This window comes from Hyperoodon ampullatus (genome assembly GCF_949752795.1).
Source record: "Hyperoodon ampullatus genome assembly, chromosome: 3".
Taxonomy (NCBI): Eukaryota; Metazoa; Chordata; class Mammalia; order Artiodactyla; family Ziphiidae; genus Hyperoodon; species Hyperoodon ampullatus.
The window spans coordinates 38,076,797-38,148,279 of NC_136916.1; the positions used below are offsets into that span (position 1 = coordinate 38,076,797).

A 71,483-nucleotide genomic window follows, 5' to 3' on the forward strand; every position below is an offset into this window, starting at 1 on the left:
CTGAAGGAGCAGGGCCCACAGAGTGTGGTCTAAGGTAGGGGGATACGAAGGATGTTGGGGTCAGTGTAGCTACAGATGTCTCTATTTCTCTCTTTCCTTTATTCCATTATCACTGATGGTCCATCTCAAAGTCCTTGGAGCACATCCTGAATGCTCTCCAGTTTCAGAGCCCAACCTACCTTCCCGTAAAGGGAACTGGAGGAAAAAAAGGTACCCAGATCGTCAAACCACCCTAATCCCAGGCACAGCCTCACTCCACCAGGTCCCTGATCCCCAAGGCCAGAAATCCACTGGGGGAGATAGACAAGTAAATGTAACCTTGCAAGACTTACATGATGGTGTAATAAGACCAGTCTTAAGTTCATTCAGTGCTTACTGTGTGCTGCCATGTGTCAGGCTCTGTTCTAATCTCTGAGGATAGAGTTGAGCAAAACAGACAAAAATCCCTGAACTTTTGGAGCTAACATTTTTTTTCTTCTGTATTGAAGAATAATTTACATATAGTGAAATGCATTGATCACAGGTGTAAAGCTTGATAAATTTTTGTAAGTATATACGTCTAGGTATCTGCCATCCCCAGTCAATAACTGCCACCCCCTCCCCAAGGTAACCATATTCCTGACTTCTTTCACCATCAGTTAATTTTGCCTGTCCTTGAACTTTATAGAAATGGAGTCTTTTGTGCCTGGCTTCTTTTGTTTATGTTTGTGAGAGACATCTGTATGGTTGCATGTATATGTAGTTAGTTCTTTTAAAATTTCTATGTAGTATTCCATTGTGCGAATAATCCACAATTTATTTATCCATTATCTAAGTGATGGACATTTGAGTTATTTACAGTTCGAGGTTTTTATGAGCAAAGCTGCTATGAACATTCTGTATAATACATATTTTTTGGTGGACATACTCATTCATTTTTCTTTAGTATATCCAGTGGCATACCTAGAATATTGGACACTTGGAATGGATATTTTTAATGCTTCCAGTTCTCTATACAACAAAATTATTTTTAGCAATAATAATGAAATTGATAATAATAATAATGATGACAAGAAAAACAACACAGAAAATGAAATTTTAATTTTATTGCACTTCATGTGTATGTCATCACACCAGTAAAAAAATTAAGAATAAAATAAATATTACCATAACCCCCCAAAAAGGATTAATATTTTTTAAGTATGTTAACTTTTTTAAAGGAGGCAAAAAACATATACCAGTTTATACTGTTTTACTGTATTAAATTTTAAACACAGAAATGCCAATAGGGGATTCCCTGGCAGTCCAGTGGTTAAGACTTGGCACTTTCATTCACAGGGCCTAGGTTCGATCCCTGGTTGGGGAACTAAGATCCCACAAGCTGCTCGGCCCAGCCAAAAGAAAAAAAGAAAGCCAATAATCACATAAAGTGATAGAATTAAATTAACTTAAGTTCTGCTTCTTTGTCTTTAAAATCATTGTGCTACCGTTATTTATTTCAAATATATGGTTAGGTGCAGGAATATGTAGTACCACGGGGAATGGAGAGAGGAACTGTGACTTGAAAAAGCTTGAATGATTCTGAATCTTTAGGAAATTACTCTCAAAATAAATACAGGTACAATGGAACATTATACAGCCATAAAAAGGAATGAAGTTCTCATAAATGTGACAACATGGATGAACCTTGAAAACATTATGCTAAGTGAAATAAGTCAGACATAAAAGGACAAATACTATATGATTCCACTTACATAAGGTACCTAGAATAGGCAAATCCATAGAGACAGAAAGTATATTAGAGGTTACCAAGAGATAGGGGAAGGTTGTAATGGAAAATTAATGTTTAATAGAGTTTCAGTTTGGGAAGATGAAAAAGTTCTGCAGATGGGTGGTGGTGATGGTTGCACAAAATCGTGTATGTAATTAATGTCACTGGATTGTACATTTAAACATGGTTAAAATGGCAAATTTTAGGGACTTCCCTGGTGGTGCAGTGGTTAAGACTCCACACTCCCAATGCAGGGGGTCTGGGTTTGATCCCTGATCAGGGAACTAGATCCCACATGCGTGCTGCATCTAGGAGTTCACATGCCACAACTTAGGAGCCCATGTGCTGCAATTAAGGAGCCGGCAAGCCACAACTAAGGAGACTGCCTGCCACAACTAAGACCCAGGGCAACCAAATAAATAAATAATTTTTTTTAATGATAAATTTTAGAGTATTTATATTTTACCACAATAAAAACCTCACTAAATAAATAAACACACAGAATTCATGTGTGTTGAGGGCCAAGTGTGTATCTGGACATTCTCCAAATTAACTTCCATGTACAATGCAATGCTTATTAAAGGATAAGTACTATAGGGACTTCCCTATTGGCGCAGTTGTTAAGAATCCACCTGCCACTGCAGGGGACACGGGTTCAATCCCTGGTCTGGGAAGATCCCACGTGCCACAGAGCAACTAAGCTCATGCGCCACAACTACTGAGCCTGCACTCGATAGCCCGCAAGCCACAGCTACTGAAGCCCGCACACCTAGAGCCCATGCTCTGCAACAAGAGAATCCACCGCAATGAGAAGCCCATGCACCACAACGAAGAGTAGCCCCCGCTCACAGCAAATAGAGAAAGCCTGGGCGGAGCAACGAAGACCCAACACAGCCAAAAAGAAGAAAGGGTAGGTACTATAAATGTGCTAATTTGAAGCATATATATATATATATATATATATATATTTAACTCAATGGTAATTGCAGCAATTGTTTAGAACTTAGACCAAGAAAAGATGTTCTAGGGGGAAGGATATTTTATAACTGACACTGTTTAGAATTTCTGGTCCTGGTACATGGTGACAATAAAGCAGATTGACTTTTAGTCATTTTTATCACTGTCCTAAATTTTCTACAACATCATATCCCCTTATTGCCTGCACACTGATTGAACTGCAGCTACTATCTCACCTTGGATATATGGCTAGGAGTGGAATTTCTGGGACATAGGGTAGGGGTATATATGGTTTTTACCAATTTATTCTCCCATTAGCAATGTATGAGAGCTCCAGCTGCTCCGTATCCTTGACAACTCTTTGTGCTGCTGGTCTTTTTAATTTTAACCATTCTGATGAGAGTATCACAGAATCTAATTGAGGTTTTATTTTGCATTTCCCTAATGACTAATGGTGTTGAGTGTCTTTTCATATGCTTACTGGCGCTTTCAATAGCCTCTTTTTCAAGTCTTTTGCCCAAAGTTTTGTTGGTTTGGCTGTCCTTTTCTTATTGATTTGAAGAGATCTTTATATATTCAGGACATGAGTCCTTTGTCAGAGATATGTACTGTGAAAATCTTCTCTTGCCCTCTCACTCTCTTAATGACATCTTTTCATAAGCAGAGGTTTTTATTTGAATGAAGTTCAATTTACCAATTAGAAAAAATTCTAGTAAGTGCCTTTTATGTCCTACTTAAAAGATCTTTGCCTTATCATGAAGATCTCCTCCCATGTTTTCTTCCAAGGGTTTTATTAGCTTAGTTTCACATTTAGGTTATGATCCACGTTGAGTTAATGTGTATGGTGGGGGAAGGGGTCAGAGCTGATTTTTTTCCCTTATGAGTATGCAGAGAAAAAAGCATTGGTTCCTCCCCAGAATTGCATAGGTGTCTTTATTGTAAGTCAAGTTACCATATGTATGGATGTATCATGAACAACTTCAGAGGTATTAACTTCCAGATCCTCAACTTCTCTCTGTCCTCTTTTTCTAAAATGAATCTATTTGCTTCTGCAGTCAAACATCAAGCCAGTTGTCCTTTTCCACTTCACTTACCTTTCCAAGTAAGGCTTACCTTTCACTCAGTCTCAGTTGGACCATGGTCCATCATTTAGACAAGTGCAGACCACTACAGACCCAAACAAAGGAGCAATTAGAGAGTGCACACTTCTGAGGGAGAGATCCCCCTCAACAAAGCACAGAGAGCATTGGCTATAAATATGGAAGGGGCAGCATCTTATTCCATCTAAGGGACAAATTCTAGGTGACAAGTCTCTGTGCACTATTTAGCTTAGAACTAGAATATGAAAGTGAGATGGTTGTCACGAGGCTATGTATTAACACATTTATTTGAATTGAAAAATGAATCCAGATTTTCTTTTGACAGTAAGTCTGACTGGGCTGACCGACTTGACGATGAATTCTGGCTTTGCCAATTAGCTTATATGGCAGACATTTCCCATAAATTAAATAAACCAAATCTGCAACCCTGAGGTTCTGGAGAAAATATATACAACATGCAGGAAATTATATTTTTACAGCTATTAAAATTATGATAAAAAATTTAGATGTCAACTTAAAAATATGAAAGTATGTAGTTTTCCAAAATTCTTTTAGGGGATACACAGCATGAAAATTTAAAGAACACTGATCTAGGGCAGTGGTTCTCAACTCTGGTTGCAATTGGAATCACTTGCGGAGTTTAAAAGAAGATGATGACTGGGCTTCACTCCAGGCCCATTAAATCAAAGGAGCTGGGAGTGAGTGCTTTTTAAAAGCTTCCCAGATTCAGCCAGGCTAAGAACCACTTGCTCCTTCCTCCACCCTCCCTTGTCTCTGTAAACACACAATCTAAACCCCTCTCCCTTCCTCACCCCCAGCACCCAAGGCTATCTCCCTAACCCACACCCTTATCTAGCTCCAAGCCTAGACATTACCTCTTGGACATTCACAGGCCCTTCAAACACAACATGTCTAAAGCCAGCCTTGGCAACAGTTTTGATCATGCATCAGTAGAAATTGTGAGAGGGGTGGGCCTCAAAATACATATATTAAAAAATAAACCAGGAGGGTTCCCTGGTGGCTTAGTGGTTAAGATTCCTGGCTTTCACTGCTGTGGCCCAGGTTCAGTCCCTGGTTTGGGGAACTGAGATCCCACAAGCCTTGCAGCACAGCCAAAAACAACAACAACAACAAAAAAAAAACCATATATGTATCACTATGTTAATATGTCTATAAAATAGAAAATAAAAAAGCATGAGACTAGAACTTAATATAAATACAAGTTCTAACATTTTCTCTCCACATCCTATGGATGAGCTCTGATTTTGCACATGCTGGTCCTTCTTCCGGGAATTCCTTTCCCCCTTTGCCCTTCACTATGATCTTCCACTTACCCTTCAAGACCCAGTCCTCTGAGACTCCTCCACAGGTAGACCTTTCCCACCTCCATAGTGCCCCCAGGGGACTCTGTACAGGCCTCTACCTTTACAACTGCTGTGCTATGTGAATCTTTGATGTTTGGTTGTCTCTTTAGCTCCTACGGACCCAGGAACACGTTGAGGGCAGCACCTAGCATAGGACCTGGCTCATAGTAGGTTTGCAATAAATGTTGAATGGTGGAGGGAGTGAAGAGAAAATAGCCAAAATATCTAATGGCCGGTATAGCAGAGGGGGGTGGTGGATGGGAGGTGGGGAGGAGGTTACTGGAGGTTCTTCATTAGGAGAGTGTTAACCCTTTTTTTTTTTTAATTTTTAATTTTATTCAACATTGGTACAGAAGTGCTAACATTTCCATAAAATAATTTCTGTGATACGGAAAGGAATATACTTTGCAAGAAATGTAGTTCATCTTAAGTCTCCAAATACTTTTAAAGGCTAATGCAGCAGCTGGCAAAATAACACACAGTACACAGTGGCTGGCTTGGGGGAAGCCAGGGCATCCAGGTCAGCTGCAGTGGAGGGGCACTCTAGTTTGGCCATACCACTGCTTACTGACTGTACTTTACTTGTTAATGGTGAATTCCTAGAGAACTGACTGTCCAAGGTCTCAGGGACTTTTTAAGTCTGAAGAACAACATTTCCATCTGGGCTGCAGAGAGAACTCTGCCCTGGGTGGGTGTGGAGGGGACGATCCCTGCGCAAGAGCCTCCCCTTTGTCACTCACTGTCTGGAACTCAGGCCTGGCCAGGAACCCTGAGGCCACAGCAGTGATCCATTGGGATTCCTCAAAGCAGTTGTGTTTGTCTCTGCGTTACAAGTGGGGACACTGAGGCACTGGAAGGGGTGACCTTCCTAGGCCCTGCAGGTGAGGATCAGGGCCTGGCCTGTCTCTGGCCACTCTCAGCTGGCCCAGGGGGCTGCCGCTCACTGGACTCTCCAAGAAGAGCTGTCAAGGCAGAAATGGAGGCGAGGACAGTGTGGGAGGAGAAGCCGGGTGCAGCCGCAGAGATAGTGCAGAGTTCATGCCAGGGTTTGTCCGCCTGCCCACCTCAGGAGAGAGCAGGCACAGCCCTCCAGCCAGGAGCAGAGCTAGGCCAAGAGTTGCCCTTCAGCTTAGGGCAGGATGCAGTTGCTTTACCCCAGTGGCTCTCAGCGGCAGGGATCTTGCCCCCAGACAAACGTCTGCCAATGTCTGGAGACATTTTTAGTTGTTTCAACGAGGGGTGGAGGGTGCTACTGCCTACTGGCATACAGTGGGTAGAGGCCAGGGATGCTGCTACACATCCTGCAGCGCACAGGACAGACGCACAACAGAGATTTATTTGGCCCCAAATGTCACTAGTGCTAAAGCTGAGAAACCCTGCCCACACTTTCCTCCCTCCACATCTTCACTCAAACAGTCCCTTCATGCCTGGCAAGCAACAAACTAAGTTTGGGGGGACTTCCCTGGTGGTCCAGTGGTTAAGACTCCGTACTTCTACTGCAGGGGGCATGGGTTCGATCCCTGGTCGGGGAACTAAGATCCTACATGCTGCACGGTGCAGCCAAAAACAAAACCAAAACCAAAAATAAGTCAGTTTGTCAAACCTCTTCATGACTGAGATCACGTCACCTCCTTTTCCAGGTCTGCCATCCTCTAGCTGTGTGACTTTAGACAAGTGATGTGGCCTCTCTGAGCCAGAGTCTCCACCTTGTTAAAAAAAAAAAAATCCCTCCTGCACGGTCAGCCATTGTGAAGAGGAGACACAGTGTTGTCCAGAGAAGGCCCAGCTCTGTGCGTGGCTCCTAGGAACGCCCAGTTCACAGAGGCTGCTGCTGTTGCTAATCTCTGCTTCTGCCTTCCCTGAGACCCCTGCATTTTGGTTTGTGTGTTTTTGGACTCCTGTACCCAGAACATACTCTGCAGTGGCATGAGCTGACCCCTCCATGAACTGTGTACACTGAAAGAAGCAGGGGCTTGATGTCTTGGTGCCTAGTACAGGGCCTGGCATGGGGTAGGTCCTGAGTAAGTGCTGAGTCCCTGGTACATGCTGGCCCCTGTGCTGTACGGAACACAGGGAGCCCAGTGGGTCATGCAAGGTTTGAACTGTAATTGGGCAGAGTGTGTCGGTGGAACTCTCCTTGAGCCTATAACTCTGTGGTTTCTGCCCCAGGCCTTGGGGAAGCTGATTTTTCCTAGCAGATATCGGAGGCTCCCAGTGACAGCTCCACAAGGGATTTTCTCCAAACTTTTTGTTTACGAATTTTCAAACCTACAGAAGAGTTGCAAGAATGGTGCAATGAACATACATGTACCCCTCACCTGTATTCACCACTTCTGCTTCATCACACACACACACACACACACATTTTTTTCAGAACCATTTGAGAGCTGACATCATGACATTTCACCTCAAAATGCTTCACCAGGCATACTCTCAGAACAAGGACACTGTCCTATACAACCACACTACAATGATCATACTCAAAACACTTGACGCTGATAAATCCCTTATCTAACCGTGGTTCTTGTTTAGATTTCCCCAGTTGTCCCAATAGTGGTTTTTTACAGGGTTCTTTTTGTTTGTTTGTTTTGATCCAGGAGCCAATCAACGATCAATCAAAGCACCACATGCAGCTGTCATGTCTTTTTAACCTAGTTCTCTTTTTTTTTGTTGGTCATCCAAGACACCTACATTTTTTTTAAGGAATGCAGGCCAGTTGTTTTGCAGAATGTCCCTCAATTTGGGATTGTCTGCTGCTTGCACGTGATTAACTTCAGCGTGTATGTTTTTGGTAGGAATAGCACAGATAGAATGTTGTGACCCTCTCAGAGCAGCCCACCAGGGAGCACAAGATGTCCCGTGTCCCACTATCTGTGACCTCATTTTTGATCCCACAGGTTGTCACAGGGGAGAGAATTTTGCAGAAGCCTGCATCCTCTCCCCTTGCCCCGCAGGCCAGCCACATTGGAGACCGCCTCATGAGCGTGGGGAGGTGGCATTCTCTGTGGCTCTGAGGAGATGAAGGGAATGGGGTGTGGCCAGAACTGCTTCCCAGGGCAGTTCAGAATCACCTTTGCCCCCAAACCACAACCCCCCTCATGCCTGCCCACGTGGCTGCCATGCCCTGCCTCTCTTTGGCTGGGAGGAAACTATCCTGTCCCGGCAATTCCCACTCATCCTCCCTACTTGTCAAGGCACTCATGTTTTAGGAGAAAGTGGCTGGCTTTTGTGGTAAACCCCTGCCTGGCCCAACAGACCTGAGCAGCCGGTTTCTTGAACCCTGGTCTCAGAGGAGAAGCCTAGAATCCCAGCCTGCTGGTGGCAAGAGGAAATACTGGGCCAGGACAGGGAGGTGGCCTGGAATCAACTGGTGGGATGTGGGTGAGTCAAGGGAAGCCAGAGGGCAGAGGGGAAAGGTCTACCTCTTAACTGCTCTACAAATCCCAGATCAGTTCACCTCTTCCATGAAGCCCACCTTGATCACCTTGGTGCCCACCAAGCTCTTCTCAACTGCATAGGAAAGTGCTGAATTCTGTTTTAACCACTGGGGCAAATTACTTGTGCCTCCTCTTGTATAGTACTAAACCTGGGGGGGCGGGGGGAGGGGGTGCATCTTTGTGCAGCTATTTGGTCCTAATCCTGCATTGTGTATGCAGTAGGTGCTCAGTACATGTTTGATTAGCTAAATAAAATGAGAGTTCATCTATTCATGCATTCATTCACTCGAAAAATCATTAACAAGCAACTACCTTGAGCTAGAATGTCTTCTAGGGGCCCTTGCCCTTGGGGACTGAATGTAGGGGGACAGACCACAGACAGATAAATAAGCAGATGATGTGAGGCCAGCGCTACAAAGAAAGAGTGAGTGAATGACTGACTGACTGAATGAATGAATGAATGAATTGTAGATCGAGGAGAGGAGAAAGTGGATGAATGGCCTGGGGAGGGAGCTCCCATCCTCCTGCCATCACCCTGGAAGGACAGGCGTTCTGCAGAGAGTCTGGCCCTTGCCTGAGATGGGGCAGCCTGCTGGCCTGGCCTTATGTTAGCTGGAGAGAAGGTATTCTGGGAGGAGATATTTTCCCTAGGCTTTTGGAGCAGTGGCCATTTCCCCCCAGGGGCACCAGAAATGAAACTGCTAGCCACTCAAGGGAAAAACAGAGCTCAGTTCACCACTAAGACCAAGGGCAGCCAGTGAAGAGGACAGCTGCCCTGGGACATTCAGTAAAGTGCAATAGCATCAAAATGCTACCGAGGAGGTCATGTTCCCCAAGTTCAGGGGCGAGCTGGGACTAAAGGCAACAGAAGAATCTTCTTCCTTCCTTCCTCCCTCCCCCTGCCTCCCTCCCTCCCTTCCTTTCTTTCTTTCTTTTTAACTGATGAATTCATAAAAGTGCTAACAAAAGATCAAGATAAAAAATTTTTAATTACATGGGACTGAGTGAACTGATGAGGATGATTATAATTTTTGTGATTTTCTGTTTGAATAAAAAAACAATCACACAAGGACTCGGAGGCAAAAAATATACAAATCAATTTTCACTGCAAAGTAAAGGCACTGTTACAGTGGAGGATTCCTGGACTGAATGTCAATATTATGACATAGTATGAGTGTGTTTCGTGTTTGGTAATTGCAATCATTGTTGCTTTTGTTGTGGTCATCCATTTACAATGCTTGGTGTCAGTTTATTTATCTCTTGTAAAAATAGAATACAGTGTATGTGTGTGTGAAAAAAAATAAAGGGAAAGCAATATTAGAAAAAAGAAAAATTAGAAAATCAAATTTATTTTGACAAAATACGGACTAAGCAAAGATTTAACTTAAATTCCAAGGTTAAATTCTATCTTGACTCATATCAAGATCACTTATAGTAACCAATAGATAATTCCTGATCATAGTTAAATGAACTTGTGAAAAGCTCTTAAACTGTTCCTACAATCTTTTATATATATATTTTTTTTCTTAATGCCCTTTTCTTTGGGAATAATGTTAATTTACAGGAAATTTGCAAAGATAGTACAGAGAGTTCCCCTGTACCCCCCACCCAGTCCCTCCTAACTTGCATAACCAGGGTACACTTGTCGCAACTAAGAAACCAACGTGGGTACAACACTAGTAACTAAACTTCAGGCTTTATTTGGGTTTCTCCAGTTTTCCCACTAACATCCTCTTTCTGTTCCAGGATACAGTCCTGGGTACCACATCACATTGATTTGTCATGTCTCTTCAGACTTCCCTGGTCTGTGACAATTTCTTGAACTTTCCTGGTTTTTCATGTACCCTGTGTGAATTTTGTAATCAGGAAAAGAAAGGCACGACGATGAAGAAGAAGATGATGATGATGATAATGATGATGATGATGATGATGATGATGATGATGATTTATGCCCGGGAATGCCTTCGTTTTTATCTCGGTGGGAGGCAAATGATCGGCTTTTTCTCTCTCTGTTCACCAGAACAAAAGAGGAAAGGCAGTGCCGCCCGGTATCTATGGGATCCACAGAGGTTGGGCGCCTTAATCCCTGCCCTCTGTCCTCTCGGTCCCTACTCCCGCCACCGTCACCGCCACCCCAGCGCGGCGGCCCTCGGGCGGAGGGCGAGCCGCGGGCCGCGGGTCCCCTCGCCGGTTGGGCGAGCGCGCGGACTGCCCCCGGATCAGCTGTTCCGCAAGCGGACGCGGCCGCCCCGCCCCTGCCCAAGTCTTAAAAGCCTCTCCCACCTCCGAGCGTCCAAACTGCCTGCTGCCCGTCCCGGCCAGGCGCCCCCTGCAGCATGGCCTGGAACACCAATCTCCGCTGGCGGCTGCCGGTCATCTGCCTGCTCCTGCAGGTGGCCCTGGTGGTCCTCTTCGGCGTGTTCGTGCGCTACGACCTGGATGCCGACGCCCACTGGATCGAGGAGAGGATGTCCAGGAACATTTCCAGCGACCTGGACAACGAATTCTACTATCGCTACCCGAGTAAGTCCCACCACCTTGCAGGCCCAGCTGCGGCATATCCGAGCTGTCCCCACCGGGCTGAGGGCCCTGCCTGGCCTCACCTCCGCAGCCTGCTGCTCAGGAACATTGGACAGGCGGGAGCGGAGGAGGAAATGCTGCCCACAGGCCCCCTGCCCCGCCCCTCTTAGGCTCCTCACCAGGGGGACTTCCCAGTGTCTGGAGATCAAGATTGGGAAGAGGCCCGATGTGCACAAATTCCTTTCACCCGCTGAAAACTCACCGGGGAGAGCTCACTCCTTCCAGGTGCCGCCAGAGACCTCCAAACTCCCTGTCAGAGAGCCCTTCTTGATGTCTTCCAAAGACCTGAGTCTCATCTTGGTCACCAACCAGTGGGTGACTCTGGTTCCCTTGTCCAGCTGTGCCCATGCTCTCCACGTTAAGGGGGTAGTTCCAATGTCGAGGGCTGCAGGGGTGGCTCATTGGCCTACCAGCCCTGCTGCTGGAAGAGGTGTGGGGGACCGCGGCACCTACCATCTTTTGGCTTGGAGAGGGAGAAAGAGCACCCCTGAATTCTCTCGCATCTGTGGTGCTGTGGTTAAGAGCATGGCCTTGGAATCACCAGACCTCACCTCTATCATGGCTCTGCCATTAACCAGGTGGGTGGCCTTAGGCAAATGTCAACAATGCAGAAACTCAATTTCCTCATCTGTCCAGTGAGGATAATAATAGATCTTACCTCCCAGGAGTGGGTTGAGACCTTGCACATAAAGTTCTGGCGTGGTGCTGGGCATGGAATCCTCACTTCATAATGGAGCAATTACTAGAAGAGCACTAAACACAGAGGCCCTAGGATTCAGGAGTTAGAAGAACTGGCCCAAGGTCACTCGGGTTGGCCCAACCTCCAGACTCCCAGCCCAGGACTCTTTTCATGCCCTTGTGCTTTCTAGTTTTCCACACCATCTACCAGCAGCCAAAGACAATCTTTCTAACTGTTGGTGCTCACATAGTCATGGACTGTTGGTTTTGGAACAGTCACCTATACAAACTGGTCTTCCCTCCATGGCTCGTACACCCTCAGTAATGGGATTCTACCCATTGTACTCAGATCCAGTTAAATAAGTACACACATTCAGGATGGCAGCCTGCATGGAAAGAAGTAGAGGTGGAGGAGACTGTAGGCCCTGTGGGAGCCAGCCACATTAAGTGCCTCCCAAAAAGCCAGCAAAATCACAGGCTTCGTTAACAGAAATATGGTGCCTAAAAGAAGGGAGGTGAAAGAAGAGGGTGCCCAGCGTTGGTGACACCACAGCCTCTACTGGGCTCCACTCAGGGCCATGTTTTAAGAGATCTTGACAGCTGTAGCCTTGGAATTTAGACTCCAAATCCACCTTTCACATTGCCCACTTTTATGCTTCTTGGTGGGGGACTGACCCAGCAAACGGCGAGGCAGGCAAGCTTGAGACCCTCCTTTGCCTGTTTCACTCCTTCCCTCCAGTTCTTGCTTCTCTGTTGGCCACAGAGCCAGCCCCTTGGTAAAGCATCAGGGCCAAGGCCTCCCATGGGCGTTTATAGCTCCTCCATGTGTCTGTGCAGCGGAAGGTCTGAAGACCCTCTAATAGGAGCTACAGAACCACGCCAGTCGGGGGTACAATCCTCACATCTCACCAACTCCTATCCCCACTCCACACCCACCCACTTCCTTGCATGCTCTACCTTTATTCACTTAGTGATCACTTATCTATAGGGTGGCCGTATAATTTATCAACCAAATGACACTTTGGAGAGTGAAGAGGTAGGAAATTTGTGCTAGTAGTAATTTACCAGGACACAGGCATAAACCATGACTGTCTCAGCAAACCAGGGCTTCTGGCCACTCTGGTCAGAGAGGTACACCCCGACACCGCAGGCCTCAGTGAGGGGGTCAAGTGCTCTGTGCAGAAGAGATCTGTGACAGCTTCCTGGAGAGCAGTGGGATGGTGAGGAGGGGAAAGCAGGGCAGTTAAGGGGTCCATGGAAAGAGCATGCAGGGACGTGGGCTGAGCAGCTCAAGTTTGTGAAAAGACTGGGAGGGAGGTCGCTAAGCGGGATGAGGTAGTCCCAGCCACCAATGAGGGCCTTGAGTTTCTCCTGCCATGGCCTCTGTGAGGGCCGGGGCACTCTTTGTCATCTGAGCAGGAAGTGACAGAGAGGAGAGGAGTGTAGGGAGAGAATCTCAGCCTCAGGATTCCTTGGCAAGGGCAGGAAGTAGTGGCAGCAACTCAAACCGAACATGCAATCTCTCCACAAGTCATCACCGCCACTGCATGAGGAAGACAATGTTATGACTCCCATTTTACAGGTGAGGAGACTAAGGCCAGAGAGGGGAAGTATCTTGCAAAAGTCACTCAACTAGGAAACTAGTGAGCCAGATTAGGAGCTCCGGGGACCTGAGCCTACCCTGCTGGACTGCCCTCCTCCCCCTAGTCTCACCTTTCCCCTCTCTTCCTGCCCCACTTGCTCCCAGTGGCCGGTGGCCATGGTTAGGAGTTGGAGCCCAGGTGGGACCCTGTGCCTGGATTGCTCAATTGAGACTGGGCCTCAAGGCGATTCCCAGGGGCGGGGAGGGAGGGCAGCCCTTGTGGTACTTTCAGGATTCTTGGCTCCAGGCTGTCAACACCTGTGTGGGCCTCATTCCTGCCCAAGGGATTAGTGGAGTCCACTGGGCATCTCGGTTTCCAGAGGAGTACCGCTCCAGCTGGCTCAGGCTGGGGCCTGGGAGTGCCTAAGGACAACTCCCCAAGCGTGGGCCCCTTGGCGGCAGGCACAGAACCAGCTGGGGACCTGCCCTGGCAGTGGCCTCAAAGGCCGTGCTGCAGGCACCGGCTGCTGAACACGAAGTTCCTCCTGGGCTGGTGCTCTGGGGCGTGAGGGTCTCCAGGCAGTGTCTGGGGGAGGTTGGCCTGAGGAGGAGCCATCAGAGCCTCGGCTCTTGAAGGCTCCTGGGAAAACTAAGGGAGAAGGGAGATCACCCAAGGTAGAGGATGCCACAGTTTCAAACCTGAAGGACTGTTTCATGAAACTGAGGCAACAAGGCTTGACCTGTGCTCCTGGGAACCTGAACCTCAGATTCAACTCCATTTAATAAAAGACCAATGTTCCCACAAGCAGAGGGCAGTGTAACCTGGTGGTTGACTTTGGAATTAAACAGATCTGGGTCCATCACTAAATGGAGTAAGCCACCTCCTTAACCATGCTGAGCCTCAATATGCTCATCTGTGAAGTGGGAATGTTCTTTAATGCACAGGCTCTCCTGGAAGATTGAAGATGGCGGGTGGCTGGGAGGGCACGTCTCATGGCATGAAACCAGAGGACAGTAAATGCTGGTGTCGAGCTTACTCAGAAGGGAGTGAGTGCTCTGTTGCTGAACGTGTTTAAGTGCAGGCTCAGCATCCCTTTAGAGATGTGGCCGAGGAATGTCTCTTCCAATATTAGTTTGAACTATTATAGCATTTAAATTCCTTTGTGCTCTCCCCACTTACAAGTGCTTTTTGCATGCTCTGTCAGGCAGGGAGTGTATTTGTTTCTATTTTATGGTGCCAGTGATGGAGGTTAGAGACTTGCCCAGCTGGTCAGTGGCACAGGCAGGGGCGAGGCCAAGCCCTCCCACTGCACAGCCAACCAGCTTCCCCCAGTCTCTGCCGCATTGCTACTCCCTGGCCACCTCCCCAGGAGATTTTGCAGTGATGGGATGGTTCTGTGGTCGCCTCTGAGGCGTGGGAGAGGTGGGCACAGAGCCTTGGGGAACTGAGGGGCTGGCCGGTAGGCTTCAAAGGCAACAGGTTAGGCTGGGCTGGCCTATAGAGCCTGGGAAGGGCTGGTATCCAGGCTGCTGCAGGGCACCACTCCTGCTGTGCTGAGGCAGCAGAGGAGGGAGAGCTGCCATAGCCCGTCAGCGTGGGAAGCTTTGTCCTCAAGCTTCAGAGATTTTTGAGACTTGGCCAGCTTCAGGCCAGCTTCATTAGGGACCCATCCTGGGAGGGAAGAGTGAGCAAGGAAGCGGGTGCAGAACAGCTGTGTACTGGTGCCCCCTTGTGGCAGCTCTCAGAGCTGGACGCCAGGTGCCAGGCTCGCCCTATCAGGGACCTCCCAGTGGATAACAGGTTCTGGGCTGGGCTGCTTGAGTCGTTCCAGGCTGGGGAAGGAGGGGGAAGAGGGGAGGTGTCTTAACAACTTACACTGTCCTCCAGCAAGTCGCCAACCCAATGCAAAGCACCTAGTCAGTCTTGAAAGAGAAAAAGAGAAGTATTACAGTAGCTAATATGATTGCACAACGACTAGAGGGCCACGCCTATGCCCAGGGCTTTGGTTGGATGACCAATTAAATGTGCACCACACACCTCTGAGCTCTGTTACTATCCCCCATTTTACAGAAAAAGAAACTGCAGATCAGAGGTATGTCCCTGCTGAAGTTCATGCACTCCAGACCTTCACACTATTATTATTTTTTTAAAGATTTTTTTGGATGTGGACCATTTTTAAAGTCTTTATTGAAATTGTTACAACATTGCTTCCATTTTATGTTTTTGTTTTTTAGCCACAAGGCATGTGGGATCTTAGCTCCCCAACCAGGGATCGAACCCACACCCCCTGCATTGGAAGGCAAAGTCTTAACCACTGGACCTCCTGGGAAGTCCCCAGACTATTATTATTAAAAGCATTTTCAGTAGCACCAAACTTTATGGACTATAAGTTAATAAAGTGGTACTTCTAATGAGGACTTTGGGAAATAAAGAGAGATGAGCAAGAGAATGAATAGGGAAGGTGCCCAAGGAGAGAGAAGCTGGCATCTGTGTGCCTGAGGTGGGGGGAGGAGAAAGAGACACCTGCAGAGAGGGTCAGAGACAGAGGTCAGGACAGCCAGGGAGTCACAGAGAAGGACAGAGAACTGGCCAGGTGGGGACAGTTAGGGAGAAGCCCTGGGAAGCTGAGGCCTCTCTTCTGCTCCACAGGGAGAACAAAGGCAGCCCTGAAACTGCACATCACCTGCCAGGAAGGCCACCTCCAGTGCTCTTCAGCCCTGCCCCTGCCCGCATGCTTCCCCTACCACCAAACAGCTGACACCCCTCTCCTTGAATGGCCCCCACCTTCTGTGATGCTACCTTTCTCCAGGGGTTCCCCCCACCTCCTTGCCAGCAGCTTCCCTGTCTGGTCTGCTAGCTTCAAGGCAAGCTAGCAGATCCTCGGCTTCTGGCTCCCACTCACCATTCCCACATTCCAGCTGCCAGCTCTGTCTCCAGGTCTGCCTGATCTCAGACCCCAGCTCCAAGCCCCAAGGCCAGGATCCATTCCTCCCACACTACCCTGCCCGACACTCACCGCCACCCGCCACCCGCCACCCCCGGGGTCATCTCAGACTCCCACAACCAGCACTAGTCCCAGCACCTCCCTCCCACCCCAGCAACCTCCTCCTCCTTCCCTGTGTTTACCCACAGCTCTGCCCTCCTGCCATGTCCCTCTCTGCTTTTGTAATTGTGGTCTGAATGTGTCTCCCTCTCTTTCCAGTCTGTCACCCATCAGTTCTTCCCAAGAATAACCATAACACTGTGTATGGTGCTTCACATACATTAGCTCAGCTTCCTCCACAACAGTTAGAAATGTGATAAACCATGAAACATGATAATACATGAAATCAGCTGCACACATTGTGAACCTAAGCTGAGCTGCTGTTTGTGTGTGTAGGTCTGTGCAAGAAGTGCAAAGCTCAGAGCACCATACTGGGGCGACACCCACAGCTCTCTTGCATCATCTGCTATGCCCTCCACCCTTACCCAGCAATGTGCCAGGGCCTCCTCTCTCAGCCTCGTCCAGGTGGCTGCTAGCCAAGGGGTCTATGGCTGTGGCCTGGGCCTCAGGGAAGCCTGCAGGGGAGACAGATGAGGGCAGATGGGGGCTGGCAAGCATAAGCATTGCCAGGCTGCTGTGGGCACCAGGGCCTATTCGCCCAGTGGGTAGGAGACTTTGGACGGTAGAAGGCCTGCAGCCTCCCCTGATGGTGAAATCCCACCTGGGCCCTAGGCTGGCATATCTGGGTGCTGCTGAGATCATGACAGTAACCATTCATTCATTCATTCATTCATTCCTGTATATTTATGGGGCATCTACCTGGGCACTCTCATAGACAATGGAGAATACCCGAGTGAACAAAACAGGCTTGGCCTTGCCTTCTTGGAGCTTTATAGTCTGGTGGGTTAGACAAACAAACCTAACTACAAATTGTAATAAGAACTAGAAAAGAAAGAAGAGGGTGCTGTGAGGGAAAGAACCAAGTTTAAACTCAGGGGTCAGGAGGCCATTCTGTGGGAGCAGCATCCCAGGTGGAGGGACCACCATGGGCAAAGACCCGGAGTGGGACCGAGCACAAGGGAGGCCAGTGACGCCGGGGCACAGGAGGGAGGGGAGGACTGAGGAAAGGAAGAATGAGGAGGCAGGCGGGTAGGCCAGGTCTGGTGGGCCCTGCAGTTCACTTTTCTTCAAAAAATGTTTTAATTTGGAAATCATTCCAAATTTACAAAAAGTTGCTGAGACAAAAATAGTACAAAGAACACTGTATACTCTTTAACTCTGATTAAGCTATCTGCTCTTTCTCTCTCTCTCTCTCTCTCTTTCCCATATAAACACAAGCACATACACACACTTACTTTTTCCCTGAACTACTTGAGAGTCAGTTGTACACATCATGGTCTTGTAGCCTTAATTACTCCACAATGTTTCCTAAGAATAGAGATATTCTCTTCCATAACCACAGTAATCAATTTCATAAATTTACATTGCACAGTACTTTAGTATACTGTCCCGATATAATTTTGTCAGTTGGCACAGTAACAACCTTTGTAGCACTCCCCTGCACCCGCACCCACCCCCCACCCCAGCCAAGTCCAGGATCCAGTCTAGTGTTAGGTGTTGAATTTATTTGACCTCTGTCTTTAGCCTTTTTTTTTTTAACATCTTTATTGGAGTATAATTGCTTTACAATGGTGTGTTAGTTGCTGCTGTATAACAAAGTGAATCAGCTATATGTATACATATATCCTCATATCCCCTCCCTCTTGCGCCTCCCTCCCACCCTTCCTATCCCACCCCTCTAGGTGGTCTCAAAACACCGAGCTGATCTCCCTGTGCTATGCGCTGCTTCCCACTAGCTATCTATTTTACATTTGGTAGGGTATATATGGCAATGCTACTCTCTCACTTCGTCCCAGCTTACCCTTCCCTCTCCCTCTTTAGCCTCTTTAATCTGGACCATTCCTGTGTATGTAAATCACCTAGCACAGGGTGTGTCCCATAATAGATGCTCAAAATGGGCAGCCTTTCTTTGTCTTTTACGATATTGATTTTTTTCAAGAATACAGCCTCACCCCTTTCTAATAGCATGTTGCTCATTTTTTGTCTGATGTTTCCTCATGGTTAGAGTGGGATTATGCATTCTCAGCCAGAGCACCACAGAGGTGATATGTCCTTTTCAGAGTATCTTCCTGAAGGGGCACGTTGTCCATCTGTCCCTCACTGGTGATGTTCATTTTGATCACCCAGTCAAGATGTTCCCAATTTCTCTGCCGTATAATTACTGGGTGCTTTTTTCCCTCCCTTGCAACTCATAAGCAGTCTATAGGGAGACTCTTTTAAGACAAGGCAAATGTCCTGCTCTTCATAAAAATTTGTCCCTGGATTTCAGCATCCACTGATAGAATCTTTGCTGTGAAAATTATGATTTTCCAACTTCAGCGCTCATTCCACATTTAACTGTCAGGCTGTCAGCATTCTGTTGTAAGCAAGAGGCCTCCCTGCTATCTCATTTATTTATTTACCTATTCTGAGTTCCTATTTTTTTATGGTTTTAATTTGTTATGGTAACCTAATTATTTTGGTGCTCAAATTGTCCCAGAATTGGCCAATGAGAAGAGCCCTTCCATCTGGTCCCTGTGTCCTGTGACACCTGTGGTAGTTCCTTTGAGTGCCTTATACTTTTGTAGCTGTCTTTGCTTCTCAAAGCTCTTTGCCTTCTGTTATTTTCTGGGAATCTAGAACCATGCAATGTTAGCCCTAGGAGGACACTTGAGATCATTCTAATCCATCCCTTTAGTTTTATCATTGAGAAAACTGAGGCTCTGAGAGGGGAAGTGGCTTGTCTTTTCTTTCTTTCTCCCTTCCTTTCTTTCTCCCTTTCTTTCTTTCTCCCTTCCTTTCTTCCTTCCTTCCTTCCTTTCTTTCTTTTTTGCCACACCATGCGGGATCTTAGTTCCCTGACCAGGGATTGAACCCATGCCCCTTGCAGTGGAAACGCGAAGTCTTAACCACTGGACCGCCAGGGAAGTCCTGGAAGTAGCTTGTCGAGGCCACACTGTGAATTGGTAGAAGGGTTGGGTCAGAACTGATAGTTAGACTATACCTAAGTAACAATAAATGATAATCAAGTAGCAATAAATAATGACATGCCCATTTGGAGCATCTATTATGGGATAGACACTGTGCTAGGTGCTTTACATACATGTCTGCATTTAATCTCTGCAACACCTGTGAGTAAGCATTGCAGAAGGTGCTGAGAACCAAGTATGTTAAGTGACTTTCCAGAGACATCTAATTCAGGTCTCAGTGATGCTGGAAGGTGTGCTTGCTGGGAGTGGGGGTGGATGTGGCGATGTTTCTGGGGGTGATCAACCGATGTGCATGGCCAGTCAAGGGACTCCTAGGCTAGATAAGACAAACTTCTCCATAGTAAAAGAATGGAGTTGAGCGGGCAAGGCCCTAGACCTTGGGTGTAATCCACAGCCTGGCCCCAGTTTCAAATGCCTAGCTGCCCACGCCCACCCTTGGTGAGAGTGGTGAGGGGGCGCTGTCATCTCCCAAGGGGGGGGGGGTTCAGGCATTTCTTGCCCTTAAAACCCAGTGGTCTAAGTGGTCTAAAGTAGGGGGGCCCACCTCCATTCCCCTAGACCAGTCCACTCCAGAAGGTCTTTTTTTTTTTAATTGAAGTATAGTCGATTTACAATGTTAGGTTAGTTTCTGGTGTACAGCAAGGTGATTCAGTTATACATATATATAAATATATTTTTTCTTTTTTTAAAATTAATTAATTAATTAATTTATGGCTGCGTTGGGTCTTCGTTGCTGCGCTCAGTCTTTCTCTAGTTGTGTAGAGCAGGGGCTACTCTTCGTTGCGGTGCTTGGGCTTCTCATTGTGGTGGTGCAGAGCACGGGCCCTAGGCACGTGGGCTTCAATAGTTGCACCACGTGGGCTCAATAGTCATGGCGTGCAGGCTCAGTACTTGTAGCTCACAGGCTTAGTTGCCACAAGCATGTGGGATCTTCCTGGATCAGGGACTGAACCCATGTCCCCGGCATTGACAGGCGGATTCTTAACCACTGCACCACCAGGGAAGTCCATTCTTTTTCATATTCTTTCCTTTACGATTTATTACAGGCTATTGAATATAGTTCCCTTTGCTATACAGTAGGACCTTGTTTATCTGTTTTATACATAGTAGTTTGTATCTTATGACTTGATGGGGGTAGTAGTGCCTCCTCTACTTGCAGTTAGAGCCATTCATTACTGCGCCTAGCCTCAGGATCCAGATGCGGGCATGGCGGGACTGGCTTCGGGGGCGGCCCGGCCCGGCCAGTGGCAGGGAAGACACAGGCTCTGTGTCGGGCGGAGCTGGCCCAGACCCAGGGCTATGGCGGGTCTTCGCCAGGCCGCCAAGACCCTCGGCTGCGCTTTCCCCGCAGGCTTCCAGGACGTGCACGTGATGATCTTCGTGGGCTTCGGCTTCCTCATGACCTTCCTGCAGCGCTACGGCTACAGCGCCGTGGGCTTCAACTTCCTGCTGGCGGCCTTCGGCATCCAGTGGGCGCTGCTCATGCAGGGCTGGTTCCACTCCTTTGACGGACGCTACATTCTCTTGGGCGTGGAGAAGTAAGCGCGGCGCGGGCGGCGGGGTGGGCACAGTGGGCGGGGCCCCGGGTGAGGGGAGGGTCCAGGGGCGGAGCCCGGGGCTTGGGGCTGTGAGCTGGGTCCTCATCGTCCAACCAGGGTACCCGGGGCCCTGCGACATACACCACACACACTCGCTCACTCACTTCCTGATCAACGAGTCCCCAAGGTGGGAGTTCTAATGGTGTCCAAGTGCTGTTGGAGGCTTTCCCTCCTTCTAAGACGCAGGCTGCAGGGACACAAGGCCAGGCTTCTTCTCTCCAGGGGCCAGAGCCAGACCCTCCCCTTTGACACATCAAACATCAAAATTGCCCTGAGAGACCTCAGCCCATGGAACCCATGGAGGGGGCGGTGTTGCGGGTGGCAGAGGAGGGGAAGGAGTGTGGGGCTGCCTGAACCAGCCTCCTAAGGTTCATTGTGGACGGAATGGAGTGCTTCTCCCTGCCTTGCCCTCTCCCTGACTTGCCCGTATCCCCACCCACGGAACAGGCATATGAAAGAGCTGTGAGGCAGGTGTGGGGACCTAGGACTGAAGCCCCTCCCTGCCTCAGCCTCCAGGGGGCACCTTATCCCCATCTCTTCTCACCTCTATCCTCATCACTTTTCTCTGTGATAATCTCTTGGTCTGGTGAATACCACCACCCCCTCCCATCAGGTAACTCAGCCCCTCCCTCTGTCTGAGGAGACCTCCTAGGAGCCTCAGTGTGTCCCTTCCCCCAACACCACCAACAGGTTATACAATAAATTTGCCAACTTGCCAAAAACCAAGTTGACAAGCAGTCACCTCACTGAATGACTCATTTATCAAACTCTCTAGGCCATGGCAACTTATGAAACCTATAGCAATTTGTGTTGCATGGGACAAAATCAGAAAACCAAGTCCACAGAAAGGGTTTAGAGGCAAATTGGTATAAACCACGTTTAGAGTGCAAATCCCTGCTGTCACATATAGGGCACCAACCAGGTATCATAAGCCAGGTGCCTGAAATTTTAAACATATACCAAATATTTGCAAAATATTAATTCACTTAAGCCAGTTAGTGACTCCATGAATTAAGAGAAACAGGAAAAATAGTCGACTAGATAGGAAATGTTTCAGAACCAAGAAGTCAGTCTTTTTGTATATAAAATCCGTGACATGCATATCACTCTACTGTTTAAGATACACAAGAAATTCTCATTCCCAAAGCCATAGACCCAAAGCATAAAAGTATCTGTAATATATTTAATTGGCCACCACAGCAAAATAGCTATGGCTAAATGCAAAACAAAATTATACAGCTTTTTAAAATGTTCAAAGGGAATTATTGTAAACTTTTGTGAGTTAAGTTTTTTGAACCAGTTATTTAACAAGTTAATCACTTGACAACTTGAGTTTTGGCAAATTGGTTTTCAGGGAAATGATTTTCACCAACTGAGCCAGAGCTGATCTCTGGTGCCCAGGGCTGAGATGAGCATGTTGCCCCCAGACCTGACCTGTGGACCCTTCTCCTGGTTTCTGTCCTGTCCCTGCTGCAGAGTCTTCCAGATCCTACCTGTCACTCCAGGGTAGTTCCCCTCTGCACGCCCTGCCTGAGAGGTGAAATCCAGATCTCCATCTCCCGGGAGCTGATGGCCCAGGTGTGGGCTTTGGTACTTTCCCTCTCACTCCTTCCTAGTGGTCACCTGTGTCAGATGGTCTTCTGGCTGCAGTTATGGGAATTGGAGCAAATAACTCGGCTTCTCTAAGCCTCCATTTCCCATCATTGGTTCGGGTGTGGTACAGGAGGGCCTGAGCAGTACTGAGCAGGCATTTAGGTGCCTGGCACTTAGCAACTGTCATCGTTCATGCAGCCAGGCCCTGGGGACTCAGCAGTGAACAAGGCTCATAGTGAAACATACATTCCAGTGAACATCCTTTGTCTGGGGAGGGACCCTGAGGGAACAGTGCCCTGCCCCCACTCCACGCACTGACCCTACAATCAGCTGGCTTCTTACTTCTCACCTCCTGATTCACACACACACACACACACACACACACACACACACACACACACAAACACACCTGAACGTGGGGGAGGGGCACTCCCCTGGATGTGACTGCCTTAAGGAAGTAGTAGCCCCTGCTGTCCTTACATGAACCCCAATTAACAATGCTCATGACTCGGAGAGTCACGCTGAGAGTCTGCCTTGGAATCCAGGACAGCGTTGCTGCTGGCAGGGCCCACGGAGGCCTGGGTTAGGCAAAGCGGACTCACGGATGGAAACAGGGACTCCTCTGACCACATGATGTCCGCCTCTGCTGGCTGGCTGGGCTTTCAGGGTCCACACTTAAGGAGCGCCTATGTGCCCCTCTGCCTCCATTCTCTCTGTTGGCCTTTCTGCCCCCTCCCTCCACCCAGCCTCCGGCTCCCTACTGCCTGTAGGAAGGCCCCTCTCTCTTCCCTAGACACATATCCTCTCTCCCAAGTAAGGTGAGGAGGTCACGATAACTCAAACCCAAGCAAGGCCCTGGTAGCCAGCAGGAGAGGTGTGTGCAGAGTGAGAGATAAGGATTTGGAGGCAGAGACCACATCTGGTTAGAGGAATTGGGGAAGGCTTCCTGAAGAGGAGGCAAGTGAGAAGAGGTTCTAGAAGGGCAGGTAGAAGATGGAGGGCAGGGCAAGGCCCCAAATATGGGCCACATTCAACAACAGCAGCCAGACCACTTGGATGCCTTAAGCGCAAGCTGCCTGCAAGGAGGGGTGGGGGCCTGAGACGGGGCCCGCAAAGGAAGGGTGTGGCATCTAGCATGTGCCACTGCTGTGCTGGATACTTCACATGCTATTTCTTTCAATTCTTAGAGTAGCTCTAAGATGCTATGTGCCCATTACCACAGATGATGAAATTGAGGCTCAGAAAGTTTAGACCGCAAGCCCAAACCCACAAGTGACCAAAGTCTAGGTTCAACCCCAGGGCTTGGAGTGCCACTTCTTGCTGTGGCCTCAGCCCCTCCCCTGACCTGTCTCCCCACAGCCTCATCAATGCGGACTTCTGCGTGGGCTCTGTCTGTGTTGCCTTTGGGGCAGTTCTGGGCAAAGTCAGCCCTGTCCAGCTCCTCATTATGACTCTCTTCCAAGTGACCCTCTTCTCAGTGAATGAGTTCATTCTCCTCAGCCTGCTAGAGGTGAGCAGGGGTCAGAACAGGGATGGGGGTGGAAGGGACACTTGGGGGGGGCAGGAGGGGGACAGAGAAAGAGAGGGCTGGGGAGACATGCCAGCTGAATTCAATTCAAGCTTGGCAAGTCACTTAACCTTCTGAATCTCAGTTTCCTCATCTGTAAAGCTGGAGTAATGACATTTATTGGGCAGGAATGATAGTCTACCTGGTACATCAGTCCACCAGCTAGGCAGAGCAGTGGTTCCTCACATGTTGATTTTCTCTCTTCTTTCTCTTTCCTATATATCAGATGGAAAGAATGGGATGTTCCTGCACATCCTCTTCCACACACATATTCCCAGATTGCTCTGCCAAGAAAAAGGCACAGTATATTGAAGGGGTACATCAGTAAGAAAAGTTCCCAGGGGAGTGGCCAAGGTGGATATGTATAGCTTCACAGGTTGCACAACTCCAGAGGTGTCATTCACATGGACCTCTATGGCAGGAATGATGCCCCCTGAGGTTGGCCAATTCACTGGCCCAGGTAAGGGACACCTTGGCTGCTGACTCTTGCTCAGACACCTCTTTGGTATATTTGCAGGTGTAGGGATTATTCAGGGACCCCATCCATTTCTTAGCCCCCAGCTCCCCTATATTTGGACTCTGCCTGAAAACCCCCAGGATTTTTGGGGTTTTTTTGTTTTTTAATACAAAAGTTTATTTCTCAGAAGCAGGGAGATCAGGGCTTGTATAGTGGTTCCTCAGTATCATCTGGGATCCAGGACCCTAATCTTTTTTGTTCCACTATTGTGAACACATGATTTCCATTCTTTTTCTTTTCTTTTTTTTTTTCGGCCATGCTGTGCACACAGGACTTTAGTTCCCCAACCAGGGATCGAACCCGTGCCCCCTGCAGTGGCAGCACAGAGTCTTAACCACTGGACCACCAGGGAAGTCCCACCACCAGGGTTTTTGTTTTCAGGCCACCCTACATTCAATCATTCATTTTGTCATTTTTTTTCAGTCACCAGACTAGTCCAAGCCACCATATCCCTTCCTCCTGACTCATCTCCCTGTCTTCATCCTTTTTTTTTTATTTTGGCCGCACCAGGCGGCATGTGGGACCTTAGTTCCCCTACCAGGGATTGAACCTGCACCCCCTGCAGTGGAGGCGCAGAGTTTTAACCACTGGACGGCCAGGGAAGTAAGTCCCTCCCTGGCTTCATCCTTGCCCCACCCACCACCTCAGGCTAATCTCCACTAGCAGCCATGGTGACCTGTTAATAATGCATATAAGACAATTCCCTGGATTAAAACCCTGGTTTTAAAAATTTCACTTCAAATAAAATCCAAACTTGTTATAAGGCCCTACATGTTCTGGTCCCAGCCTTTTCTCCAAGCTTATCATCTGCTCTCTCCCCATCTTTCTGTGCTCTGGCCATACCCTGCTGTCTGCTCTTCAAACACACCAAGCTTTGTCCCAACTCAGGGCCTTTGTACTTGCTGTTCCCTTTACCTGGAATGCTCATCCCCCCCCTCCCCAGTCCTTTCTTTGTGGTCTAAACTGGAATCTCACCTATTCAGAGAGGCCCTCCCAGATTCTCCTACCCAGTGTTGCCTTCTACCTTACCTCTTCCCAGTCACTCTCTCTCTCATTGCCTTAATTTATCTTCTTCATAGCATGTATCCTTATTTGATAAGCATGGGAAACCTTATCTTATCTGGACCATCTCTACTCCTGGCACCTGGCCCAATGCCTAATAAGTTCTCAAGAAATATTTGTCAAGGGAATGAATTTTGGAGTCTAACTGCATGTCAGGCAGCGCTCCAGGCACTGAGATAACAGAGGTGAGCAGGACTCTTGTTTTGATCCCAAGGAGCTCACAGTCTAGTGAGGGGGCCAGGAAGCAAATAGACAGTGACCATGCAGTGAGACAAGGATTGAGCTCCTGGGCTAGGTGGCCTGGAGGGAGGGGAGGAAGGCCTGAACCAGCACCTGGCAGGTCAGGGAGGCTTCCTGGAGGAAGAGATATCAAAGCTAGAAGTCAAGTAGGAGATAACCAGGCAAAGGAATGAGCAAGGGCATTTGAGGCAAAGGAAACGGGGTAGAGAGAGGAACATGGATCTTCAGACTTTCAGAGGCTGTGTTAAAGAGTCTCAACTTTATTTTTTTGCTTGTTTGTTTTTGCCTGCACCATGCGGCATGTGGGATCTTAGTTCCCCGACCAGGGATCGAACCCAAGTCCCCTGCATTGGAAGCGCAGAGTCTTAACCACTGGACCACCAGGGAAGTCCCAAAGAGTCTCCACTTTATCATGAGGGCAGTCGGGAGCTATGGAAGGTTTCAGGCAGGAGAGTGGTATGGTCAGACACATGTAATGGAAATGTCACTTTGGCTGTGGTGAAGAGAACAGTTGGAGGCAAAGGGTCCAGTTAAGAGGCTGTTTTAGTCACCTTGGTGAGAGATAATGGGACTGGGACTGGGTTAGTACAAGGAGAAGAAAGTGGATGATACAAGAGTTATAAGGAAGGTGAACAAATAGACCTTGGAGACTGGCTGGGGTGGGTAGAGAGAAAGAAGTGAGGCTAGGTGAGGGGGTACACAGTGGGGTCAACAGATGAGATCTGAAATTGGCCGAGAAGTAGTATCTTGGCTGTGAATCTAGAGGCAGAGAAGGCTCCTTTGGCCCTCAAAACCCCTCCCTGATCTGCTGCAGAAATTCTTTCAATGCATGACAGTCTTCTGGCCTCTCTTTGAGCCAAGTTTAAACACAATAATAACTGCTGACAGTTAAGGAGCACTTGCCCAGGAGCCTGGGCCCTGCTCTGAATGCTTCACATGGGTTATCTCATTTAATTCTCATCTCTGAGACAGACACAATTATTACCCCCATGTTACAGATGAGAAGACTGAGACTCAGAGAGGGTAAGGGGCTCCCCCAAGGTCACATAGCTAGTAGAGGCACCCACCAGGCTGGGAGTCAGGAAACTCAGCTCTGTCAACTATTCAACAGCTAGCTCTATGACCTTGGACACAAGGTTGGGTTTCCCACCTAAAGCGAAGAAGCGAGTCTGTGATTCTGATGGGGATTTCCTGAGTGGGGAGGAAGAGGAAGATGAAGAGAGGGGAGGTTGGGGGCAGGGAGGAAGACTAAATCAGTCAATCATCCACCCCTGTGGAGTGCCACATGCTTGCCAAGTGCTTTACACAAGTTGTCTAGTTTCATCCTCAAGACAGCCCTGCTAAGTCACTAGGACCTGCCCCACTTTGTAAAGGAGGAACTTGAGGCTTAATGTCCAGAGGTGCAGTGGGCTGAGTCAGGTAGGGCAGGAGGCCCAGGAATGGACAGATGGGGAGAGAACCAAATCTGCCTCCTCTGACTCTGGGGGACAGGGGAGAGGAGAGGGGATGGGGCGGATGGTGGGAGGTTGGCTGGGAGGTTGGAGGGCAAGGATCATGACAGGATGCAGGGGAGACGGGTAATGGCAGTCCGGATGGGGTGGTGTTGGGCCAGGAGTGGTGTATAGGAGGAAATGTGGAGAGGGGAGACCCCAGAGGGCAGTGGTGAGGTCCCAGGAATTAAGATAAGCTGGAAACTAGTGGGTGACAGACTAGATAGGGCACTGCCCTGGGTCCTAGCTTGGCTTTACCTCTGCCAGCTGTGTGACTGAGCAAGTCCCTCTCCAGGCCTGGGTTCCCCATCTGGCCATAAACCTCATCTGTTGGGTGAGGATGCCCTGACATTTTGCTGACAGGCTTACAGCCTGGGTTCATGGATCCCCCTGTTTATTTTTTTATGGAAGTATAATTGTACAGGGGATCCCCACTTTCTCCCCTTCCCAGTTGATTGGTCTATAAGGGGCCCTGGGCTCCCTCCTGTAGCCTGTGGAGTCAAAAGACAGCTGAACTTCTGTCTGTGGGTAGGGGGAGCTGGGAGAGTGCTCTGAGGAGGGAGAGAGAGGAGGTGTCAGAGTCTTACAGGCTCCTTGTACCCCAGGTGAAGGATGCAGGGGGCTCCATGACCATCCACACATTCGGTGCCTACTTTGGGCTCACAGTGACCTGGATCCTCTACCGACCCAACCTATATCAGAGCAAGGACAGGCCAAGTTCCGTGTACCACTCGGACCTCTTTGCCATGATCGGTGAGAGCTTCCATAATGACTGAGGGCCAGCGTGATGACTGAGGGCTGCCATGTTCACAGCTGATCCCCATGCGGCCTGTGAAGTGGCTGCCAGCTCCCTTTGGAGGAAGAGCAGAGAGAGGTCGCCTATAGATACTTCCAGGATCCCAGATACTTGTCCCTTTCCCCCACAGGGCTGGAAGAAGTTGGTCAGTCATCCTGTGTGTTCCCTAGGATGTCCCAGGGCAGACACGGTGGTAACCAGGAACTGTTCACTCCATCCCTAGGCTAGGCAAGGTGTACATTCCTATTTCCTGTGTCCATTCATTCCAGAGAATACGTATCAGCCACCCTCTCTGGTCTCTTAAAACCCAGCCCTGCCTCCAAGGAGCACCTCACAGTGTAGTAGAGAGATGGCCATGCCACCAGATAATCTCCCTACAGTGGAGAAAAAGATTCTCCCTCAAGGTGCTGTGGAAGCCGTGTGGGAGGCATTTTGCCCAGTTATGGGGTCAAGGTAGACTTCCTGGAGCAGAGTGGAAGGCTCAGTGGGAGTTAGGTAGTAAGTAAGGCAGGGAGGGCCTTCTAAGAAGATCCCAGCATGAATAAAGCTGCAGGGGTGGGCAATAGCTGGGGCGTGTGAGTCATTTGACATCTCTGTAGCTAAAGGACAGGATGTCTGCCTGAGCTCCGTTGGGCCCATCTAACACCTCTTCTCCCGGGCCCACCGGCCCCGTCTGGTCTGGCCAGGCACCCTCTTCCTGTGGATGTACTGGCCCAGCTTCAACTCAGCTGTGTCCAATCACGGAGATGCCCAGCACCGAGCTGTCATCAACACCTACTGCTCCTTGGCAGCCTGTGTGCTCACTGCGGTGGCACTGTCCAGCATCCTGCATAAGAAGGGCAAGCTGGATATGGTGAGTGGGGGGCCGGGGTTGGGGGGAGCAGTGGGGAGCCTTGGGGGGTAGCTGCGGCCACGACTGCCTGTGCCCAGTGGGCACTGATCACCATGCCCTGCCGACAACGCTGTGAAGCAGGCAGCATAAGGATTATTGCACCCATCTTGCAGATGAAGAAACGGGGGCTCCGGGAGAAATGATTTGTCCAGATGACATAGCTGGCTTTAGGCAGAGCCCAGAACCGCATTCTTGGAGGTTCTATTATGCCGGCTGCTCTGGATGATCTGGCTCCTCTAGTTCTCCTCCCCACAGCCTGGGTGCTGACAGCTCTTCTGGACTGAGCACCTGCCCTCTGCCAACTTCTGATCCTCCAGACACTGATCCTCAGCCTTCCTAGCACTGCTTTCCCCTGCCCTATCCCACACACTCAAAGGGAGAATCCCTTCAATGCATTTGGGAGGTTTGTGGGAATGTGGTGTTTCCCAGTGTCCTTCATATCCCGCCACTGGGACATGTGTTTCTGTCATTAGCAGGAGGGGCCAAACCCCATGGGTGTTGGTAGATTTTTCTATAAAAAGACAACCACCTCTCTATTTGCTATTCTGACCCTAGCTTCTAGACATGGGCACATGTGTGTCAAGACACTGCCAGGAGTGCCCGTTATTCCGGGACACAGCCTCGAGCCCCTGGATGCACTGGCCGATCACTGCACAGAAAGGTGGGGACTCAGGAAGCAGGGGGAAGAGAATCAGACACGCTGATGTGGGCACATGCAGGGAGGGACACGGAATAGGGTCAAGGTCAGGGGCTCTGGCTCCACGAAGACCTGGATCAAGACACCTTTCTGCCCCTTGCTAGCTGTGTGGTCTTCAGCAAGTCCATTAACCTCCCTGTGCCTCAATTTCCTCATCTGCAAACGTCAAAAGATAACTGTACTTACCTCCTGGGCTTGTTGTGGGGAGGAAACAACATCCCCGCAAGCCAGCGACACAGTCCATGGCGCAGGTAGGCGCTCAGAGAGTCAGCCGGTGCTGGTGTAGGCTCGCAGAGTCTGACATGGGTGCGTGTGAATGAATAGGCCTCAGAGGTGCCTGACGTTGACACACGGGCACGTAGAGAACATCAGACCTGCAAACCTGGGCACACAGGGATGTGTGGCAGCCAGATACAAAGGGAACATGCAGATGTGCTGATGGAACTCATTGGCATGGACACAAGAACACTCATTTGTGCACAAGGAAAAAGCCCAAAGCGCTGGTGTGGGTGGCACATGTGCAGAGAACGCAGGGGTGGCTGTCCGAAGCCTGGGCCCAGGCTGGAGCCCTCCGCAGTCTCCTGGCTTGCTGAGATGCGCTCTGAGCCATCCCTGGCTCCCAGGTGGCACCCACGCATAGGAGGTCAACTTGGGCTATGGGTCAGCTCCTCCAGGACGCTACTCTGGGAGAGGACTGAGTTCTTGCCCGCTCTGCCTGCCCTGCTCAGGTGCACATCCAGAACGCCACGCTCGCGGGAGGGGTGGCCGTGGGCACCGCCGCCGAGATGATGCTCATGCCTTACGGCTCCCTCATCGTCGGCTTCATCTGCGGCATCATCTCCACCCTGGGTTTTGTGTACCTGACGGTGAGGGTCCCAGGCCAGGGGCTGGGGGCTGGAGAATGCTGGGGTCTCTGTGTTCCTGACAGTGGGGGGCGGTCCCTAGGGAGGGGGTGGGGGGCTGGGGAATCTGGGGTCTCTCTGTATTTGGAGCCTCCAGAATCCTGGCCTCCCCACATCGTGCCACAGCCCCCTGCCTGAGCAGCACCTATCTCCCCTTTCCAGCCATTCCTGGAGTCCCGGCTGCGGATCCAGGACACGTGTGGCATTCACAACCTGCATGGCATTCCCGGTATCATAGGTGGCATTGTGGGTGCTGTGACGGCAGCCTCCGCCAACACTGAGCTGTATGGGCAGGAAGGGTAAGAATGGAGGAGGTAGAGGGAGGTTGAGCTCCCTCCTTCCTTCTCCATTCCTCCTTCCTACTGTTCCTTTCGGGTCCAAGACTGTGTCTCTATCCCCCTTCTTGCCCAGTCTGGACCAATATTTCATGGGCCTTCTCTCCTCAACCTCTGTCCTTCCATAAGAATCTTAGAGACCATCTGATCTTTCCAGTGCCCCCATTTTGCAGACGGGAAGGCTGAGGCCCAGGGGTTATTGAGCCTTGGTGTCCACTTGTGTGTGGGGTGGCAGCAGGCGGTGACTTGGCCTCTCTGTGGGGCCCTGACCTGCCCCCCGTTTCCACCCCAGGCTTGCCTTTGCCTTTGGCTTTGGAAGTTCCACGCTGAGCTGGAACGCAAGCACACAGGGCAAGTTCCAGGCTGCTGGTCTCTTTGTGTCACTGGCCATGGCCCTGGTGGGCGGCATCATCGTAGGTGAGTGGGACTGGCTGGGCCAGAGAAGGTGGGGCCTGTGGTTGGGGGACCTAAGAGTGTGTGCCAGAGGTCAGCTGGGGCTCCCAGAAACCCTTTGTCTCTGCACTTATGGCGGTAAGACTGAGGGGAGTTTTCCAGTCAAGGGAAAGGGCTGGGTAGGTAGAGAAGAAGTTATCCCTGACCTCCAACTTCCTTTAGGGGTCATTTTGAAATTGCCATTCTGGGGACAAGCCGCTGACGAGAACTGCTTTGAGGATGCAATCTACTGGGAGGTGAGTTTTACTGACTTGTCCCCCACACAAGGGTGGCTGCATTCCCCTCTCCCTGGACCACATCAGCTGGGCTGGGGCCTGGGAAGCAGGAAGCTGAGGGTCGGGGGACAGAGCCTGTGTCATCCTGCTCCTTTATCCAGGAGGCTGTGTCTCCTGGGGGTTGAAGGCTTCATTCTAGAGCATTCTAGAGTAATTCCCAAAGCATAGTCCCCTGTGCTCCCCAGAGCAGAAGCACCACCTGGGAACTCGTGAGAAATATAATCTCAAGTCCCACCCAGAGCTCCTGATTTCACAACTCAAGAGGTGGGGCCCAGCACTGTTTACAAGCCCTCCACGTGATTCTGAAGAAAAACTCATCTGTGAACCACTGCCCAAGACCAGTGGGTTTGGGTCCTTACATGCACATTGGAATCACCTGGAGAGCTTTAAAAGCTTTCCAAGCTCAGGTCTCAGCCTCCAGAGACTTGGAGTTAATTGGTCTTGTGAAGGGCCTGGGCATTAGAATTTTTTAGTACTTAAAACCTCCCAGGTGAATCTAATATACAGCCTGTGTTCAGAATCACAGTGCAGTGCTTAGCTTCTATATCCATAAGAACCACCTGGAGACCTTGTAAAAACTCAGTTTCCCAGAGGCTAGCCCAGAAATTCCATTTCAGTAGGGCCTGGGACTCTGCATGGGAACAAGCTCCCAGGTGGTCTTGTACTAACACTTCTCCCAGCATCCAGAGAAGTGTCAGTACAAAAATCCAACTTGAGAAACATTGTTCTAGAAGCTAAAAGTAGTAGAATGTCACAGAACTCAGTTTCTTTAAAAACATGCCACAGTTTGGGCTTTCTGTGACTTCAGGATGGCCTTCCTCCCCACGAATCATTATTAGAGGTATTTACCTGCATTAGGTGATGGAGGATGACACAGAGGGCCCTTCTTGCCTCCTGCACTTCCCCCTCCTGACAAGGGCAAGGACCTAGCCTGTGTCTGTGGCCCCTGAGACAAGGGTCTGCCCATCATTGTCCTTCATTTGGCTTTGTATTATTTTATTACTGAAGTATGGTTGAATTACAATATTATATTAGTTTCAGGTGTACAGCATAGTGATCCAATATTCTAATAGATTGTACTCTATTTAAAATTATTATAAAATAATAGCTATATTTCCCTGTGCTGTATACTATATCCTTATAGCTTATTTTACACATGGTGGTTTGTACCTCTTAATCCCCTACCCCATCTGGCCCCTCCTCCCTTCCCTCTCCCCACTGATAACCACTAGTTTGTTCTCAATATCTGTGAGTCTGTTTCTGTTCTGTTATATTCATTCGTTCATTTTATTTTTTAGATTCCACATATCAGTGATAACGTACAGTATTTGTCTTTCTCTGATTTATTTCACTAACCATAACACCCTCCAGGTCCGTCTATGTTGTTACAAATGTCAGAATTTCATTCTTTTTTTATGGCTGAGTAATATTCCATTCTCTATATATACCACGTCTTCTTTATCTGCTTATCTGTTGTTGAACACTTAGGTTGCTTCCATATCTTGGCTATTGTAAATAATGCTGCTATGCACATTGGGGTGCATATATCTTTTCAAATTAGTGTTTCCATTTTCTTCAGATATATATCCAGGAGTGGAATTGCTGGATCATATAGCAGTTCTATTTTTAGTTTTTTGAGGAACTTCCATACTGTTCTCCATAGTGGCTGCACCAATTTTCATTCCCACCAACAGTGTCCAAGGGTTCCCTTTTCTCACATCCTCACCAACATTTGTTATTCGTAGACTTTTTGATGATAGCCATTCTGACAGGTGTGAGGTGGTAGCTCATTGTGGTTTTGATTTGCATCTCTTATGATTAGTTGGCTCTGTATTTTTAAAATCATACCAGAAGTTTTCAGGGTAATCCAATTTTATGTACATAACTAATAAGCCTTTTAAATTCACTCTCTTTAAATTACTTTTTAAATTATAACATGAATAGAAGCTCATTAAAGAAAATCTGGAAATAGAGAAAAATAGAAAGAAATCCCATCACCCTCATTCAAGCACTATTAATAGTCTCGATATATTTCCTTCCAGCCCTTTTTGTAAAATCGGCATTGATTTTTCATACATAGCTGAGATGATATTATACTCGATTTGGTATCCTGCTCTTCTTCTTTATCTCTCTATCATAAGAAGTGTTTTGTGTTATTACATTCTGAATAAACTTTATTTTTTAGCAGTGTAATTATTTTCATTCTGTATTTGAAGTCAGAACTTAAACTATTTCAGACACCACAATTAGAAACCACACAGATTTAATACTGATGAAATAAACTAAAAAACATGATCAATTCCCATATGTAGAAGTTCTCTCTTATTTCTTTCTTTTCTTTTCTCTTCTTTTTTTTGCCATGGCACAGCTTGTGGGATCCTAGTTTCCCAACCAGGGATTGAACTGGGGTGGCCGCAGTAGTGGAAGCTCCAAGTCCTAATCACTGGACCACCAGGGAATTCCCTCTTGGTTCTGTTTTGATCTTTATAATTTATTCTAAGTTCACACCTTCTCCGTGCTATATACTCTTCAGCAGTGCTCAGTTTCAAGTAATATAATTCTGTGTCGATGGAAGTAAGCCACCATCAAGCCATTCCCATGGCCCCTGGCCTCTGGGTAGTCTACCTGGGAGCTAAGGTGGCTTCCCAGAGGACAGAAGTGAGACAGATATTCCCCAGGACAACAGACGAGTGAGTCTTTAGGATCAAATCTGAACCTTGAGGCCAAGGTTGGGCTGATCTGCCCCACCCCTACTGCACCTACCAATCCACTTCTGGCTTCCCCTGCATCTCCCCCTACCTCACTTTTGGACCTGCCTGCGCTTCAGGGAGCTTGCCATGCTGCCTCTCACCTGGCACACTACTACTCCTCTTTCAAAAAGTGTGTACAGCACAATTGGAATCCCCCCAGGCTGGGTTATCAGTCTCTTGCGTGCATTTACAACTCATACCGTCACTGTGCACTTCACTTGAATGCCTTCCCATTGCTCTAGTGGGTCAAGGACTGTGCCTTGGCCTTGCAGTGCCCTAGCACCCTGGACAGTGGCTAAGTGAACTAGGAGCCGGATACCTGTGCGAAAGACTGCCCTGCTTTGCGGCATGCAAACTGCACGGTGATCACAAGGTGGCGCCCGCCACACACCATTTGCTGCTCCTGACTTGTCCAGGCTGTTCTAGTTCCACCAGGTACACCTGCCCGGCCTGGGGCAGGGCCCTCGGAGCTGCCTCCTCTCTCTGCAGATGCCCAAGGACCAGAAGAGTATTGGCTTCCGTTCTGAGGACCCCGCTCTCAAGCCCTCAGAACCTTAAACTCCCAGGGCAAGTGAGAAGCAGGTGAGCATGGGCTTGGCTTGTCAGTGGGGGCCCAACTCTGGGAATCAGATGCCACCAGCAAAGGGGTAAAAAGAAAGCATCGAGAAATGAGGATGTGAGCTCCCACACCCCCCTACCCACCCACCCACCCACCCACCCACAGCGGCATGCTGGGGTTGGTGGGAGAGGCACTCAGAGTCAGACTATGTGCCTACTGGACAGACACGGTAATTTGTGGAAAGCACCCTGGACTGGAAGAGTGACTTTGAGGAACTCTTCACCCCAGAGACTGAGCCTCACTTTCCTCATTTATAAAAGTGGAGATGACAGGTCTGGCTCTATTCAGTAGATCAACTCAGGCGAGACCCTTCCTTCCTTCCTTATCTCTCTCTCCTTCATTTTTTCCCCATCAACTAACATTTCCTTGCTCCCTCTGTGGAATGCACCAAGCCCTTTCTCATGCCTTTTGCATCTGACCCTTCAGAGATCTCTACACACAGGTGCAGTTACTTCCCTCTTTTTAATAGATGAGGAAATTAAGGCTCAGAGAGGTTCAGGATCTTCAAAGCCACACAGCGCAAGTGGAGGAACTGGGGTGTCTCTAGGTCACTATCATTGCTCTTATCGTAGTTATCTGACCTCTTCGAAGACCAGAGTTTGGAAAGAGCTGTGTCTGGGACACAGGCTGAGCGATGTGGCAGGAGAGGATGCTGGGGTTTAAGGAAAGAGAAAAGATAGGCTGTCACCAGTTGCTTCTAATGCTGCCCATCTCGTTCAGAAAAGGAAAAGGTGCCGGAGGGGCTACTGCAGAACATGACAGTGGCCCGCTGCTGTTGGCTCTCTCCCTGCAGGCTCCACAGACTGTTCCAGCATTCCCCAAGGAGCCAGTGCTGACCAAGCTGGGAACAAAAGAGCAAGGCGAGCAGCACTCCACCTGCTGGCCTGGTCCAGGGTGCCTCCATCTCCCCCTCCGCCTTCATCCCAGGGGACCTGCCTGAGAATGGAGGAGGAGCTATAGACAAAGTGGGCATCCAAGCCAGGTGCTGGCTGCAGGAAGCCTGCCACCAGGGGTCTTGGTGGCCACATCCTGAGAAAAGCAGGCAGGAGTGGGGCTGGGGGCTGGAGATGGACCCGAGCCCTCCTAGGAGGCAACGTAGCTGCCAACCACCGACTGCTGGGCTCTTTCACTCCCTTCCTGCCCCTCAGCCAGTATCTCCCATGCCCCCTGAATCCTCCAGACCTCTCTGTGCCATGCAGATGGTAGCCTCCGTGAATAAAACGTTCTTGGTGTTCTTTGTAGAATGGATATTAATGCTCCAACAGGGCCAGTTTGAGGGAGAAAAAGACCCAAGAAACCTCCTGCCTCAGTCCTGACCTCCCACCCCAAGCTACCACTCACACTGCAAGGAAAATCATCCCAGGCTGAAGAGGAAGAATTCAGGGTGCTGGAGTCTGCCCAGCCTGGAGCCCGCCCCACCCCTCCCCCAGCAGGGCTCAGCTTTTGGACTGGGATCTTTCCCCAAGGCCCCTCCTTATTTCACATCAGCCACCCCAGAAACACCCATTTTGTGAAACTACCATGCCCACTGTGCCCTCCATGTGACCCGGCTCCCTTTCAAGGGCACTCAGGCAGGTGAGAGAGTAGGGAGATAGGGCTTTTGTGGCCAATCCCCCTCCCCCAACCCTTCCTGCCTTCCTCCCTGCCATGCCAGTCCTGCTTTCCCTCCACATTGGGAGAATGTTGCAGTAATTCAGATCTTCCATCACTTATTAAGGCCTGCCACCACACAGGGTTCCTGCCCTCAGGGGGCTCACAGTGTAGCTGGGGGATTAAACTGACATCCAGAATCCACCCTGAACTCTGGCAGGCATTCAATGCCCAGGTGGCTTACCAGAGTGGGCCACCTGTGCAGGGTTTTGGAGCCTGAATAGGAGTTTACCAGAAGGATGGCAAAGGGACAACATGGGCAGAGACCCGGGGATGGGAATCAGCATGGCAAGGTTTGGTATGGCTAAAAAGGAGGTGAGGCAAAAGTGTGCCAGCTGGAGAATAAGAAGCAGAATCCAGATCCTTTGTGGTGCAAAGACTCCAGGAAGAAGGGGTGAGGGGAGAAGGAGGAGAAGGTGTCTCCTGCCTCCAAATCCACCCTCCCCGTCCCCCTCGCAATTCACACGTACATACACACTCAGGCCTTCATTCCCCTTGCCAGAGGAGCGGGGAGGAGGCGGAGGGGAGGAGAAGCTGAAATGCAACCTATTCATGTTCCCGCGATGTAACACCCCTCATTTTCCATGCTGGGTAAAGACAAAAACCCTTTACAACCTGTTTCTGGAACTTGTCAGCAGCTGCCAAGAGGAGCGTGTTAATTAAACGTCGGCAAAGATGGAAGCCGGAGGCCCCGGCTCTAATTGGACAGTTTGCTTCACCGGATTGAAAAACATTGTGACAAAGAAGGAGGTGCGCGGCGGCTCGGCAGGGGTGCGGCGTGGCGGGGAGGGGAGCGGCGGCTTTGATTTCAGCTGATCCTCACCCCAGCCTCCCTCCCCCTGCAGAGCTGGCCCAGCCCGGCCCCGCCCAGTCCAGCCCGGCACGCCCACGGAGGGCCTGGGAGGGGCGGCGGCGCGGGAGAGGTACGGGTGGAGGAGATCCCGAAGCCTGACGGCCCAGAGGTCCCGCTGGCAGTCCCAACCAGTAGTAGGCCCAGACAAGGACCAGGCTTTGGGGGCCCTGGGGGGCCCCTTCCCCTGAGGACACGACCCGGGTTCTGGGGGCTGTGCAGGGAGGGCACCGAAGGCAAGGGTCCGGCAATCGCCTCAGGGTAATGTCGAGGTTGCCCTGGGAGCCCAAGCCCAGGCCTCAGCAGGGAGAGACCTGGGTCTGGTCTCCTGTTGCTCAAACTAGCTCTGGGTCACGTGATTGGGGATGAGGTCTTTAAAATGTTGGCAACTGGGAGGCTTATCCTGGAGGGCACAGCTGTGATGATGGTTTTCGCAGGACCCTGCAGAGCTCAGATTCCAGCAGGGCTGCAGGGGCACACCCAGAGACTGTCCCCACATCTGTTGTTTGGTGGCTGTACCCCAAGTCCCCTCCTGTTTTGACTCACAAATGATGACAGCAGCCATGTATTGAGTGCTGACTATGTGCTGACCTTACAGGCCCTGTTATTTAACCTCCCAGCAGCTCCCAGCATCTCACAGGTGGGGATACTGAGGTCCAGAGAGGATAAGTAACCCGTCCATGGTCACAGTGTTATTAAGGGTGGTGCTAAAGTGACACTGGAGCCCAGGTCCCTCTGATTTCAATGTCCCAACCTGGACCCCATGTTTCCCACTCTCTGGTTCCTGGCCCAGCCAGGAGATGAGGGTCTTCAGGACAGTGTGAGAAAAGAGTGGGGTTCCTAAGTGGAGAACCCTTTCTCAGGGCCTCCAGGTTGAATGGCCTGAAAGATGGGGTGCAGTAGCCTGGGGCTTATCCCTGAGGGCCCTACGCATGTCACCCACCCATATGTACATGCCCGTCTTGCATCTCTTGGGGTAGGGGTGGTTAGTTAACGAGGCCAGAGACTCCTCTTCTGTCCCCTTCCGCCTTGGGCCAGCTTTGTCCCCCGCCCCACCATCATCCTGCGCTGCGGTCCAGGAGGGCTCCAATTGGGGTGGGAGGCCAGGCTGGGGCCTGTGAGGGTCAGGAGCAAGTATGGGAAAAGGGGCCATTGTGGCTTAGCTCTGGGGATTAAGAGCTAGAAAGTGGATGTGGAGAGCTGAGGCCGTTGACGGTAGCCCTGCGAGCTGAGTTCCCAGGGGGGGCGGCCCAAGCAGCCTGTGCCTGAGCTGTGTCCAGGCTGCCTGCTGGGCCTAATCCCCTGGGAGCTGCAGCCCAAGAAGCCCCAGAAATACAGCTGCTGTGGAGAGAGGGCTGCCCTTGGTGGGGTCGGGTATCTTGTCCTGGATGCTCGGAGTGGCCGCTCTGAGGAGGGATGGGTGGTGGGGAGGCATGCCTGTGGGGTGTGAGTGTACGCGTGTACCCCTGGCCTGGGCAGTGTATCCGAGTGGGACACTCTAAAGATAGGTGACCCAAGATATAAAGAACAAGCTAGTGGTTACCAGTTGGGGTGGGGGGAGGGCGATTTGGGGGGGGCGAGAGGGAAGTAAAAACTGTTGGGTGTAAGATAGACTCAAGGATGTATTGTACGGCGTGGGGAGTATAGCCAATGTTTTGTAATAACTGTAAATGGAAAGTAACTTTTAAAATTGTATTAAGAAATTAAAAAAATAAAAAGATAGGTGACCCAGTGTGTTAGGGGCAGTGTCAGTCCCCTTGTGTGTCAGGTTTAGGGCCTGTCTTGAGGAGAATGGGGCCTGAAGGCAGCGACTAGGCCAGCTCAGAGGTCCTCAGAGGTTCCTGACTAAAGAGGTGAGACATGGTGAGGAAAGAGGCAGCGCTTCCACCAGCAGGCCTGAGTGGGTGCTAAGTGTGTGTGTGTGTGTGTGTGTGTGTACTCGTGTGTGCACCATCGAGCAGGATGCTTGAGAACGGCCCTTCAGAGGCGGCTGGAGGGGCTCTGCAAGTTGTAATCAGATTAAGGGGGCCAATCACTTAGGGCTCTTGAAAAGGCCACAAGGTTTCTAATCAGCCCTGAGCACCAGGCCCACAAAGCCCAGGAGGAGCTCGGCAGGAGCTGCCCGCAGGCTGCTGTGGGAGCTGGGCGGCTTTCTTCCCTCTCTGTCTCTCCTAATTATGTCAATTTGCTAGCCAAATTGTTTGCTCGAGTGGACAGGGCGCCTTGTGGCCCATTCATGTGGTAATGTGGGAACTGGCAGGCCTCCTGGCTGGGAAAATAGGAGGTACCAGGACCCTTTTCGAGGGAGCAGACAGGCTGGGAGTGTGGGGCACCCAGGCCTTGGGAACTCTCCCCTAACTAGTGTGGGGCTTTTTCCCATGAATTTCAGAAACTTCCAGCTTGGGGTGTGCTCTGGGATGTCCTTTTTGGCCAGTCAAGATGAAGGATGGGGAAGGAGGCAAGGACCCCATAGAGGACAGAAGAATTGGCCTCCAGTTTCCTTCAGGGTGAAGATGGGCAGCTTTCTGTCTTTATGCCTGATCCTTTGAGGGCCAGGCTGAGACTTGAGTGGTTTGGGAGCTGGATAGGATCTGGGAGGTGCTGGAGAGATGGAATCCTGAAAGGGTAAGTCGAGTCGCAGCAAGCGGACACGTTGGGATGTGCAGAGACTCAGAAAAGGTTCTTATCAGTTTACTGAGCCTTTATGCAGGCGCCAGCCACTGTGTCACTACTTTGTACACAGCAGCTCATTGAGCCTGAGAGCAATCCAGGGAGGTAGGCCCTGGGCTTCCCATTTCACAAAGAAACTGAGGCTCAGATAAGCTAAATGACTTGCCCAAGGTCACGCAGCCAGTAGGTGAAGAGCAGAAAAATTTTTTTAATTAATTTATTTTTTAATTTATTTCTGGCTGCGTTGGGTCTTCGTTCGTGTGCATGGGCTTCCTCTAGTGGCGGCGAGCAGGGGCTACTCTTCGTCATGGTGCATGGATTTCTCATTGCACTGGCTTCTCTTGTTGTGGAGCACGGGCTCTAGGCACGCGGGCTTCAGTAGTTGTGGCACGTGGGCTCAGTAGTTGTGGTGTGCGGGCTCTAGAGTGCAGGCTCAGTAGTTGTGGTGCATGGGCTTAGTTGCTCCGCGGCATGTGGGATCTTCCCGGATCAGGGCTTGAACCCATGTCCCCTGCATTGGCAGGCAGATTCTTAACCACTGCACCACCAGGGAAGCCCCAAGAGCAGAAATTTGAACCCAGGTCTATCTGATCCCTTTGTCCCTTCTGCCCCGGCCCCACCACAGGCGTTCATTCCTTCCTAAGCAGCAAACAAGAACTGACAGTCAGCCGGGTTCTGTTTGAGGCGTGGAGGATGCAGAGAACTAAGATGACCCAGGAAGTGAAACCATGCACCTCAGATTGGGACTTGAACCCATGCGGCTGCCCCTCGAACCCGGCCAAAACCCACAGTCTTCCAACTGAGATCACACACCTGGTTTCAGGACTTAATGAAGCTCAGGTTCTTGATGTCTCATCACAGAGAGAATTCAGTGAGAGACAAAGTGATAGGTAAGAAGTGGATTTATTTAGAGAGAAACACACTCAACAGACAGAGTGTGGGCCATCTCAGAAGGTGAGAAAGGCACCAGGGTTTGGGGTTGTCAGTTTTTATAGGGGTGGGTAATTTCATAGGCTAATGAGTGGGAGGAGGATTCCAGCTATTTCACGAAGGGGGTGGATTCCCAAGAATTGGGCCACCACCCACTTTTTGATACTTATGGTCAGTCTTGGAAATGTCATGGCGCCTGTGGGTGTGTCATTTAGCTTGCTGATGTGTTTCAGTGAGTGTACACTGAGGCTCAAGGTCTACTGGAAGTCGACTTGTCCGCCATCTTGGACCCACTTGGTTCTAATCAGTTTATGTCATGTCCTTGGGCTATGTCATTCCTTCAAATGTTGTGCCCTGCCTCCTTCCCTCCTGTTTCAGAAGGGCATGGTCATGGGGCCCTTAGCACGGGCACACTGGTGTGAGCTGCGGTCACTCTCTACAGTCAGCACAGAGCTACAGCCACAAAGATGGTCAGACACTGGATGCATTGCTTGGGAGCCATGGTGGACATTAAGAATAGTGACTGTCAACAGTCCAGATACAGGTACTTTCCCTGTCTGGGGCCTGCACTGGCTGCATTCCCCTGCCCTCTGGGCTACCCTCCCTTCCTTAGGCCCCCCTTCAGCATGTGAGGACCCCTCCCATCTCCCTTGGGTGTGGCAACCTAACACCTCTGCATCTCAGATGATGGGCCCATGCCCACTCTGGCCACTCCCTGCTGGACCCGCCTGGCTTGTTGGTGTCCCTCTGAAAATGAGGAGCCCCCTCCCCCCACAGATGCTCACAGGGCTGCTGCCTACCCCTACCCCCCACACCCTACCCACCAGGTACTGTTCCATTCAGGGCTGTTAGGATCTGCCCTACCCGGAGCTGTCAGGAGGCTGGGGTGCAGGGTGGCACTGGGGGTTGGGGCAGGGAGAGAGATCCAAGGGAGGGTCTGCAGGTACAGCTCGGCACCCCTCACTCCCCAACTGGGAGGAAAGGCCAGAGTCCATGTTTATCCCTGAATGAGATGATGGCCAGAAATCTTAGATCAAATCCAATTCACTGGGCAGTTGCCATTTGACCTCTACTAGGCCAGGTGCTGGAAGACAGGGGTGCAGGGAAGCCCCGGGCACTCCGACTTCAGGTTCCACAGCCCTATTCAGGAGGCAAGTCTAAAAGCAATGATACAGTAACTGGTCAGGCCAGGAGAGGACTAAAGACCAATAACAACAACACAAAGCACCTACTCTGTGCCAGGCACAGTTCTAGGTACTTTACATATATTAATTCATTTAATCTTTTTTTTTAAAGATTTATTATTTTTATTTTTATTTTTGGCTGCGTTAGGTCTTAGCTGCAGCATGCGGGATCTTTTGTTGTGGCCCGCAGGCCCCAGAGCGTGTGGGCTCTATAGTTTGCAGCATGCAGTCTCTCTTGTTGAGGCGCACGAGCTCAGTAGTTGTGGCTCATGGGCTCAATTGCCCTGCGGCATTTGGGATCTTAGTTCCCTGACCAGGGATCAAACCTGCGTCCCCTGCATTGGAAGGCGGATTCTTTACCACTGGACCACCAGAGAAGTCCCAATTAATTTAATCTTCATAACAATTCTATGAAGGGAGTGCGGTTATTATCCTCATTTTAACTCATGAAGAAACTGAAGCACAGAGAGGTTGAGTAACTTGCCCAAAGTCACACAGCTAAGTATGTAGCAAAGCTGGCATTCAAACTATGGCCCCAGAGGTCCAGCTTTTAATCACACACTTTTAGTCACAGCTAGGCTATTACCACTCTTAGGTCACTGGAAGAGACAAAGGAAGGGAGGGTTTGAGGATCCTGGGTGGGGGAGGGTTATGTGGAGAGGGCTGCCTCAAGCAGATCAGTGATATCTGTCAACGGCCATAGCCAGCTCCAAGTGACCCTGTGAGGGAGGGAGGAGAGGAGACCATGGAACAATGACCCATCCTCACTCCCCTCCCTCCTGACAAAACCTGCATGGAACCCATGGGTTTGCAGAGACAAACAGGAAAATATTTAACCCAGCTTTCCAGAGGCCATGATGTCTAATCTGTGTCCTGAAGGACAAATAGGAATATTCAAGCAAAGGGTCGGGGGGTGGAGAAACCAGCTTCTGGGAGGTGACAGAACATCTGGCTCAGGAGTGGTCAGGCATGCAGCCAGAGGGGAAGGCAGGGGTCTACCCAACGGCAAGTTTGGATATTATACTAAGGGTACTGAGAACAAGTCATGAAGAGTTTTAAGCACCAGGAGTGACAGGATCAGGAACAGCATTCTCTACTCCGCCTTGCTGTTCGGGATGCCAGCCTCAGGGAATTCCTTGAGTTTTAGGAATTAGTCATACAGTTCTGCCTCAGGACCTTTGCATAGGCCATGCCCTTTGCCTAGAGTGTTCTACACACCCTGCCCCATTGCATTGACTCCCTGTGCACTGCATTTTCTACGCATCCTTAAATTTCAGGAAATATTTCTCAGAGGAACTTTTCCTGAGCCCTAGACCAGGACAGGACCCCTTGTTATATGCCTTTACTGTACCCTGAACTTTTCTTCATAGCATTTACGGAGTCTGTGATGATGTATTTCGTTGTGTGATTAGTTAACTATCAGTTCCCCCAGTAGATATAAGTCCTATGAGAACAGGAATCCATCTTCCTAGGGCTGAGCCTGGCACATTGCAGGGGATTGATCAGTACTTGTTAAGTGAATGAATAAGTGAATGAATGAATTTTGGCTACAGTGGGAGAATGAGGTGGAGAATAGCAAGCAGAGAACAACTATATATGTAATAAACTATTCAGTAAACATATACATGTATGTGTATATACTATATGGAGACAAACTCTTGAGGTGGCCCCCATGACATCCACTTCTTGGTATTCATGCCCATGCAGAATCCCATCTCCTTGAGACTGGGCAGGACCTGTGACTTACATCTAAACAACAGGATACAGCAAAGGTGATGGGATGTATGTGATTACATGTATATGATGATGTGATTACATCACATAAGACTGTAGTACCTGGGAACTTCCCTGGCGGTCCAGTGGTTAAGACTCTGAGCTTCCACTGCAGGGGGTACCAGTCCGATACTTGGTCAGGGAACTAAGATCCCATGTGCCGCATGGTGTGACCAAAAAAAAAAAAAAAAAAAAGATTGTAGCACCCATCTTACTAGATTCTCTCACTTCCTTGTTGGTTTTGATAAAGCAGGTGGCCATGTTGCAGCCCACCTGAAAATGGCCTCTAGAAACTGAGGACAGGTGACAGCTAGCAAGAAAATGAGCCCTCAGTCCTGTACGTGCAAGGAACTGAATTTGGCCAAGTGCTGCATGAACTTGGAAGTGGACCCTTCTCCAGCTGAGCCTCCAGATGAGGCCTCAGTCCTGGCCTGCACCTTGATTGCAGGCTTGCAGAGGACCCAGCTAAGCCATGCCAGGATTCCTGACCCACAAAAACGGTGAGATAATATGTGTTGTCTCACACTGCTGCATTTGTGGTAATATTGTTATGCAACAATAGATTAGGAACTTCCATGGTGGCGCAGTGGATAAGAATCCACCTGACAATGCAGGGGACATGGGTTCGAGCCCTGGTCCGGGAAGATCCCACATGCTGCAGAGCAATGAAGCCAGTGGGCCACAACTACTGAGCCTGCGCTTTAGAGCCCACGAGCCACAACTACTGAAGCCCGTGCGCCTAGAGCCCATGCTCCACAACAAGAGAAGCCACTGCAATGAGAAGCTAGTGCAAAGCAATGAAGAGTAGCCCCTGCTTTCCGCAGCTAGAGAAAGCCCACGCGCAGCAACAAAGACCCAACACAGCCAAAAATAAATAAATAAATAAATAAATTTATTTTATAAAAAAGACCCAAAGCAGCCAAAAATAAAATTAAATCTTAAAAAAACATAATAGATTAAAAAATATATATATACACAATATATACACATATATCACATAAATTATATATGTAAACACCCACACAATACACATGTTAGGCCAAGCATGGTATGCCATCCCCCGACCACAATTTTTGGCCAGATAAGGGCACATGGCACAGGCTAAGCCAGTCAGACTCCTTCCCTGGGATTTTATATATGGAGGCAGGGAAAAGAGGAGCCTTCTCTTTCCTCTAGGCTTGCTCAGATGGTAGGATGTAAGCCTTATGGTTGACAAAATCCATGCTCTCCTCCCACTGCATAGAGGAAGTGCTCCACAGCAGGACAGAATGCAGCTAGCTCACAAAGAGGAGACCTGAACCACATTGAAAAAGAGACCAATTGGGCTTCCCTGGTGGCACAGTGGTTGGGAATCTGCCTGCCAATGCAGGGGACACGGGTTTGAGCCCTGGTCCGGGAAGATCCCACCTGCTGCAGAGCAACTAAGCCCGTGCGTCACAACTACTGAGCCTGCGCTCTAGAGCCTCTGAGCCACAACTACTGAAGCCCACATGCCTAGAGCCCTTGGTCCGCAACAAGAGAAGCCACCACAAGGAGAAGCCTGCGCACCTCAACGGAGAGTAGCCCCTGCTCTCCACAACTAGAGAAAGACCGCGAGCAGCAAGGAAGACCCAACGCAGCCAAAAATATATAAATAAAATAATAAATTTTTTAAAAAGAGACCAATTGACATCATTTGAGTAACAGGACTCTGCCACACCTGAAGCCAACCCATTCCTAGATTTCCCAGTTGCATGAACCATTAAATTCCTTCTTTTGCTTCTCTTGGCTCCCCTTATCCACTCTGAGCTCCTGGAGGTCAGGGAATCTGCCAGCTTCCTCACAATATTTCCTATTATGGCCCAGCCCAGAAAGCTTTTCCAAAATAAGTGCAGTAAAAGGTGGCTGGATGGAAGAGGGCTATGTGTCAAGTGCCCAAGAAAGCACTCACTTATATGATCTTATTCAATCATTACTGTATCAGTTATGCAGTTTGGGCTGTGAGTAAAAGAAGACCCCAACAAAAAATGGCTTAAGCCATATGAGGACTTATTAATTCACATAACAAGAGTTCCAGGGATACACCAGGCTGCGGGCATGCTTTCCTGTGATTCTCATGGCTCCTCCCTCCTTGCTATTGGCTCCAACGTCAGGCCAGTATAAAGGTGGCTGCAGCATCGCATGCAGACGCAGCAATGTCCAGGGCAAGAAGAGCAACCATCTACCTTTTCCTTACCTGTCTTTTTTCCCTTCAGTCATCTTTTTTTTTTTTTTTTTGCTGTACGCGGGCCTCTCACCATTGTGGCCTCTCCCGCTGCGGAGCACAGGCTCTGGACGCGCAGGCCCAGCGGCCATGGCTCACGGGCCCAGCCGCTCAGCGGCATGGGGGATCCTCCCGGATCAGGGCACGAACCCGTGTACCCTGCATCGGCAGGCGGCCCCTCAACCACTGCACCACCGGGGAAGCTCCAGTCATCTTTTTAAGTGAAATTATACACACACATAATTTGATTAAGTTTACTTTTTGTGTTTGGGGAGGGAAAATTGATGTTATTCTTCATCTTTTGCAGCTCACACACACCTTGTCCTTTGATCAATTTCAGTGTATTCTCTAGTAGAGAGAGTTCCTAATTCAGGGGTTCTCAAAGTGTGGTCTGGACCAGCAGCATCACCATCACCTGGGAACCTGTTTGAAACGCAAAATTCTTGAGCCTTCCCTCCCCCAGCCTACAGAAACTCTGAGAGCAGAGCCTGACAGTCTTCAGGTGATCCTGATGCATGCTTAAGTTTGAGACATACTCTCTAATTTATTTAACTATTCCCCTGGGGGTGGACATTCAAGTTGTTTCCAATTTCTTGTTATTAAAACTCATGCAATGATACATCCCTTTATATGTGTTTTTGTGTCCTGTGAGAACACTTCTTCTCTCTCAAAATTTTCTTGGTTAATTTTTCACATTCGCTCTTCCAGATGAACTTTAGAATGTTTCTAAATTCCAATCTCAGTGGTATTGCATTGTATTTATACTTTAATTTAGGAAGGATTGACATCTTGACAGTATTGAGTTTTCCCATCAAATATTGAAATTCTACAGGATTTTAAGTATAATTCACATAATTATATGTAATTTAGGCATGCTTTGTTATGATCCCAAATATAACAACTGCAGGAGATATTATTATAATGGTCTCCTTTCCCTGAATTTTATGAACCTAAGAATATAATCGTAAAGGGTCAAGCGTATGATCATCCTATTCTTCTTGGGATAGTCTCATTTCTTATGTTGGCCTCTCAGTTGTGATTCAGTTAAGGCTATGTCTCTTTTGGGGAGCAAAGAAACCTTTCTTAGAAATCACCCCCCAACGGACTTCTCCCCATGTTTCACTGGCTACAGCAATTTTAAAACATGCCCCCCCCCAATTCTTCCACATTCTTCTCATCAAGAGGTGTGGTCTGTGCCCTTCCCTTGAATCTGAGTTTGGTGACTGCTTGCCCAATAGAACAGGACAAAATGACACTGTGCCAGCTTCCAGGCCCAGACCTTAAGAAATGACAGCTTCTCTTTCCTGCGTCTTGGGACCCTTGTTCTGGGAACCCAGCGTCCGTGTCTGAAGAAGTCCAAGCAAGGAGGAATGGAGGCCCTTGGCCCACAGGCTAGGCTGAGTGACTGGCCCACAGCCAGCCCCAACTTCCAGCCGTGTGACTGATCCTCTCACTCCACTCAAACTGCCCAGTTGATACCACATGAAACCTAGATGAGCCATCCCACTGATTCCTGCCCCAATCACAGATGTATTGAGCAAAAGAAATTATTGTTGGGACTTCCCTGGTGGCACAGAGGTTAAGAATCCGCTTGCCAATGCAGGGGACACGGGTTCAAGCCCCGGTCCGAGAAGATCCCACATGCCGTGGAGCAACTAAGCTCGTGCGCCACAACTACTGAGCCCACTCACCTAGATCCCGTGCTCTGCAGCAAGAGAAGCCACTGCAATGAGAAGCCCACGCACTGCAACTAAGAGTAGCCCTCACTCGCCGCAACTAGAGAAAGCCCACATGAAGCAATGAAGACCCAACGCAGCCAAAAAAATAAATTAGTTTAAAAAAAAAAGAGTTCACCTTCCAATGCAGGGGACACGAGTCCTATCCCTGGTCAAGGAACTAAGATCCTACATGCTTCAGGGCAACTAAGCCGGGACAACTAAGCCCACGCTCGGCAACTAAGCCCGTGCGCCACAACTAGAGAGCCCGTGAACCGCAGCCACTGAGCCCACACACCACAGCTACAGAGAAGCCCACATGCTGCAACTAAGACCCGAAGCAGCCATAAATAAATAAATAAATAAAATATTTGAAAAAAAATATTACCCCAGTGAGCCTTTAAAATTTGCCCAGCAAGTCAGTATACATGGTTTTGTATATACAACTCTGAACAGTAATATACATGTATAAATGGATGTTCTAATATGTAGGATACAAGAAAGAGTACATTGTCAAATGTATTCAGTATTTTTAATTAAAAATATTTTGAGTGTCTATACACATAATTAAATGCACATGAGATAAACATCACTGTAAATGCTTGATAGAAGAAGATATCAGTCATTAAAGACACAAAGGGATGGGTCTGGACCATCTGCTCATCTTTCCCCTCAAACCTCTCCCCTGTCGGCCCAGCACTGTTTTTCTTTCTCTTGCGCCTGAAATTTCCCCACTTGAGTCACTGAGCACCAAGGCACACAGGTCAAGTGTCCCAAAGACCACGGTTATGAGCAGCACACCAGTACCCGATAAGTGTTCTAATCTTTCTGGTTGACTATTACCAAGGATTGTAATGAAAGGTCACCTAGCTGACCACTCGGACACACCAGGAGCCACACCTGGAAGATGGGTTGTATGTGCACATGCACGGGTGTGCTTGTGCGTGCACATGTGTGCTTGCGCATGCGTGCTTGCGCATGCTTGTGCACTTACATACATGGGTACTTGTGAAAAGCTGCTTCACTAAAGATCTGACCCTTCTGTATGTTCCTAAAAGATGCCACCAAGGGGTCCTGTAGGCAGAGCTGGCACGAATGCCAACCCCAGTAGCCCTAGTCCCATGGGCCAAGGGGAGGGAAGGCTAAGGGAACCACTTGTGAATCTGGCTTAGAGGGCTCCGGATTTGAATCCTGTCCCCTAGAATGTGCTTGGGGATGTTGCAAGGGAGGAGAATTGTTACTCTTGTTACTTGATCTCCTCCTATGTTGTCACGGCAAGCGTTTTTTCTTTATCATCTTAAAAGCTTAGTAACATTTTTAAAAGGATTTTTTTTAAGAATTTGCAATTTTTGGTCTCATCCTTCCCAAATAAATGTAAACTCCTTTGACAGGTGGGTGGGGCTCCCCATCTGCAGCACCCCCTGGAGTCCAGTGAGAGCTGCCCTTCTGCCTTTCAGAGCCCTCGGAACATGTCGGCCCCGGACTGGAGTCTGTCACTGACCAGCGTAGAGGTAGTGCCGGCTTCCCCTGAGCTTCAAATGCAGGTGCGCACGGACCCAGGGTTCAGAGCAAAGAGGGAATAGTCTTGGAGGGCTCTGATTCTTGCCCCTCAGAGCCTCTGGGAACTGCGGAGACAGTCCTGGCAAGGGAAGCCTGGGGAAGGGGACCTGGGGGCACCTGGGGGGGGGTGTCCCTTACCTTCTCTCCTCTCCTGCCCTTGTCTCCTGCTCTCTTCCGCGGTCTCTTTCCATGTCTGTCTGTAGGTCTCTCTCTGACTCTCTCCACCTGTGTCAGGCTTGTCCCCTGTGTCTCTCCCCATCTCTCTCCTCTGTTTCCACCACCATCCCCTATCTCTCTTGTATCTCTCTCTGATTTCCTTGCCGTTTCTCTCTGTGTATCTGCCTGATTCTCCCTCTCTTTCTTTCTCTTCTCCTCTCTCTCTCTTTCCCTCTCTGCTCCCTCGCCTCCCTGCTCTTCCCTCTCTGTGGCTGTCTCTCTCTCTCTGTCTCTCTCCCTCTCGGTCTCCTCCCCCTCCCCACTGCCCCCTCTGGAGGATGATCTGTGTTGTGGGATCATGCCAAGCCCAAAGGGAAGGTCAGGGCACCCCGCAGAGACCAGCACAGACTGCCATTAACCTGTCACTTCTGCCTCCAGTGGGGAAAACAGCAGGGCTCAGGAAAGGCGAGGAATTGCAGTCATTGGAGATGGGACGTCTCAGCTGGGGCTGACAACTGAAAGCAGAAGCCACCCAGTCAGAGGGCTGCAGACGTGCACCAGGGCACCGAGGACAAGTAGAGTGGGTTTCTGGACACCAGCCCGCATTACAGACTGCTTTTGACTTCTGGGCCGGGGGGAGCTGTGCATAGGGAGAATCTGCACTGGTGGCCACATTCAAGCCTCCCTTGCCTGCAGTCTTGAGAACTGAGGATGGGGGATCTCAGTGAGGTCAGAAGCAAAGGTCTCAAACTCAGCAGCCTGAGGGCCATGTATCCCATCACCACCCTGCCCCCAAGTGGCTCTAAAATATGAATCTACATTTTTTAATTGGCAAATTTCACATTTTTTAACATCTTTATTGGAGTATAATTGTTTTACAATGGTATGTTAGTTTCTGCTGTATAACAAAGTGAATCAGCTATACATATACATACATCCCCATATCTCCTCCTTCTTGTGTCTTCCTCCCACCCTCCCTATCTCACCCCTCTAGGTGGTCACAAAACACCAAGCTGATCTCCCTGTGCTATGCGACTGCTTCCCACTAGCTATCTATTTTGGTAGCACATTTTTTGGTAGCTACATAAAATGGTAGCACTTTTTAAAAAAAATCTAAGTTTCTTTTCTTTTTTTTTTAATCTGCATTGGGCCTTTGCTGCTGTGTGCAGGCTTTCTCTAGTTGCGGTAAGTGGGGTCTAGTCTTCGTTGCGGTGCGCGGGCTTCTCATTGCGGTGGCTTCTCTTGTTGCAGAGCATGGGCTCTAGGCGCGTGGGCTTCAGTAGTTGCAGCATGCGGGCTCAGTAGTTGCAGCGGGTGGACCCTAGTGCGTGTGGGCTTCAGTAGTTGTGACTCGCGGGCTCTAGAGTGCAGGCTCAGTAGTTGTGGCGCACGGGCTTAGTTGCTCTGCAGCATGTGGGATCTTCCTGGACCAGGGCTCGAACCCGTGTCCCCTGCATTGGCAGGTGGATTCTTAACCACTGTGCCGCCAGGGAAGTCCCAAAAATCTAAGTTTCCTCTTGAGGACCTGGCAACACTGGGCTATGGCTGAGCAGCAGTGTCCCTGGCAGACCATTGCACACTCCTCTGTCCTGCTGGCCCCTTCTCCTTGAACCTGCATACCTCCTCAGTTACCTGCCTGCCTCTGTAAGCTCAGGAGTGTGTTGCCTGTGACAGCAGAGAGCTCTCTGGGCAAGAGTAGGGGCCCAAGTGCTACCACCAACTTATCGTGTGACATTGGGCAAAGCATGCCAGCTCTGGGTCTTAGCTTTTCCATCTGTAAAATGGGAGATTGGATGAGCCCAGCAGTAAGACTCACCTTTTGGAGCATCTAATGAAAGCTATGAACCCTCTCCCTAGAGAAAAGGACCTGTGCATAGATTTGCCTACCATTTGAGAGGTTCACATGCCCCTCCCCCTGGGGGGCAGGGTTGCCAGGCTAAGAACCCCTGCTGAGCACCAACGTCCCTTCCCCCTTTGCCTCAGCTGCCTGAGTCTGGGTCCAAGCAGACCCACTCTCTCAGACCTGACTGGCCAGGGCCACCCCTCCTCTGGGTGAGTGGGGACTCTCTGGATCCCCAGTGGCTGTCCCAGCCAGGCTGACAGCCGCCCATCGATATGCAGGAGGGGTCCGGGCTGGCGCTGGATTAGCATAACACACTCCAGGAGGTAAAGGCCCACCAGGCGGCCTCTGTGTGCAGCGCCTGCCTTTGTCCTGGCCCCAGGACCAGGTTAGGACGGCCCAGGCGGCTCATACACTTCTGACTACCAGATGAAAGGGGGCGACATAAAAAGGCTGCCTGGGCTGAGCATGGGGGCGCTTTGTGTCTCTCCAGACGGAGTTACAGACGTCTGTGAAACGTCAATTACAGCTGAATAAAGACGTCTGCTAGGTCCAGACATGCCTCCTTTCAGCTGGGGAGGTGTTTCCAGGCCAGGCCTGGGATGCTTTGGCAACCTAATTTGGCGACTGTGACTCTATAAGCGGCCCTGGCATTCATCATGCCCAGGGAGGATGGGAACAGGCTGCGCTGGCCTGACCCAGCTCTGGGAAGTGTCCTGGAATGCAGGGTGGAGTAGGGGTGGGAAGAGACAGGAACAACTCACCTCCCTTCCTTTCTCCCCAGGCCAGGCCAGGGAGGGGGGCAATCTGGGAACTACACAGTCCCCCTGTATCAGCCAGGCCCCCTTCCCAGGCCTTTGTCGATGCCAAGGTGGCCCAGTGCCTCTAGCAGCTACTGGGTGGGATTAGTGTTCACTGATCCTTTCTCCTGATGGGCTAGTGTGAAGCACTGTTGAGGGGACAGGATTAGGAGAGCCTAAGGTTCAAGTGCCAGAGTGACCAGAGATGCTGAACCCTGATGTCGCTGAGCCACCGGGCCAACCCGGGGATCACCACCCTCTTACTGTGTGAGATGAATAGGCCTTCATTTGTTTAAGCCCCTGTCCTGTCCATCAGGCTGTCAGTTACTTGCAGCAGAAACAATCCTACCTGACACAGTCGGACAGCCCAGGGCTCATATTCCTGGTCTTGCACTTTCAGAGTGACTGAAGGGGTTGTGCCACTCAGAAGTTCCTTGAAGGGAGGTGACATAGCCATGGTGGGGTGTGAAGACCTGGGACAGAGCAATGGTTCTGGACATAGTGCGCCGGGCTGTCCCTTCCCACATGGTGGTGGCCCGTGAAGTGCCCTCGCCCAGGGAGACCTCATCTCTGGGGGTCTTGGGCAGCAAAGGCATTTCCTGAGGACCCCCATGCTTCCTGGGACACCTGTCCTGACACTTGCCCAGCAGGACAAGACAACTGACCCTTTGGCCACCATGTGTCATGTCCTGAGTGAAAGCCGGGGAGCTGCCTCTTATAGGAGTACAGAGCAGAAATGGCCATAATAATGACTCTCCTGCTTACTGAGCATCTCTTGTGCACCTCTTGTGTTTTTCATGCACAAACACCTCAAAAAGCCCCTCAAAGCTGAGAGGTGGCCCCCTGGGCGCTGTGGGGACGAGCACAGCTGCTGGGCCACCCTGACGGGTATGATCCTGGCTCTGCCACTTACCAGCTGTGGGACCTTAGCAAGCCAGTCGACTTCTCTGTGCCTCAGTTTGCAGACCTGCCAATGTTGACGACACATCCTAGAAAAGCACTTGGCACACCAAGAGCAAGCAGCAGGGCTGGGGTTTGTATCAGTGTGGTCTGACCCCTGAGCTTAGAGGCTCACTACTTCTCACAGCCCCAAGGAATATGGAGCCTCATTCCCCACTTGGGTCTAGGCCGTGGGAGGTGATGGCCCGGGATGGATGAGCCCAGTTCTCTCGGTTCTTCCAGCCCTCCCTCTGAGTTCCCACTCACCACTCCTCAGCGCCTTGGTCCTGACTGTGGCTGAGGGGGCACCCCTGACCTGCATATTGGCCCAAGCAAGGCCTATGTGCCCAGGTGTGCCTGTGTGCATGCAAGCACATGTTGTTTGGCTGTGTGTATGTGGTTGTACGTGTGCCTGTGCCATGGTCATGTACGGCTGGAGCAGAGGCCTTGAACCACCTTGATGTTCCTAAGTGCAAGACAAAGGTGGGCCCATACCTGGATTATGGGGTGAGTCCCAACATGAGACCAGCTGAGTAAGAGGCCAAGAAAGCTGGGGGTATCCCTGAGGAAGGAAAGGGAGCTGCAGGTCTGCACCACCTCCACCCCTGGATGCCCCTGCAGACAGGCCACAGGTGGTGTCACCTGACCTACACCTCCCACAAGAGCAGGCACCTAAGAGAACCCACAGGGGTGGTGACATTTGTATGAGCCTGTACCACACCACCAAGAGCATTTCAGATCATTCGTATTTAATTTTTTGCAAAAGCTGATATTTTCACCTAGTATAAAACTAAAAAGATTTGCTGTGAGAAGTCTCCTTCGTGTCCTGTCTCCCATCTGCCCTGTTCTCATGACTCCCTAAAAAGGTAATAACTGTTATTCATTTTTTTTGTATCCTTCCAGAGTTTCTTTACACATAAACAAGCCCATACAAACTCGTATTCTGATTTTTCCCTCATTTTACACAGCTTCATAGGATGACATTAATCAGTCCTCTCTTGAGGCTCATTTGCCTTGTTTCAACCTTTTGCTTTTACAAATGTCACTGCAGCAAATAACCTTGCTCATAAGTCATTTCTCACAAGTGTGAGCGTATCTATAGGACAAATTCCCAGAAGGGAGACGGCTGGGCCAAAGCTTATATGCCTTTGTCATTTTGCTATATCTTGTCCTTCATGGGGTGGGTGCCACCCCCTACCCACAGTGTGTGGCTGATAGGATCTTAGTGAGGATGGATCACTGAGTAGTTAGACGCACCCATCGTGGCTTGGCCAGCAGTTCACTGGCCTGTCAGCCTTCCCAGCCGGTGCTCTCATGCAGGGATACTGAGTGACCACACAGGGCAGCCCTGCTCACGCTTGTATCTGCTGTTTTTCTCCCCTGCCTCTTCCTCTGAAACCATTACAGAGGAGGGGATGCCCCCGCCAACCACCAACACCACACACACATACACAAGTCGGTTCTGGAAAACGCAGCAGCAGAGCCCTACAGGAAGAAGTACATCTGCTCATGTTTACTCATTGAACAAATCCGTGAGCATCTACCGTGGGCCTGGCATCCTCCTAAGTGCTGTATGTGTGATATGTGATCTTGGCCACTTCCCTTAACCTCTGGGCCCCAGCAATCTCTTGAGTAAGATGACAGGTATGGAGGTGGGGCTTCCAAGTCTCCTAGCGCTAATGAGGTACCATCCCCAAATCATGTGGTCAGTCCATGTATGTATCAAAGGGAGGAAAGGCTTGGAAAACACTTCTTGGGTTGATAAATGGTGGTGCTTTGTAGAAATGCAAAGCATCTTCTGGGCCACCTTCACATCTCTCTTAGGTGGCTATTGTGAACATTGAATGAGATCTTGTTACTAAAGAGCTGGACACATGAGAAGTGCTCAACAGGGACTTCCCTGGTGGTCCTGTGGCTAAGACTCCGTGCTCCCAATGCAGGGGGCCTAGGTTCGATCCCTGGTCAGGGAAATAGACCCCATGTGCCACAACTAAGAGTTCGCATGCCGCAACTAAAGATTCTGCATGCCGCAACTAAAGATTCTGCATTCCACAACTAAAAAAAAAATCTCGCACGTGGCAATGAAGATCCCGCGTGCCACAACTAAGACCCGGCACAGCCAAATAAATAAATAAATAAAAATTTAAAAAAGTGCTCAGCAAACGTTATCTGCTTTCCCGGGAGTTTCCAAGAGTGCTTGCGCTGCCACCCAGGGTCAGGCTTGGAGGCAGACCCTCCCGGAGGCCCCAGCCAGGCCACTGGCAAGTGCGGCACTCAGAGCAGGGCCCCTTGCGCTCTCCAAGGCGTCTGGACAGGCCGGGAGGCAGACGGGACGAGTGACAGCTGGGAAGGTTTAATTGCTCCTCAGTGGCTTGGGAGCACCTCCCTCCCTTGCCAACGATCTGCATTTCAATGTGAGAAGAGTGGAAAGTAGGATGCTGCTCAAAGGGGTTACAATGATTAATCATTTAAAAAGCAAGATCTTAATTACAGGCCGCAATTTTTGCTATTTAAGGAGTCCATTAGTTGCCAGAAAGAAGAAGAAAAAATTATCACAGGTTATTCGCCTCCGAAAGTAGAGAGGGGGGAGGGGCGGCGGGGGAGAATCAGCTGCCTCTCCAAGATGGGGTTGGGGGCAGGGTCCCAGCCCAGCAAGAGGCCTGGCGGGCAGCAGGATGGGCCCTGTGTGGTGTGGGAGCGAAGTGAGAAAGACGCTTCCTGGAGGCCTGGTGGAGGGTGCAGGGGGTGGTTGAGAGCTGGAACCTCCTGTCCTTCTCTCTCCAACTCGGGCCTGGCTGGAATCCCGCCTGTGGGGGCCCCTGGAGGCCTCCTCTTGGGCATGGCAGCTGGTGGTCAGCCCCTCCCCCCACCTCAATGACCCCTGACCCCACCCTGCTCAGGATGTGAGGTTAATTGCCAGGCCTTCCCCTCTGACCCCTCTGTGGGTTTTAGTCCTGTCTGTTCTCTGAGCCCCCAGGGTGTATAAAGGAGACTGGGGGGTGGGGGTGGGTGTTGGGAGTGAGATAAAAAACAACCCAACCTCTTTAGCGGATTAATTTACTGAGCCTCAGGGGGCTAAAAGATCAAGAGACCAAGCCTCCACCCCTACTCCCCACCCCTGCCCTGTGGCCCCAGAGGCTCTCGTGGCAAGGGATGTGGACATCTTCCCCGCCCTGGTCACCTTGAAGCCAGGGCACCATCCCACCTCTAAGGAGGGCAATGCTGCCTGACCCTGAGTTCTGGATCTGCAGCCAAGCCTCCTTTTGAGCCGTGACTGGCAGCTCCTGAATCCCAGAAAACAGCCCCAGAAACAAAGGGGCTCCACCAGTGCAGGACCAGTCACAGGAATGCAAGAAACCCAAATCAAGATGATCGTGAGCATGATGGTACAAATGCCATCAAAATTAATAACTCAGATGAGTCAAGAATAGGTGTGAGGGCTTCCCTGGTGGCGCAGTGGTTGAGAGGCCGCCTGCCGATGCAGGGGACACGGGTTCGTGCCTGGGTCTGGGAAGCTCCCACATGCCGCGGAGCGGCTAGGCCCGTGAGCCATGGCCGCTGAGCCTGCACATCTGGAGCCTGTGCTCCGCAACGGGAGAGGCCACAACAGTGAGAGGCCTGCGTACCGCAAAAAAAAAAAAAAAAAAAAAAAAAGAGAATAAGTGTGAGCTGGAATCAGGCCCCAAACTAGCCTTATTCCTATGATACCATAGGTTTAAAATAAGCTTGCAAACAAGTCACAGTTTACCAGCCTACCTAGAGGAAAGGTTTATTCCCTGCAAAGCCTCCTTGATATTGAGAGTAAAATAAATGAAATCACTTCTATAAACTGTGCCTCCTCCCAGACTGATTAAGTGCCTCTGGGTGTGTGTGTGTGAGTGTGAGTGTGTGTGTGTGTGTGTGTGTGTGTCCATCAGCCTCACTGTTCTAACATTTAGGCCCCCAGAGGGCAGGCCGCTAAATCGGATTGAATGATAATCCCAGGGATTTCTGGGGGAAGGTTGGGGCACAGACTCACAATATGGGTTTGAATTCAAAATACCCGAACTGGTTTCATGGTGACTCTACCCTGGTCCCTGCCTCCTCCATCCTCAGACCCCACCACCACCCAGGAGAGGGAGAGTGTCTGTCCCTTTAACTGTCAGGTTCCCCACCTCCTGGGGGGTAGGCACATAGACCCTCACCCATCTTCTCCAACCATCCCTCTACTCCAATGCTGATTAATTTCAGGGTTGGGCACCCAAAACCGGCTGGGCCACATTATTTCTGATGTTGGATCTTTTCACTGGTCACTGCCTTGAAGCCACAGTAATCAGCAGCTTTTAGCTTGTCACTCTCCTGACACACTTTACTTAGACCAGGAAATGGCAAATGTGATGGAAATAGAACTTTATTATCTGTTTCATTCTTTCCAAGAGAGGAGGGTTGGAGGATGGAGAGGAGGGCCTAGCATCCGGAAGCCACGTCTGCAGGTGATGCTCAGACCATGGGGCAGATGGATGGTGGATCTTAGCCCAGGGCCCGGGGCCTACCAGCAGCACCTCCACACACATCACCTACCCAGGTTCCTCATGGGCAACTGGGGATGCAGATTCATGCCTGCCTCAGAGGCCTGCTGAATATCCATGCCTGGAAAAGTGCTCTAACCCCAGGGAGTCCTGGAGGGTTTCAGACACCAGGCTGCCTCTCTCCTGGTAGGGCCTGCACCCCAGCTCAGCTGCCAGCCCAGACAAGTCTTGTGTGAAAATTAGGAAAAGGCGCCCCCTCTGGGCAGCACTTGCAGGGCATACAGCTTGGGGATTGAGTGCAGGCTGGATTTTCAACCCACTTCCCCACTTGGTCTTCATGACAGGCCCTAAAACAGTTTATCTTACACCTGGGGAAACTGATGCTCCCTGCTCTAGGGCACACAGCTGCAAGGGGCCTCCCAGGGCCTAGAACCCATTGTCCTACATCTCCTGGTAGGCTGCCAACCCACTCCCACAAAGTCGTAGAGGAGCATCCGGATCCAGCAAGGAGAGGGAACTGATGACCCCCAGACAGCCCAAGCACCCCTGTCCCCAGCAGTCTGGGGAGCTCCAGACCCTGGACAAGGGGACAGCAGGAGCCAAAGAGAGGGCAGTAGCTTTTCTTAATACCAAACACTGCTTTCTGTTTGTGTGAAGCTTTCCCATTTTCAAAGCACGTTCACATCCAGGATCTTGTCTGAGGCCCTCAAACCAGCATGCTGGGGAGCCAGAGCAGGACCACAATGTCCATTTTACAGGAGCAGCCCAGAAGCTCAGGGAATGAGCCTCACACATCTCTTGACAAGGCTCAGGCTAGGACCCAGGGCTAGTTTGAGAAGGTCATGGAGCCCGTTGGGCTGGGGCTTAGTCCCTGATGGAATCGGGGACCTGGTGTCACACTCTGGTGAGAGAAGCATCCCAGATTCCCCCTCCCTCTCCACGCAGACCCAGTTCATTTACCTCACATTTTTTCAGAGGTGGAGCGTGTGATAGAAGACTTGGCAGGAAAGTGCTTAACCTCCCTCGGTCTCGGTTTCTTCACCTGTGGAATGGGCTTAATAATAGCATTTATTATTAATTATTAGTAATAGAACCCAAAGGGTCATGGTGAAGAGTCGCTGAAGTGTTATGTATAATGCATTTTCCACTATATCTTGCACACAGGATACACTCATTACACTCTTTAGATAGTAGCAATTTGTATTATGGGCCTAGACCCCGGGATGCAGCTGGGAGGGGACACATGGGCTCCGCCCCCACCCCCGAAGCCTTGTGTCCCCTGGGGGAGAGACAGCACATCATGTGAGGGTGCAGTGAGGCAAGGCCCGTGTAAGGGGAAGCCCGATGGAAGGGCAGCTAACTCAGCCGCTGGGGCCTCTAAGCCTTGGTGCATGCCCAGGAGCAGTCCAGGCAAAGAAGGAAGAACCAAGTTCTGGCCAGAAGAAACAGCAGATGCCGAGGCAGGTCTGCTCAGGGCACTGCAGCAGCTCAGAGCATCTAGAGCAGGGGATGTGTGGAAGGATGGAGAGGCCAGCTCCTAAAAGGCCTGTGAACCCTGCTGGGGAGTTTGGACTTCTGGGGGTGATGGGGATAGGGGCACAGCTGAGCTCAGAGAATGGGAGGGTAGAAGGAGAGAGAGGAAATGCGGTGGAGAGAGGTGACGGTTAGAAGAGAAGACAGGGGGTGGAGAGGGGCCAGGTTACCAGGGGCAACCAGCTCTGGGGTGCAGAAAGTCTGGGTGTGTTAGGGAAATGGGTCTTCTTTTCTAATTCAAATGGAGATACCATGTAGGTTAGCTCTGGTGCTGCAGGGAACCCCCATGAGCATTCTGGACCCAAGCCCTTGTCCCAGGAAGAAGTTGCCCCCAGTCTCCTGATAACATCCTCTAGACTCTGAGCTCTCTTGGGCTGGAGACCCTGTATGGGACAAGGAAGGGATCCCCTGGTGGCCCTCCCTGAATCCTTTCCACCAACAGTCAAGAGCCCTGACTGCCTATAGTCTAATGTTTGAACCCACAAAAGTCCCTTCCCTTATCTGGGCCTCAGTTGCCTCATCTGTCAAATGGACCCGTTTTCTTCCTCATCTCAGGCCCTGAGGTTTGTACCCATTTAGTCTGGGATGCTCAGCAGGCCAGCAACAGGGGCTCCCTACTGCCTGGATCCCTTAATTCCCCACCCCCAGGCGTCCTGTGACCTATGAATGCAGGAGACACCATGTGAAGGGCAAGAACCTGGTTGCTGGACCAAGCAACCCCTGCTTCCCCTGCAAACATGCTGCTTTGCCCCAAACTGGCTCAGCTGGGGTCAGGCCCTCTAGGGCTGGCAAGAGGCCCGAGCTTAGTGCCTTCCCTCGGCAGGGGTTAGGTGCTTGTCCTCTCACATCTGACAGGCCCCCTTCTGCTCCAAGGGGCAGCCAGAGGTTGGGGATGTCTCTGGCTGCCTGCCTTCCTCCTTCTCGCCTCTTTCCCACAGCTGTGGCTGCGCTCCCTCCTCTGCCCTGGGCTTCTGCCAATGCCAAATTCATATGACATCTCAGAGGGAGGGCTCCTGGGTGGGCAGACAGATGGAAGGGGAGATGCTCTGAGCCTCCTACCCCCATTCTCCCAGGATGCTCCTCTGCCCTCATTTGCAGGCTCTGAGCAAGCAGGACAGAGTCCCTGGGTGGAACTGATGGCAGCACATCCTGCAGGAGCAAGGTGTGTGATGGGGCTGCAGGACTGGGCTGGCAGAGGACAGTCTAGCATAACACAGAGGCCTCTGCTTGGCCTCAAGCAATCTCTGCGAGAGTCAGTGACCAATGGGTCCTAAGCAGTAGAGAGCTGGAGCAGGTGATCCTAGCAGACCTCATGAACGGTCAGAGTCTGAGCAGACGTGGCTTGAATCTCTGCTCTTCCACTTCCTTGCTGTGTGACCTTGGACAAGTAATTGGACTTTTCAGTGTTTCAGCTCCCTGGTGCAAAATAAAAGGAAATAGTGATACCTATTCTAAAGGGTTGCTATCATGCAATAGGTACAAGACCTAAAATTTTGTAGGTGCTCAATAAATGGTGCTATGATTCTTTTTATTTCCATGGACAAGTGGCCACATAGTACTTTAGTGCCCTGGGCTTTGTGACCTTGGGCAAATTGCATCCCGTCTCTGGGCCATCTGTGAAATGAGGAGCTTGGAGGAGAATAAACCCAAGGCCTCCTTCTGGTGTGAGCTATATGGTTTGTGGGCACTCTGGGTTGATGAGGGGAAGGCTGTGCTGACTATATCATTTATGAGCTTCAAATCCTGGGCCCCGGAGACGTTTGGAGGTAGGAGAGAGTGGAGGAGGGAGAGAAGGAGGAGAAGAAAAGTGTAGGAGAGAGGGGGTGAGGAAGAGGGAAAGGAAAGGGAGAGGAAGAAAGAGATGAGAAGCAGGAAGAAAGAGAGATGGGAGAGGAGAAGGGAGGGCAGGGGAAGGAGGGGGGAGGGGAGGAGAGAGGGAGGGAGGGAAGAGAAGAAGAAGAGGAGGAATGAGAATAAAGTTTCAGCTGGGCTGCTCCCATCTGTGCGGAGGAGACCAGGAATGAGTTAGCTACCGGAATGCCTGAAGGACTTCTGGCTTGTGGGAGGTGGGGCATGGTGGCCTCTTCCTAGAGGGCTGATGTCCAGAGTCTGGCCCCTGGGGCTGCCCTTCTGGATTCCAGGGACAGACCATTAGACCTTGAGTCACTGCCTCCCCTGACCTAGAGGAAAACAGGTCGGGTGAGAGCCATTGGCCTATAGCTGAGCCATTATTTCCCCACGAGGACGCCCAGGGTGTGCTCATGCGCCCGGAGGCAGTACCCCTGCTCTTCTTTGGAGACGAGGGGCACACAGAGAGGCAGGAGATCAAACCAGGGTAAAAGGCTTTTCTGGCTCTTTCCTGGAAGGACCAGAACCTTCCCACTAGGTAAAGGTGGCCACTCCCAGGGGATCGCTGAGGCTGGGTAGTCTGGACAGATGGGGCCAAAGCGGCCAGCCCCAGAGCAGGCTCTTTGGCCATGGCCATGCAGTTTGCCCCCTGGTTGGCATTCCTGCTCTCTCTCCTGAATTTTGGTAAAAAGCATGGCCTTAAGGATCAGAGACCCATGGCCTTAAATTTCACTTTTGAGCTGTGAGTCCTTGAGAAAGTCACTTCCTTCTCTCAGGCTTAGTTGTCTATAGGAAGGGGTACTACTGGGGGCACTGAGCACCATTATGTGAGGCCAGGGCTCAGCATACCAGTGCTTAAAGGAGGGGAGGCGGAGGTCAAGATTCCTCTTACTTTTTTTTTTTTTTTCGGTACGCGGGCCTCTCACTGTTGCGGCCTCTCCCGTTGCGGAGCACAGGCTCCGGACGTGCAGGCTCAGCGGCCATGGCTCATGGGCCCAGCCGCTCCGCAGCATGTGGGATCCTCCTGGACCGGGGCACGAACCCGTGTCCCCTGCATCGGCAGGCGGACTCTCAACCACTGCGCCACAAGGGAAGCCCCCTCTTCCTTTCTTTACTCTGTTCTTCCTCTGGCACAGGGCAGCCATGCATGTGCTCATAGTGGGTGCAAGTCCCCACAGACAGGCCTCCGGCCCGCTTCCCCACCCTACCCCACTTTCCAGCGGCCTCTTGGGGAGGCCCACACCCAGTGCATCCTTGGCTGCCTGCAAGTCAGCAAACCTTCCAAAAACACTTTGCAGCAGGTGAATGGAGCAAGCCGCATCTTCCTGGAGTCTCCCCCAGCGTTTAGCGCGGGAACTGCTTGCTGTGTGTGATGTGAGCACAGGAGGGACAGGGAGATGGTGGCCATGTGAATAGCCAGGCCCCGGAGGCAGAGGAGCCAGTGCAGGCTAGATGAATGAACAGGTCTGGGACCCAGAAGTAGAAGGTCTGAGTCTCCGGCTTACGCACGGGAGCCTGGGAAACCCTCTCTCTGCTGGGCCACAGGCAGGGGTGGGAAGTCAGGGCCTGCAGGCTCTTTGTACCCATACAATCGCAGCCACTTTTCTGGATAAAGGGGCGAACAAAGGGGCCTTCGGAAGTGGCCACGCTGCTCAACACCCGGGGAGGCCCCAGGAAGCCAGCCCTCACTTGCCGCCCACCCAGGCGTCCTCCCCCCACTCCACCGCCCCATGACGGGGGCCTGCTAGGTCCCAGTCACCCACAGCCTGGGCAGCTGTGCTGAGACTTAATGAAAGCTGAGGGAACCCCCGCCTACACACACACACACTGGCCAAGGGGCCCGGAAAGTATAAGAGTCGCCACCAGGAGCGAGGTGGGGAGCTAAAATGCTGCCTTCCAGGACAGCAACGGGAACTCGTGACTGATGAGAGTGGGCTTCAGAAAGGCCTTCAGCCTCTGATGAGAGATGGACCCCCTGAGAGGTTGCTGGTTTGCAAACCAGGGGAAGCTCCAGGAGGCTTAGAAGCAGCTCCTCTTCTGAGCCATGCCCCCCACTGGCCAATCACATCACAAGAGCCATGTCCTTAGCCAACTGGGCTATCTATCAGATAGGAATCTCACCCTGGGGACCTGGGACTATGGGAAGCACTCCAGAAGTGTCCGGATACAGGAGTCAGCATGCCTGGGCTCTGCAGCTCTGGCTCTGTGATCTCAACGGGCTTTATAACCCACTGAACCACAGTTTCTCCATCTCTAAACAGTGATTGTACAGAAATTACGCTTGTAGGATGGCGTGTGCATTATATGAGGTGATGGGTATCAGGCCCCGACACACAGGATATGCTCTATAAATGGCAACTATATTTCTTAGGCCTTGTTTGAATGCGGAATGATCATTAATTCTAAATAAGTTGTATCCAAAAGTAGCGCTCAGACTAAGGCTTCCAGCGTTCTTAGTAACAACCGTTGTATGTTGGGGCAAAAGTGGTGCACAATAAGGGCTCCTTCTATAGTATCCATCTGGCCTTTTTTAAAGTAACTTTTTTTATTTTGGAATAACTTTAGACTTACAGAAAAATTGCAGGTAGTACAGAGTTCCATATACCCTTCATCCAGATTCCCCAAACATTAACCTCTTATACAACCACAGTACATTTGTCCAAACTAGGAAGTTAACATTTCTACAATACGATGATATAAACTCCAGACTTATTTGGATTTCACCAGTTTTTCCACTAATGTCCTTTGTTCCAGGGTCCAGTCCACATTGCCTTTAGCCACCTACTCTTGTTTGTTGGTTGGTTGGTTGGTTTTGCCGCGCTGCGTGGCTTGTGGGATCTTAGTTCCCCGACCAGGGATCAAACCTGCACCCCCTGCATTGGAAGCATGGAGTCTTAACCAGTGGACCGCCAGGGAAGTCCCGCCACCTGCTTTTTTTTTTTTTTTTTTTTGCGGTACGCGGGCCTCTCACTGCTGTGGCCTCTCCCGCTGCGGAGCACAGGCTCCGGACGCACAGGCCCAGCGGCCATGGCTCACGGGCCCAGCCGCTCCGCGGCACGTGGGATCCTCCCGGACCGGGGCACGAACCCGTGTCCCCTGCATCGGCAGGCGGACTCTCAACCACTGCGCCACCAGGGAAGCCCTCGCCACCTGCTTTTTAGTGGATGAAAGGACAGAAGTGTCATTCTTCATCAGCTTTGCTTACTCCCCGAAGGCAGAGCTTCCAGTAAAGCTGTCTCCACCGTGGGCACGGGATCCATACAAGCTGTCCGGTTGATGCTTCAGCATCTCCCTGATCTGCAAGCAGGTTTCCTAAACTCAGGAGTGCAGGTAGAGCTGCCCTTCTCAAAGCTCTGGATTCGTGAAGGATTTCGGTAGCTTCTTGCTAGCTTGGGAGTCTGTAGGGAGAATTTCAGAGCTGTGCCAGACCACACAGATGGGAACTGTGACCCCAGGAGCATCTGAGAGGCCCTGTGTGCCGGCTGCTTGGTGCCCACACACACCCTCAGCCCCAAGTCAGGCCATCTTGTAGCTCAGAGGGTGGTTCTGAATCCAGAACTCTTTCTCCCCACACTTGAGCACTTGAATGAGAACCAGAAGGAGTCCCAGCCCATCTCCCAAGCCCTCTTCCCTCAGAACTGGGTCTTGGTGCCTGACGGTGGGCACCCCTGGGTTCCAGCATACCCTGGGAGCAGGGAGTCCACTGGGCCCCCAAGAGCAGGGGAGGAAAGACCCGTTGGCTCTGGTGAGGAAGGGACAATGCCCCTTTTTTCTGGTAGCTGGCAGAGCCTGCCAGGCCCTGAGCTTCTGAATGCCCATTGGAGCCAGACACTGGACTCTGTTTCCCAGGCAGCCCTGTGCCAGGCCTGCCACGACCCAGAGAGAAGGAGCCTTTCTTCCCTGCTGGCCAAAGCCAAGGCTCCCAAAAGAGCATCAGCGGCAAGGGGGGCCGACCTTTGTTCAGGAAGCTGAGGCTTCCCACTACCCCCCGCTTGGGAACCTCAGAGTTGGAAAGGGAAGTGTGCCCCCCATGCTTTGTGAGTCGGGTCCGCTCCCTCCTGACTCTGAAGCTACAGGATTCCCAGCCTGCTTGGCTCACTGCCTCCGGCCCCCATCCACCCCCTACCTATTCATCAACTGCTCTGAAGACCTTTCACAAGGCTCATCCTGTTAGCCTTGAAAGGGGCTTGCATTGAAGCCTGCTTAGGGCTGTGTTTGGAAGGAGGGAGAGATTCCAACTGGAGTTACTGTGCCTACTTTGAAGGTAGTGGAACTCAGGCCCAGAGGGGTGACGGATGGGCCCAGGGGAGGGGCATGCATCGGGTCTCCAGACCCAGGATTGGAGTCCCATGTGGCTCCCGGGCCACTTGCCCTAAGGACTCATGCCCCTAGCTCTGTGAAAGGGGTGGACCGAGGTGACCTCAAGAGGGTTTGCCCACTTCCGGGGTTGTTTGCTGTCCACTCCTTACTGCCCAATTTGGGGGTCCGTGGATAAGCAAGTGTAGGGCTAGCTGGGATTTTGGAAGGACTGGGAGTCACTAGGAAGACAGTCTCAGGCAAAATGTCAGAGACTTTTTGGTGTGGCTTTTGGGAAAGCCAGGCTATGGGGTGCCCTCTCCCACCAGTGCAGCTCTGGGGGAACCCTAAGCCAGAAATTTGGGGGCAGCCGCAGCCCTCCCTATGAGCCCATCCACTGTGGCACCCCACACACAGGCCAGAGAGGAGGAGCAGAGATGGAGACAGTCACCATGTACCAACCCCACACACCATACACACACATAGAAACTGGTACACAGAGACACCAAAACCCCACCACCATCAGAACCATGGAGACACAAAGACGAGAACCCACAAACAAGCACAGAGCAGATAACAGTTGTTGGATACTCATCATAGGCACCGTGATGGGTGCCTGATCATCTCACTGTAGACAGACACACAGATATACACACAAAAAGACATAAAGAGAGAGACACACACACACATTAGAAACCCAAAGACAAACACTTCACAGACTCAGACACCAAAGAGGGACAAACACACCCTGGACCCATGAAGATTAACACAACAAAGTTGTCCCAAGGGATCCAGCCTGGGGGCAGGCAAGTACCTTGTCTGTAGAGAACTTGAAAACCATAGTAAAACACACCTTCAGTCTGCTTTTTCCCCCGCCTTGCACTGGCAATTCTTTAACCACGTCAGTGATAAGATATTCCTCCCCCCCTCCCCAAATTATTTTGTTAATTCTAACCTGTTGGGTTTTTTTCAGATGATTTTTATTGTGGTAAAGTATACATAACAAAATTAATCATTTTTCTATTTTTTATTGTGACTATTTTAACCGTTTTTAAGCATACAGTTCAATGGCGTTGAGTGCATTCACAATGTTGTATAACCATCACCACTATTTCCAGAACTTTTTCATCATCCCAATCAGAAACCTTGTACCCATTAAACAATAACTTCCAATCCCCCTTCCCCAGCCCCTGGTAACCTCTTTCTACTGTCCGTTTCTATGAATTACCTACTCTAGGTTTCTCATATAAGTGGAATCATATAACATGTGTCCTTTTGTGTCTTAACCTGTTGGCTTTAATAATAAATATGTAGGCTTCAAGTCAGCACATTTTTTATTACTTATCTTTTAATTAACCCTGTGTTCTACATGGAAGTTAATCCCAATAACTCCCAGCTCCATGCAGCTGGCCCCTTATCCAGTTCTGGTGTTTGGAATCAACTGAGTGTTTTCAGGTGCAGTTTGTGTCGCCTAGCCCTAGCTCTGTGATGGTGAAATTCTAGAAACAGGACTTGGATTGCTTAGTTTTATTTGTATTTAACATCTAAAACAGTGAATTAGAGTGTGAGTTGTGAGGCCATAATAGTTTTGTTAGGGAAGTGTACATTTTAGATTACACAGGAAATATTTTACTGAATTTGAACAAGTTTGTTTAGAAATTTCTTTTTTTTAACAAGTTTCTTCTTTTTTAACTAGTTAGTCTTTTATTCTGATTTAATTCTAATGTAATTGTATTCATTACTGAGATAGACCAATATGTAGATATATATTCCCCCTTTTTAAAAATAAGGTAATTTAAAAGTATGTATCCATTTTTCCCCTTCTTGTACTATAATGATTATTGTATTTTTAATTTTCTTTGTTTTTGAAATGGCATAAGTTTATATGCAAAATTCAGTAAAAGAAAATTTTGGCTGCCTGCCGTTTATTTATTGTTATTCATTTCATGATTGTTACTGCTAAAATTTGGTCTTATAGAAGAGGAGTGGTGTTAAATATCGGCTCAGGGTACATGCTAACTACGCCCTGAAACGCACAAGTGCATCACACACACACACACACACACACACACACTCCTCCCCCTCTCCTTCCCTCCCTCCCTCCCTCTCTCTCTCTCTCTCTCTCTCTCTCTCTGCTAAGTGCCCAAAGCCAATGATCATGGGGTAGGCAAATCTCCTTAGCCGACGGCAGTCCAGGTGATGGAAAGGCGGGCGTGTCACCCGCCCACTGGGCTCTGCCTAGGTTGGGTGCCGTTGGGCAAGGTGGGGTCTAGAGTGGATGGGCGGGAGACCGTCTCCGACTCGGACCCCAGGGGACATCTGGAGCCATGGAACCCCCGCCCCTAGCCATAGTGTCCCCTTCTTGCTGCACTGCCGAGGCCTACCACGAGGTGCCGTTGTAGCAAAGCGATCCCCGCCTGTCAGCCCGTTCCGAACTCACTGGGCGACGTCTGCGGAGGGAGCTCCCTCTCTGTGCCAGGCACCGGCCCCGGATCTGGGGATTCCAGATGAGTAAGGTACAGGCTCTTGTCCCGGAACATCGCACAGCCTGGCGGGGGAGACTCACAAGGAAGCAGAGAGTGGCAGTGGCCCGTGGCGGGTGCTGAATGCGCACATAGGCAGGAGGGACACTGCCAGAGCAGCGTGCAGAGCCAGGGAAGCTGAGGCCTGAAGAACAGCAGGAGGAGCCGGGAGCAGGGTAAGGGTGCTCCGAGCGGAGGCAGAGGTGTGCACAGGCCTGGAGGTGAGCAAGGATGTTGGGGAGCGGTCAGAAGAGGGGCTGGTTGCAGAGTGCCTTTAGTCCCAGCCTAAAGAGTTTGGGCTTTGCGATGTGGGACACTAGGAAGCCACACAAAGGTCCGGTTGGAGGTGCACTTAGAAAAGTATCCTGCTGTCATTTGTGTTAAAAAAAAAAAAGGGGAGGGTGCTGCAAAAATAAAGAATATGTATACATACACTCCTGAGTATTCACAGAATTTATCCAGAAGATATACAACAGTGATAGACAGTAGTTTCCTCTGGGGGTAGGACTGGTGGCTGGGCACAGTGGTGGGAGGGAAAACTTCACTGTGTATATTTTGTTCGTATTGAATTTTGAGCCATGTGAATGAATCACCTTTCTGAAAAATAAACTAAACAAAAATTATTAAATTGAAAATTGTATTTATAATTAAAAAAAGAAAAAGAGGGATTTCCCTGGTGGCCCAGTGGTTAAGACTTGCGCTAGCAATGCAGGGGGCCCGGGTTTGACCCCTGGTCAGGGAACTAGATCCCACGTACTGCAACTAAAAGAGCCCGTGTGCCACAACTAAGACCCGGTGCAGCCAAATAAATAAATATTTTTCAAAAAGAAAAGAAATTAAGATCACTTTGGCTGTGTTGAGTAGGGCAAGTTGGAGAGACAGAGACTGGAAGCAGGGAGAACTGCAGAAGACTGAGGAGGTCCTGAGGAGTGATGGAGGGGGCCTGGGCCAGGCTGGGGGGCTGGGGGGCTGGGGGTTGGGAGCAAGCACAGGGCTAGGGGTCTCCAGCCTGGCAACAGGTACAGGGTTCAGCTTATCAGCTTTTCTGTGGCTACAAAAATATAAAGGGCATGAAAACAAAAGTGTTGCTTTTTAAAAGAAAACTGCAACATCCAAATGAACAAATGTTTAATTAGATATCTACAGAACGGAACTGGTGCCTTTAAGCCAATTGCCACGTACCTCATAGAGTAAATTATATTCAGTGTGCGTTCGTGTTAATAGGTTTGATATGTGGGGGGGAAGGGATGCCCAATGGGAGCCCTGTGGGACCTGCCTCCATTCTGTACCTCCAGGGCTGAAGCCAGGCACCAGGGAAGTCACATCTTGGGCCAGGAGCAAATTTCTAGGGCTATGGATACTCCTAGACATCCTCACACAAAGGCCCCCTCCTGCCCAAGATGAGGAGTCTGAGCAGGGGCAGGATGAGGCAGCTCCCACAGTGAGGCTCTTTCAAGGGAGAGGTACATGGAGAAACAGTGGTGGAATATCTGCAGTGAAAGGAAACCTTGAGACCACAGTGGTCAACCCCCTTCTTGGACAGAAGAGGAAGCTGAGCCCAGAGAGGGGCAGGGGCTGCTCCAAGGCCACACAGCCAGTTAGCTGCAGCACTGAAACTCACCCCACCTCCTCTGCCTCCCAGCCCTCGGTGGCCTCCACTTGGCTCCACTGTTGCCCTGCACGCCCACTCCCAGAGCCAGGAGATGACCTTCAGGGACCCCTCAGCCTTCCCCAGACAGAACTGTCAGGCATTCATCGCGCCAGAAGTATTACTGGTAGGATTCAGGTAGAACTCCACATCTCAGGCCGTGAAAATGGCTGCACCTCCTGGGGAGAGGAGTGGAGGGGAGGTTTGGTCTAGGCCTCTGGACATTTGCCTGTGTCACAGGCTGGTGAGCTGGCCTTTCTGTAGTACGGTTACCTCATCCCAGCAGGCCTCCTTCCTGTCAGCTCATGAAAACCACCAGTTCATCCAGCCTCACCGTCCTGATGTACACAAGGAAATGGATTTCCAGATTTGATTACATAAAAGTTAAACACTTACATGAAGCAAAAAATAACTCATATGAAGTTAAAAGCAAAGTGACAATTGGAAAACATGTCAACAATGTAAATAAAAAGAGGAATAATATCTATAATATATAAAGATTACCTACAAATTAGTTTTGTTTTTTGTTGTTGTTGTTGTTTTTTGCGGTACGCGGGCCTCTCACTGCCGTGGCCTCTCCCGTTGCGGAGCACAGGCTCCAGACGCACAGGCTCAGCGGCCATGGCTCATGGGCCCAGCCGCTCCACAGCATGTGGGATCTTCCTGGACCGGGGCACGAACCCGTGTCCTCTGCGTCAGCAGACGGACTGTCAACCACTGCGCCACCAAGGAAGCCCCTACAAATTAGTTTTTAAAAAGCCGAGTAACCCACAGGAGGAAAGGTCCATTGCGATAGTAGCAGGAAAGGGATTCTGTATGGTAGGAAGAGTTGGACAAATCTGAGTGTCCTGGAAAAAGTCAGGGACAGAGGACTCATTCGGTCTCAGTGGGTGTAGGACCAGCCTACCCTGTCTTTCTGCCTCCTGTTTTTGTTTTATTTTGTTCTGTTCGTTTGGCCTAATCGTGCGGCATGTGGCATCTTAGTTCCCCGACCAGGGATCAAACCCGGGCCCCTGGCAGTGAGAGCAACAAGTCCTAACCACTGGACCACCAGGGACTTCCCCCAACAAAGCATTCCTGATTGGACCAGTCAGAGGCTTTCCAGAAGGGCAGCAGTATCCCTAGGGGCATTTGCATTTTTGTGAGACATTTTTGGTTGTCATGATGATGGGGGCACTGTGAATATTTGGTGAGCAGGGGTGGGGGCTAGAATCCCTGAAAGTTCCACAGAACAAAGCTTTGGCCTGAATCCCACATGACTTTCAAATGTCCCATGGGACAGAGACATAGGTGAAAAATCTGAGCCTAGGATCTAATCTCACTTTACATGTTAAGAGAAAGTTTTTTTGGCACAGCTTTAATATATATATCAAATATACACCACAGCACAACCACCACTGTTGTACATTGAGGAAGCTTATGTTCTGTGTTGTTAAGAATCTTCCAAGAGTTACCATTTGAACACAGTCACATAGCAGTGCCATTTTAGTCACCAAAACAATCCATCTGTAT

General features: G+C 50.3%; 1 protein-coding gene across 1 annotated transcript; it reads left to right on the plus strand.

Annotated features, from left to right (window-relative positions):
* Positions 1-10,944: 10,944 nt before the first annotated feature.
* Positions 10,945-36,541, plus strand: RHCG (Rh family C glycoprotein; the record flags this gene model as incomplete). Its single annotated transcript, XM_079701012.1, has 11 exons — positions 10,945-11,131; positions 20,873-21,059; positions 24,072-24,222; positions 28,194-28,341; positions 29,071-29,237; positions 30,702-30,839; positions 31,038-31,174; positions 31,503-31,627; positions 31,826-31,899; positions 35,178-35,270; positions 36,101-36,541. The coding sequence occupies 10 exons, from the start codon at positions 10,945-10,947 to the stop codon at positions 35,244-35,246; spliced, it is 1,383 nt and encodes a 460-aa protein (XP_079557138.1). The 3' UTR covers positions 35,247-35,270; positions 36,101-36,541.
* Between the last annotated feature and the right edge of the window lie 34,942 nt (positions 36,542-71,483).